The 62,302-nt window shown below is 50.3% G+C and overlaps 3 protein-coding genes and 1 long non-coding RNA gene across 5 annotated transcripts in view; 2 read left to right on the top strand and 2 right to left on the bottom strand.

Annotated features, from left to right (window-relative positions):
* Nucleotides 1-26,195: 26,195 nt before the first annotated feature.
* Nucleotides 26,196-34,597, bottom strand: LOC120611126 (uncharacterized). The gene is made up of 3 exons (XR_005655083.1): nucleotides 34,440-34,597; nucleotides 28,410-28,537; nucleotides 26,196-26,602 (listed from the first exon to the last, which is right to left on the bottom strand). It is a non-coding gene; the product is annotated as an uncharacterized LOC120611126 (long non-coding RNA).
* A 15-nt stretch (nucleotides 34,598-34,612) lies between these two features.
* Nucleotides 34,613-37,195, top strand: EIF1 (eukaryotic translation initiation factor 1). Its single transcript, XM_039873512.1, has 4 exons — nucleotides 34,613-34,785; nucleotides 35,502-35,665; nucleotides 35,798-35,899; nucleotides 36,346-37,195. Exons 1-4 carry the CDS (start codon nucleotides 34,755-34,757, stop codon nucleotides 36,388-36,390), a joined length of 342 nt encoding a protein of 113 aa, XP_039729446.1. The 5' UTR covers nucleotides 34,613-34,754; the 3' UTR covers nucleotides 36,391-37,195.
* Nucleotides 37,196-51,195: 14,000 nt separating this feature from the next.
* GAST (gastrin) lies at nucleotides 51,196-52,985 on the top strand. 2 transcript variants are annotated; one of them, XM_039873799.1, is made up of 3 exons: nucleotides 51,196-51,504; nucleotides 52,467-52,682; nucleotides 52,804-52,985. In XM_039873799.1, the coding sequence occupies exons 1-3, from the start codon at nucleotides 51,312-51,314 to the stop codon at nucleotides 52,905-52,907; spliced, it is 513 nt and encodes a 170-aa protein (XP_039729733.1). In that variant the 5' UTR covers nucleotides 51,196-51,311; the 3' UTR covers nucleotides 52,908-52,985. The 2 variants fall into 2 exon arrangements, with proteins under 2 accessions (XP_039729733.1, XP_039729734.1); XM_039873800.1 differs by lacking the exon at nucleotides 51,196-51,504 and adding an exon at nucleotides 51,707-51,759.
* Nucleotides 52,986-57,192: 4,207 nt separating this feature from the next.
* HAP1 (huntingtin associated protein 1) overlaps nucleotides 57,193-62,302 on the bottom strand; it is a 7,962-nt gene continuing 2,852 nt past the window's right edge. The window contains 5 exon segments of the mRNA XM_039873786.1: nucleotides 57,193-59,557; nucleotides 59,560-59,678; nucleotides 60,693-60,763; nucleotides 60,933-61,280; nucleotides 61,401-61,466. Coding sequence (XP_039729720.1) covers nucleotides 59,187-59,557; nucleotides 59,560-59,678; nucleotides 60,693-60,763; nucleotides 60,933-61,280; nucleotides 61,401-61,466 — 975 coding nt within the window. The 3' untranslated portion in view covers nucleotides 57,193-59,186.

Raw genomic sequence — 62,302 nt, 5'->3', positions numbered from 1 at the left:
TCTTTCTTGAGGTTAGACCTCAGGAAGGACTTCCTGGCACTCCAGGACCATCTCGGGGGAGGAAAGGGAACCAGCAGAACCTGGAGACACTTGGGTGGGCCGGAGGCAGGCCCTGAATCAGCCAGTCACCCTCACACGAAATGACAAGCAGCGAAGAAAGACCCTCTCCGTCTCCTCCCGAAGCCACACTCCCAGGAACTCCTCTCCCCCATGGGCTGACTGGGCTCCTCCCTCCCCACCCCAAGCAGGCCTCGCTCCCTCAGAGAAGGGATCGCCCACCTTCAGCACTGAATCTGGTGCAAAACCAGGGCCTGGAGAGGGGACCCAGACATGAGGCACCGCCCCCCCTTCCGTGCCTCTCCCTAGAGCCCGCAGCCAAGCCCTTGCCCCAACTCCAAAGCCTCCAGACCTTAGCCTTGAGGCCCAGTTCGAAGGGTCAGAGAGTTTGTCGGCTTTTCTTCCTCCCTCCAAAATCACCAAGGCCTCAGCCCCCATCACCACCATTGGTGCCTCCCAAGCTCCTCGCCCTGGTGGCAGGCTGCATGCTGAGGTCTGGGCCTCTGTTTCCCCAAGCCAGTGACTTCCAGGCCCTTTGCCTCTGCTCCGTAGAGCCCCACCACCCCCGCACCTCGACCCAGAAAGGCCCCACGTGCTGAAGGACAGGCCCAGCTCAGCCCCTCTCCCCAGGTCAGAGGGTACTTAGACCCCAGGAAGGCCTCTCTGGCACTCTAGAGTGCATGGCCAGCCCTGGAAGGCCTGAGAAGACCAGACATCCCTCCTACGCAGCCCAGAGGCAGCCCTCACCCGATCTTCCCAACAAGGCTCGCTGTGAGGAAACCGAGGCTCAGGGCACTTGAGTGGGGAGCCGGGCAGTCGGTGTTAGTGGCAGAGCTCGGCCTGGAACCAGGGAACGGGCAGCTCCCACTCTCCCTGCTGAGGAAGATGGCAAGGCAGGAGCTGGCCAGGAGTCTCACAGAGGTCCTCTGAGCCGTGACTCCTTCCGCCCGGAACTGTCCTCCACCTGCAGCAAGGAGAAGCCCCTGGCAGCCAGAGGGGCAGACAGAGGGGCAGCGCAGGGACCACAGTCCCTACAATTGTCAGCAGCTTGGCCCCTATGGAGGAAAAAGGGGAAAAGATCCAGCCCCAGAAGCTGCTGGGAATCCAGCACAATGGAGGAGAGGAGGGAGACCCCAGGGAACAGCTCCCAGCATCCCCCAGGGCCCTCATGCCAGCCCCAGACTTGACTAACTCCAGAGGCCCTGGGTCTCCTCTCCAGAGGGTGCTGGGAGAGGGGCCCCAGGACTACACCCACCACAGTGATGTTGATGGATGGCTCAGGCCCCCAAAACATTAACTGTCACCTCTTAGAGCAGTGCTCATCCCCCACCCCTACCCAAAACCCAGAGCAACAAATTCTCTGTATTTGCTTATTGAATTGTCGGGGTCGTGGAGCCTGGGCCATGACTGGGATGAGGGCAGGGACCCGGGAAGGGAACACTTGGCCACCAACCCTCTGCTCCAAGGAAAAGAGTCCACATCAGGCGAGGTCAGGGAAGGAAGAGGAACAGGAGTCTGGGTGGGCTTCCTGCTGGGACCGTGGTTTGGTTAAAGAGAAGAGAACCCAAACCCTTCAGGAGTTCCAAAGACCCTCACTCCATGCCCAGACCCCTGCCACTGGGGTGCACGTCAGCTCCTTTCCATTCACCCAGGATGGGATAGGCAGGGCCACCAAGGAGCTCATAGGTCCCCCACCCCTTACCTCACCCCTGAAGCGCTCCCCACAGGGCCAGACATGCCCCTTAGAAATACAGCCTCACCAGCCACACCTGCCCCAGGTGAGAGCCTCTCCATCCTCTCTTCTGTTTCCTCAGCCTTGGTCCTGAGGCCCGAGGCCTGCCCCGCCCGGGTCCACCCACTAATGATTTGTGTCTAGCTCCAAAGGGGGCCCCGCCCTCCCCTCCCAGGGGCCGTAGGAGATGCAGAACATTCCTGGGGCTCCTGGGAGCCTCTTCCCAGTTAGAAGAGTCAGAGACAGGGGGTCCCACAGTGCTCCCTCCTCAGGGACAAGTAGACTCAGCCACCTCCCTCTGACTGGTTTCCAGGAACCATCAGCCTGGGCTACATCCAAGATACAGGACACAAGACAATTGAGGACACCTCACCTTTCCAAGCAGAGCCACATCAGCAGCCAGGGCCCCTCCCCAAAAAAGACTCAGAGGCCTGAGTGCCCCAGATGGGACTCAGGGCAGGAGGAGAGGGCCCAGGAGGGAGGGAGGGCCAGAACCTGCAGGAACGAGTGGGAAGGAAGTCTGGGAAGGGCCCTGCGGGCCTGCGGAAGGCCCCTGTGGAACCTCTTGCTGCTTCCCACAAACTGGACGACTTTGGCCTGAAAGGCCTGCCTCTTCCCTCTGCCCTCCCCCTCCCCTACTTTAGTCCCTCCCCCCGCCCCCTCCCCTCCCCCTTCCCTCCTCTTTTCTTTCCCTCTTTTCACTCCCCCTTTCCCCTTCCTTGGCCTGAGGGAGATATGGGGCGGAGGAGAGGACAGCCAGGCCTAGGGCTCACACCCTGTCCCCACTTAGCCCTGCAGACTGACTGCCAGGGCCCTGAGGGCCTGGGGGAGCTCCAGGCTCTTTCCCCGTCCAGTCCCCAGCCTCCCAGGGGCCCTAGGGCCCTGCCCCACCTGCCCATTTGTTCTTTGCCCTCTGCACCCTGTGAGGCTTGTTGTTCCCTATTAATGCACCCTTATTGGTACCTGCTCTTCAATGCTCTAGAGAAACTTTCTCCAGAGTCAGGTGTGGCCCAGACTCCCCAAGAGAGAGGCTTTGTCTGTCCCCTCAGACTGGACACTTCCTCAAGATGGCAGCTATGTCTACCCCAGCAGAGGAGCTGGCTTGGACCAGGGAGTGTGTCTCCCCATGGGAGCCCAGGGGTATTCTGAGCATGGCTTCTCTCCTTCCTTCACTTAGCACAGCCGAAGAGAAGGGAAGGGGCGTCTCTTGGCTCTTTGTCTTGGTGCTGACCACGCAGCCCACCACCTTGACTCACGTGCCTGACCAATTAGGAAGGACAATCAGGACGGCGTTGGGGGTGGAGTGCTTGCTAGAGGATGACTTGTGAAGGGAGAAACAGGGAGGTAAGATCGTCGGAGGAGATCGGAACGGGAGGATCTGGGGAGGAGACCAGGGCAGGGAAGACTGTGGGATGGAGGGTCATTGGCAGACAAGAGAAAGCAGAAGGGGCCTTCAAAGCCAATGTTCCCATCTCAGCAGGTCCACACTGGGAAGGGAGGTCGTCCATCCTTTCCGAGGGCAAAACAGGACAGAGCGGGAGCACAGCTATACAGAGTCCTGGGCTCCACGATACCTCCATCCCCCCAGCCAGGGACATGGCCCCTCGTCCCTGATGCCTCTGCCTCAGAACCCGGGACCTGGAGGCTTTTTATTTCCACTTAAGGTGTGAAACATTTTCCCCAGCAAGGTTTTGTTGGGGGTGAACCACAGCTCCTAATCTTTACAACTCCCAGGGTCAGGCCTGGGATCACATATATACTCCTTACACCCATTCTAGCACCAGGGAGTGCTAGCCACTCTCACTTGTGTTAGAATTATTTGAGGTGGTTCCGCTCCCTTCCTGAATTATAATCCTATACATCCAAAAGAGCTTTCTGTTCCTCTTTGACCCACTGCAAGGTCTAACTCAGTGCTTTGTACATCGTAAGTGCTCAATTGATGCTTGCTGAATGGATGCAGGCAGTAAGAGCCCAAAGCTGGATTTAATTCAGCACCCATTCATTGCATTCATTGTGTGGCCGTCACTGGGCTGGGTGCTGAGAATTTAGCACTGAGTCAGCCAAGCCCTGCCCATAATGAGTGCAGGCCTGTAAGTGAGAGACAGACACACAAACAGTCCATCACAGCAGTGTTATTTGAGCAGCAATAAAGGTATGTGTGTACAAGCATCTGGGAGGAGCGGAAGAGAGCAACTCATTCAGATCAGGCCTCTGAGGACAGTTTCACAGGGAAGGACAACAAAGCTGGATTTCAAAGCCAGGGCAGGGCTTTGCCGGTCCCAGAAGACCAGGCGAGAAATCTTCCAGGCGAAGTGGGGGAACACCCGGTATGTTTGGAAACCCCCAGGAGACTCGGAACTGGATCAGTACTTCCAGAAGATGCAACAGGAGTGCTAAGGAAAAGGATCTCATAAAGAAATAAAGAAATGCCTTCGTTAGGCACCTACAGTGGGCCGGGCACTGTCCTAGGCTCCGGGGAGATGGCGATGAACACAAAAGACAACATCCTCGCTCTTATGGAGCAGACATTCTAGAGGGAGAGATGAGCAATAATCAAACCGGGGAAACATAAAGGGGCACCTGAGGGTTTCAGAGGGCCAAGGGAAAAAGACCTCTCCTAAGTGACCCTTAAAGGGGCAACTGAATTAAGAAAAGAGCCAGCCATGTACAGGGAAGGGCATTCCAGGCCGAGGTAATGGCTAGTGCAAAGGCCCTGAGGCTGGACCAAGGCACACATCTTCAGAGAACAGAAAGAAGGGCCAGTGCGGCTGGGATTGGGTGAGCAAGAGAGAGTGGGGCTACATGGACTCAGAAAGGAGCAGGGCCGACCCTACAGAGCCGTGTTTCTCACCCCTGATGCACCAGGTAGTGCTAATGAGAGTCAGGGCAAGATACAGCCTTGTCAAACAGTTTTGTTTGTTTTACTGCAGACTTTCCAGAGCCTTCAACTACCTAATGTGCACTGTGACCTCCAAGGAGGGGTTAAAGTGCTACCTGTTTCCAAAACTTATTCACCCACAGAACCACTTCCAGAAGGAGTGACGGGAGCTAGGGTTCCTTGGAACCCACTTTGGGAATCTCTGGGCCAATTCACAGGGCATATGAATGGGAGAAATGGCTAGAAGGAAGGTTGGAACAAGAGACCGCCATGGAAAGCAGTAGAGAGTCATCCAAGAGTTGCTAGGCTCTGTCTTGTTTTATTTTAAGTTGTCTATTTGTAGAGATTTTAGTTATCCAAAAAAGGATATTATCAATCTCATCAGTACCTCAATTTCCCAGTTAAATAATATCTCTTGGCAAGCCACTGCACCGTGTTAATCCATCATGACCAATTCTAATTCCTTTACTCCTGTCGCTACCAACTACCTCTCTGGTCTCCAGAGATTTTTGTTTTTAGAAACAAGGGTATAACATCCCTTCCCGAACACACAGCATGGTGAACTTTACAAATAGCTCCTCAGGGGTCATTTTAGCAGTGAAATGACTGGGTTAAAGGTAAATCCACTTTTTACTTTGATAGCTATTTTCAAATTTTCTTCCAGAGTAAAACGAAATGATATCTGGAGTTTGCTTGAAAATACTCTAACCCCGCCTGCCGAAGATGGAGGAGGAAGAGAGAAGAAACAGGAAAGGCAGCATTTGTCAATTACCTAAACCGAGGGACAGGCACACAGGAATCCGTTTTGCTATTCTCTCTATGTTTATGGATATTTGAGATTGTCCACAGTAAAAAAAGAAAAAAAGAAAAAAAAATTGTCTTCTTGAAAAGCTCTGCAAACGTTCACACCCACCAACCCTGAACGGGAATAACTTCCCCCAGCACATCCACCAGCACTGGGTCTCACCAAGGTTTGAAAGCTTGTCCGTTGTTTTCCAAATTTTGTCTTTTTGATCATTGAAAAAGTCCTCTCTGTTGCTTCGTTTTCCATTTCTTTAATGATGAGTGAGATCGAACATCCTTCCCTGTGTTTTTTGGTCCCTCGCTTTCCTACTTTCTTAGGGATCAGCAGTTTCTGCGCATTGCTTATTTTTTCTCTGGGGTCTTTTCCTTCCTGACTTGTTTTGGTAAACATGGGAATAACACCTTGGCACATAGATTGCAAATGCATTTTTCACAGCTGGCCATTGGTCTGCCATTGTTTATAATGTCTTTTTTCCAAACAGACGATTTCATCTAAGTCACATTTGCTAATTTTTTTTTTTTTTTATGCATCGGGGCACCGGATAGTCTGAAGAAGGGCTCACTTTAGTGGCAAGGTGAAAGCTGGATGGGAGGCAAGAGTGAAGAGATGGCCTGGGAGAGAGACAGTGAGGGTGGGAACAGGGCATCATGGCCAATCAGAAGCAGGCTGAGCTGGAGAGGCCCCAGGATGACTCTGCATTTTGGGGGTTGAGCAGGTGGGTGGGTAATGAAGCCACTGACTAAGACGGGGAAGCCAGAGGGAAAAGCAGGATTCGGAGGAAGAAAAGAATTCACTCCTCTCGAAACACTTAGCTTGTGTGGTCACGTCTATCTAGTTATCACCTCCTCTAGACATAAGAAGGGACCCTGCCTCTTTCCTGTCTCTGTCCCCAGAAATAGAGATAGCAGATCATGCTAGATAACTATAGAAATGAGTGAAAAATGAGTTCGAGGTGCCTTTGCCTGAGTGGAGATGTCAGGAGGTAGAAGGAGGCATTTACAGCTGAAGGGACTTTCTCCTCCATAATTCCATGCCTCTCCTCTAAAGAGTTAATAGAGTGAGCACACAGCCACACCTGGCTGTGTCCACCAGCCGGTGGCATGGAAGCTTTTGTGGCAGAAGACAAGGGCTGCATCTAGTCTTGAGAACTCCAGAAGCCACAGGCTTCTAGGATGTGGCAGGCGGAGGGACCCTGCTGGACGCCAGGCCAGAAAGTCCTCCACCTAGAGGTGAGTGAGGGAAGCAGGGAGGCAGTGAGGTCACAGGGAGGCTGCCGAGGCAGAGCCGCGGATCTAGAACGCTGGCGAATGTTATAAAACGGCCAGTTGGCCAAGAAAGAGACTACAGAGGCCCAGAGGAATCCCTCCAGGGCAAGGCAGGTAGCTAGTCACATTTCTGGGGATGGTTTTGAGATCACCACCTGGAGACAAGAGATGGAGGCACTGACCAGACAGTGCCTGACCGGGGAGCAGGAGACGGAGAGAAAGAGGACTCTCTGGGGCTCCCACTTCATGGATTGTCTCGTCACCCTTATGCTCACTAGTTCCCAAGGGACTAGAGGGAAGCCAGAATGCTTCCCATCTGGACTGCAGGCGCCCGCGCTTTCCAGGAATGATTCAAATTAAACCCCGGCTCTCCCGCGCTTAGGCATAAACTTCAAATCTGTGCCGGGAGCGCCATCTGCTGGTCATCCTAGGTCGTGTGCTTCTGTTTGGCCATCCCGGAAGATACCGTAGTCCGGAACAGGGGAGGGACAAGGGGACTTAAGACATACTTCGCCTGCGTTTCACACATGCCTCTTCTCCAGGGGCGTGGCTCCTCCTCGCCATGTTCAGCTCTTCTCCCTCTAGTCCCATGACCCCCCATAGCACCAGGAGCCCAGGCTGAGCCATTGTGTCTATTCCCCTGCCTCCAGGCCAACGGACACAAAATTCCTTTCTGAAGCTGGCCTGTGCATTATACATGCTTCGATCCCCATTCTCCATCTCAAAAAAGACCCCTGCCCTACCTCTGGCACACAGCCCTCCTCCCCGCTCCTCGCCTTAGGTCATTCTATTAAACTGTTCACCCCAACGTCAACCTTCTTATCCAGCCTTTCCCAGCCCTGAGTGTGAGTGTCCTTGAGGCAGAACACTGCCCACTCTGTGGGCATCACCCTCTTCTTGCTGTCAACTCCCTAGGGACAGCAGCTGCTGTTGGCTCGCTCATCTTAGAGGGCCTCACACACAGAGTATGGCATTCACTCGGCTCACAATAGATGGAACAGGTCTGCGTGCAAATCTTTGTGAGTGCCAGTGAGAGCATCTGTGTCCCGGCGTTCCCCGCGCGCGTTGCACGGTGAGAGCGTCCACCCTGGTGGGGTCTCTGCACGGTCCCCTAGGTGGGGCCCCCTCGCCCAGGCTGCGCGAGGCGCTGAGCAGAGCAGGAGGAAGCCGGCGCCCCTCTCCCCCAGAGGGCAGCACTGAGCCTGTCTGGCCCCGCCAGAGACTTGACCCCGGAAGAGTCCTTCATCTCATCCGATGCTGGCTCCCACAAGGCTCCGCGACAAGAGTTTTAGATTTATAAAGAAAGCAAGGGAATAACAACCCCAAATCCAGGCTAGTGCTAACACTGCAGGGGAAGAAGTGGGGCGGGGCCCTCTTTGGAGTTTCTAAAATTAGGTGGTGGACTCATGGGTGTTTGTATCTTAAGTCTTAAATCCTACACATATTTTGTAGATGTTATTTTGAGCCTATTCAGTATTGCTTTTTTTGTTTAATAAAGAATGGCCTTCGAGCTCTCTCTAGGACAAGAAAGACCACTCACTCCTCTGAGTAAACTCACCTGAGGCCAATGAAGCCTCCCATCTCCCTGGGTCTTCTGCCCAGGACTCCTGTGGAGGGTCCCTGGGTTTGACCATGGCCTTGGAAAGAGGAGAGCCAAGCTTCTTCTACAGCCCTAAGTTCCCGTCAGCCCCCCTCCAGAATAAGCTACATTTACACACAGCTCACACATACTCTCAGGCTCACAAATTCCATTCCCGACTCTCACATAGTCATGTGTGCACTCACAGACTCACACAATCATAATCACAGATATACACATACTCACACCTGCTCATAGATTCATACATACACATTCACAGACTCTCATATTCACATTTACAACCAGCTCACATGTACCTTCACACAGACTCACACTCATTCACACTCAAATTTAAACATCCTCACACTCACAAAACTATACACACTCACACTCACTCAGCCACACTCTCACATTTATACAGATTTGCCCAGCCTCATGCGTGAATGCAAATTCAGACTCAGACACTCACACTTTCACACACTCAGGCACACTCGTGCATACTTTCACACTTATGCACATTCACACAGCCTCTCACTACTCATACCTAACACATTCATTCACATACTCACTCAAAGTGGCCATTGCCACTCACACACTCGCCCATTAACCTTGAGTCCTCACAGAAGGGAGAAGGAGCTTGGACCTTCGTTGATCTCAAGAGAGGTTTCTGGAATCTTCCAGGAGACCCCAATACCAAGGAAGAAGGGTGTTTCTCCTCAAACTGGAGGAAGCAGAAGCAGGGCTAGGATCATGTGACAGCCCTTTGCAAGTCCTCAGGCCTCAGGAATTCCTCAAACTTCCAGTGCCCATTCATTAGTTCATTCTCTCACTCCCTGACCTACATGAGGGAGGGCCTGGGGACATGATCTTGGGGACCTCTGTTTCCAAAGGAGACACCTGAACCTCACAACCTTGACTGAGCAGGGAGGGCATCATGGAGGCCTAGCAGACAGGGCTGTGAGAGCTCCTAAGTGGGTCCCCTGACTCAGCCCGAGGCAAGACAGCTGGGGAAGGGGACTAAGCAGAGAACTGGACACATAAGAATTACGGGTAGACACTGGCCTTCCAGGTAAGTGACTGGCATGTTCTGAGGTCAAGAAGCATCAGGGCCTGGCAGATCGAGACGTCCCAGACGAGGAAAGTTGGCTGGGGAGGCAGAGATGGGAGCTGGGCCTGGAGAGGCTGACAGGGGCCCACCTGTGGAAAGCCCTGTGTGCCATGCTAAGGGGTGTGGCCTTTCTTGCGAAGGCCATAGGGTACCCGATCAACTGTGCAGAACAGCAGAGGACAAAGTTGCTATGCAGAGGCTGACAGCATATGTCCAAAAGCTCCAGGCCTGGCAGGTGCCCTCAGCCCACATCCAGGAGAGAGCTGGCCCAGAAACTCCACCCGTCGGTCCAGGTTGCAGCCGTATGCTACCCTAACTTGTCAGAGCGAGTCCCCTGTGGGTGACAAAGGGTCTGCCTGTGTAAAGGATCAGAAACAAATACATGGCACCAAGAGCGTAGGAATCTTCAGGAAAAGTTGCCAGCTTTTCCCGCACAGCCTGCCCAGCTGGGCCTCTGGATCTAGCCTAGCAAGGACCAAGGGGATTGGGGGGAACCCCGTAGGACAAAGAGAGACTGAAAGGTTGGTGGAGCAGAGCTGGTGACAGCTGAAGAGGGTGCTCCCCAGCTAGGGCCCATTCTTGGATGAGGGAGTGTGGGGCTGCTCCTGCCCACACATTCCAGCTGCTGCCACACCCTTCCAGCCTGTTCTCACCTGTTCCCACGATTTCCCAAGCTGCCCTGGGCCCGGCTCTCTGTGCCAACTCCCAGAATCCTTTGGGGTTCAGAAGCCAATTACAGGGCCCCTGGTCTGAATGTCCAGAAGCCTACCTCCACTGGACAACTGCCTTCCCCTAACACACACACACACACAGACACACACACACACACACACACTCACACTCGCACACACTCTGAACCATCCCCAGCCCCAGAACCCCAGGACACAGAATGGGGCTTTCAAGGGGCTGAGGTACTTCCTTCCACTGCAAACAGCACCATCTGGGACGAAGTGCTGCTCTCTTGCCACAAGGCCCTGGAAAGGGGAGGAGGGATGGCAGCCAAAGTTCTAGAGGGTCCCCAGGAACAGGGTCACCCCAGAATGCCACCCTTACGATTCAGCCAACAAAAGGCTGGAGAGGGGTTGCTGAGGGGTCCCTGCCCCAGCCTGCCATACCCCAGGCCAGTCCTGCCCACCACTGCACAGTGAGGGGCTCGTTGGGGTGGGGCCATGCCTGCTCTGCTCCCCTTCTTCCCTGACCCAGGTGCCCTGGCTGCCTGGAGCTCAGCCTGCTGCCCTTCACAGGTGCAGGGTCCCCATCTCGGCTCATCCCTCAGCCTCTCCTCCCACAGCCCTGGTGTCACCCTTCCTTGCAGGACAGAATTCCCACGCCCACCCTGGGCCCAGAGCCAAGGCTTAGTTGTTCCCACCAGAGCCTGGGAAGTTATTTCTCAGCCCAAGGTGCCCTGGATCCGCCCAAGAAGCAACCCGGCCCTGCCTGCTGCAGGGGCATGACAGAGGGGACCAGCCGAGGCACCTTGGGCTGAGCTCAAACTGCTGAGGCTGTAGAATGGGGTGACCGGGAGGCAAGGGGAGTGACTGAAATGCTAGCTCACAGATTCATACATGCACACCAGCAGCCCTCAGAGGAAAGGGGCAAATAGTGGGCAAGGTCCCCAAATCTCAGACTTGAGCCTGGCCTGACCCACAGAGGCTGATGGGGAAGCCACAGGGCTGGGGTGGGTTGGGCTGGGGGATCCTCCAGTGGGGAAGGAGTGGGGTCCCAGCACAGCCCATTTTTAGATACCAAAACACCTCCTCAGTCTCCAGGTCACATTCCGTCCACTAGGAGCCCAGGCGCCTTGACAGGGCTCCTGACCTCCCTTTACAGGAGGGGAAACTGAGGCCCAGAATTATAGACTGACATGGACTGACCCCCACACGAATCCCTCCCAGTCCCCAGGTCAATGAAGAGAGCCCAGGAGGGGTATGGAGGACGCAGGACCAGGGCGGCAAGCTGTTAGCACCAGCCCCCAGAGCCGATGTCGCCATGAGCACAGAGCCCCACTTAGAAGCTCTGCCCCAGGACTCCACCAGGCACCCAGAGCTTCAAGCTAATGAGAACAAAGTCCTCCTTGAGAGACTAGGGACCGCAGACAGAATGTGCTCCCTCGCTGCTTCCCGGCCTCTGAAGGGGGCTCACCACCCCGTCACGCTCCCACCAGAATTTGCAGAGCCATGAGCAAGACCAAGGCCCAAACCACAGCCTGTCTTAAGCTTCAGCCTCTAGCTCTCCAAGTTCAGAGGCAGAGGGTGGCATGAGTAGGGGGTGAGCAGGGGTGCCCCAACTGTCCAGGCCATTGGGGGAGCTAGGACTCCAGCAGGCTGTCCCACTCCCCCTACCCCGACACACACACGCCAGCCTGCACCCCACCCAACAAAGACATGCAAGGCAAGCAGTTCCCACACCCCGCTCCTGGCGGCTGCCAGACACGTTCAAGGCCAGGGTGCTGAGCTGGCTCAGGGGCAGGCGGGGGCCTGGGCGGGGCACAGTACACCTGGCTTGGCCAAGCCCAGACGCACCCGCTTGTGAGGAATGTGGACGCCGCCCAGACTGGCCCTGGGAAAGCTGCCACCCCCCCGGCTCCCGCCCGGCCCTGACTCAGCCTGGGTGGGCCGTGGGCTGGGAAGCTGCAGCCTCAGCAGGACCAGTCTCTCCTGCCCCACCCGCCCCACTGGCCCACTGGGGATTGAGGCAGGGAACAGGGCCTAAGAGAGTGGCCAAGAGCCAGGACAGCACCCACCGGGCCTCAGGGCTTGGGGGAACAGCAAGGGCACTGTCCGACTCGCCCCTCTCCTGCATTGCCTGGAGTCTGCTCACAGCAGATTCCCCCAAATGTCAAGAGGAGTGAGCACCCTAGACAGCGGTCTGCCCTGGAGGACCTAAGCCCTCTAGCGTGTGACTTGTGACTTCCCTGAGCCTCAGTTTCCTCCTCTGTAACAGGGGCCAGGGACTAATAGTTCTTTCACACAGTGCAGGCCTTAGGTGGTAGGGGATCTACTGCTTAACCCAGGAGCATTTGACAAACAGTGGCCATTTAATTGTAGCTTTGACCGGGCCTGGCAACTTGGGAGAAGGTCCACCAGCTCTGGGAAGGTGCCCACACTCAGGGAGGAGAGGCAGAAAGACCCCCTTTCCTGCAGTTACAGAAGCGTTTGTCAGGCCCCAGAGGCCTGGTTAGCTGACAGAGCTGAGTGCTCCCACCAGTCTGTCCCCCGGTATGGATGTCTCAAGTCTCCAGGACAGGGGCTTTGTCTGCTCCCTCAGACGAGGAGCTCCCGAAAGGCTGGAGCCACGTTTTTCTCTCAGACAGAGGGCTCCCCAGGGACTGAACCTGCACCCGCATTTATTTCCCATAATCCTGAGCCCTGGGCCACAGAAACCAAAGGCCAGCGAAGGCCAGAAAAATAGTCCTTCCCCTCTCCAGTACCACCCCGCTTCCCAGGCCCTGACATCCCCCCTGCTCGCCCACTCAGCCAGCCCCCAAACATGATGCTGGAGCTGCCTAGTGGTGCCCCCCACACGCTGGGGGCAGGCAAACTTCCCATACCAGCTGCCAGCAAGGAGACTGCTGCCCCCCAGCCAGGCCAGAGGGGCCCTCCACACTCACCCCCCAATCCTTCCCAGAGCCTCGCGGGCTCGGGAGGGCTCCCCTCCTCGGACCTCCACTTCTGTCCTGTGATTCAGACACCGTCCTTCCTACCCTGGCCGTTCTCCTCCTCCCCGGCCCTACCAAGGCCTGAGGGGCTGAGAGCAGCGGCTGGGGTCGGAGGTTGCCCAGTCAAAGGGTGCTGGGACGACAGCCCTCGCTGGCCTGAGCTTGGGAAGAAAGGTCCAAGGGTCCCTTCTGCCCCCTGCCTGCCTCCCCTCACCCCAGCCAGGCTTCGGTAAGCTGGCCAGGATGCAGGCCCAGGTTGGGGCATGGCCTTGGCAGCACAAACAGTCTCTAGTGTTGGGTGTTGTGCCTCGGTTACCAAGGAAGGTGGTTGGGGACTGGCTCCCTGCCTTGTTTGGGCCCCAGGCTGAATGTGTGGGTGGGGATGGAAGGCAGAGGATTTGGGGTGCGGACTCACTTCCCGCTCCCAGGCCCTCTGGGCAGGGAGGACCCGCTGGGACATGAAGCTCCCCAGGCCTATTCAGGCTTGCTCCCGCCCTACCTTTCTGCTGGCTCTGGGACACGCCAGGCCCGGTAGAGTGTGCTGGGGGCAGGGTAGGTTCCCTTTCTGCTCAGATAGGGGGTTGGGGGACTGTGGCCCCAACAAGGCCGGCACTGCAATGTCCCAGCCCCCAAGACTGACTTGGCACCATAACCTGGTTCAGGCCACATGAGAGAGGTCCCCAGGATACCTGGTCAATCCCTGCCCCTCTTTGGGCCTCCGCTTCCCCCGCTGTTAAGTGTCAAGAGATGGCCTGGGGGTCTTCCCTAGCTCTGTTCTCTCCATCATGAGCTGAGAGGTGGAGGGGTTGGGCTGTTCCAGGAAATTGTGCCCAGCTGGGAGCTCCTGGCTGTAAGGCTCCTCACACATTGCCGCAGGCCCCCTGCCGGGCCCGGGGCTGGCACCTATGACTGCCAACAGGTGGCTGAGTGCAGGAACAGAGCTGTGCCAGGAATGGTGTTGGAGGGGAGGGGGCCCCCCGCCGGCCCTAATGGTGGGGTTATCTTTTCTCCTTCTCCCAGCAAAGGCCGAGCAATAGCCCAAAGAATCTTGTCCTGACCCCTGGTGACTTCTCGCCAGCCCCCTGTCTCTCAGACAAAAGCCAGCCTTCATTCATTAGATCATTTATCGAACATCGGCTGTGTGCCTGGCTCTGTGCTGCCACAGAGGGGTGGCGAGGCAGATGCAGGCAGGGAGCATCAGCGACACAGCATGGCGCAGGAGGCCACGGGCAGCACCGAGTGAGCAGACAGGGCAGGGAAGGTTTCGGGGGCTGGACAAGCTGAGGCTTGGGGGCAAGGAGCTGGCAGGAGAAGACGGGAAGGGGATGTGACAGGCCATGCCATAGCGAACACAATGAGTGTGGGCATTTGGGAGAGAGGGGCCTGGAGGCGAGGCCGAGAGACTGGCAGACGGGCAAGGAGCTGGTCTTTAAGGGCCTTGTGGCCAGACCGAGACCCTGGGAATGAGAGTCATCACAGTGGGGGGCGGGGGGGCCTGGTCCCTGGTGGGAGGGACCTATCTCCCCACAAGCAAACACTATCTCTTGTCTCCCACCAAGGCTCTGGACATCCCCCCAGAAATCTAAGGCCTAGGCCTCTGCTTTGGATAAACACATGAGCTAATGCCAGTCCAATCCAGACCTGCCCTCCCAAGCTTTAAGCTGGCAAAACAAAAGAGAAAAAAGGCTGCCTGTGCAAGTACTCGAGCCGCGGGCCGCTGGCGGGCGGGCGTGGGGGCCGACCTGGCTGAGAGCAGAGGGCCATCAGGCCACACACGCAAATGCCTGAAGGCCGGACCCTCAGGGAGTGGATGCCGGCCCCCGCCAGGGGAATGAAGGCTCCTTCCAGAGCAGCTGCCCCAGTTTGCTGCCCGCAAATGTGGGATCCCAAAATGGCCAGATCTCATTTTGTACTCAAGAAGCTGGAACCGGATTTGATTGGGATGTCTCCCCATCTCTGAGATCAAAAACTGATTCCAAAATAACACCCCACGCAGGCCAAACAGGACATGGAAATGAGAGAGCCTCGGAGCCCAGGGGCCTAAGGGACATTCAAACTCAATGGCCCCATTGACAACAGAGTAAACTCAGGCCCCAAAGGGAAATAGGCCTGCAGGCAGGATCGAGTCAGGCCAAAACCCAGGCCCCCGACCCTTCCATGCTCCCCCAGCGCCCCCACCCACCTGCCAGGGGAACACTTAGAACAGAAGCACAGACCATCCCCAACCCCTCACCTGCCCCGACGTGCAGACCCCAGTCCAGCTGAAGGGGATGGGCTTCGTGGCCCCTCACTAACTGTCCCCCCTCCCCAGCAGGCTTTTGCCCCTGCACTGCTGGGTCCCAGGGTTTCCCATACCCTCCGACTTGTCTGACCTCACAGCAACCAACACTGTTCTCCCTCTCTACAGAAAATAAAAACCAAGACCAGAGCAGCAAGGCCATTGCCCAGAGTCCTCCTATGACAAGTTCCGGACAGTGGGGGGGGAGGGCTCCGTGCTGCCGCTTGCAAGTCCCTGTAACTCTGGCAGCAGGGCGGGTAGGGGTGAGTCAGACTCAGGGCCGGGCAGGTTCTGAGCAGCCCCAGCCACAGCCTAGCGCCAAGTCCCGAGAAGCCGGGTCTCAGCCACCTCAGTTGGAGGTGGGGACCCAGCAGCAGCCCAGGCAGCCTCAAGGTCAGGGGTGAACGCACAAGAGGAGGTCCCCCCCCAGGTGAGAGGCCAGGGTGATAAGGACCCAGACTGTGGGTGGCCCCTCACACCCACACCCACCCGAGGACCCCTGAGTCCCACTTCTGCCTCTTCTGGCACCTTCTTTGCCCACTTCTAGATGTGGGCCACAGCCAGGTGTTTCAATGTCGGCCTTCTGGGGGCCGGAGGGGGGCAGGTAATAAACAGAAGCACCCCCATCTAGGTTGTTTGGTGCCCCTGGGCCTCTTGTGCCACCCCAGAGGTGTTGAGGAGTCACCCATGTTTTCGGCTCTGTGCCCGGTCACATGCCAGGGGACACAGGATGACCAGGACGAGCACCTTCAGGTAGCTCACGACCCAGTAGGAGAAGAGACCCAGGGCTCTGGGCGGGCGGCAGGAAGGGGGAGTGTCGGGAGGGCCCCTTGGCCGTGCAACAGGCAGACGATTCTTCTCGAAATTGAAATCTGATCTTTTTTCTACTATTTGTCTACAGAAAAATGCACAATCATCCCTATACAACTCAATGAATTTTCACAGAGTGAACGAACACACATGTGTAACCAGTAACCAGATCACAAAACAATTCGAGAACCTCCCAGAGCCCCCCAGGCGCCGCCTCCTGAATACTAAACCCTTCCCCTGGGGTCTCCCTTACTTCCGGCACCCGAGATTTGTTTGGCACACCTTCGTGCTTTATCTAACTGGACTCACATCATATGGCTCCTTTTCTGTCTCGTCACTCCATGGTACGTCTGATTGATCTTCTCATTGTTTACAGAGTCCTGCTGTGGGACTAGCACATTACAGGCAGGAAACGTGGGGAGCTCAGTCCCCAGCCTTGCCCCTACAGTCAGTGTCCAGAGCCTGGAGGACCCAGCAGGCCCCCCTGCTCACCCAGAGAGGGTCAGAGCTTCACACCAGCCCTGCTCCCGGGACAGTCATGAGTGAGGACTCCAGGCTGCATCTGCAGCCAAGGCCTCCCCCAACACCCTGGTTCCCCGCCCTGCCCACTCACTCCCCACATCCAGTCTGCTCCTTCCCATATAAGAGAGAATAGGTAAAGCACCAGAGGGGTATGCTAATCACATGCAAATAAATGTCAACTTAGTCAACTTGACAGTGGCCAGAGTGAGCGGAAAGCCAGACCTCCAAATACGAAGCAGACAGACCAGGAGAGACTCCCCTGATGCATGCTGGCTTCACCCCTCCCATCAGCTCCTAAAATATACAGACCCCATTCCCAAACCCCACCCTGAAGCTCCAGCCTCCTGCTCTTCCCTTCTACTAATTCAACTTTGATTCACTGGGGGCCGCGGGGTGGAGGCCTGGTGCGGGCTCAGGCAGGGGCTCACAGTCTGGCAGGCAAGGGGACACAAGCATGCAGGACTTGGGGAGTCAGTTGTTCTGGCTGTGGCCTGAGACTCTGCATTTCTGGCCAGCTCCAGCGGGTGTCAATGCTGCTGGTCCCGGGCCACACCGAGTAGCAGTGAGCACAGGCGGGAAGGGTGGGGGGGCACAGTGCCCTGGGAGCTGCAGGGGGCTGGGGAAAGATAGGCAGGAGATAGGGAGCCAGCAGGCCAGGATCAAACCCCAGCTCCACCCCTTACTCACAATGGCACAATGGCACGTGCTTCCCACCCCAGAGCTTGGAGTTCTCAGCTGAAAGGTTCCCATTGATAACAAGTGCCCCCCAATTACTGGGTTCCCAAGGCTTCAGTGAGACAGAACTTGTCAAGCCCTTCCATGGAGCCTGGCACATTGCAAGCACTTGCTAACTGGGAGACACTTTTTCTTTTAAGCCAAGGTTGACTAGGAAAGAGCGTAAGGAAAGCTTTTGGGGTGAAGGAAATATTCTCCATCCTGATCGTAGTGGTGGTTCCTTGTCACAACTTGCGCACTCCGCGCTTAAAATAGGTGAATGCCTCAATAATGTTGACCTTTTACAGAGACCACTGAGACTGGGCTTTGGAAGATGAAAAGGCAAGGGAGGGGGAACTGCTGAGGCAGAGGCAGAGGCAGAGAGGTGTGAAAATGAGGGACAGGGAGAGTCAGGGCCCCAAACTGCAGGGAGAGTGTCCTGCCCCACGGCCAGGGTTGCCGGAGACAGCGGTTCATGGAGCCCCTGCTGTGAGCTCCTGGGGGGCTACCACCGGTTCTCACCTACTGGATGTCAGGCACTGGTGTGGGACCTTAGCCAGACCAGGGTCGCCCCTTCCAAGAGCTAAGATTGTTTTTTGCATTTTAAAATAATTTTTTAAAAAGTAAAAAAAAAAAGATTGGATGGGAGACTATCTAGGAAGACCAGGTGCTGTAGGCATAAAAAATTTTTAAAAAATAAGGGATTAAACTGACAAGGTCTTTGCAATCTGTGAGGTCAGCCAAGGGTTGCCTCACCTAAAACTTAAAAAATAAAAAATAAATAAATAAGCAAAAAAAAAAAAAACACAATATTTCATGACACGTGAAAATTGTATGAAATTCAAATTCGAACATCCATAAATGAAGATTTATTGGAGCATGGCCACGCGCATTTGTCCATGGGTCGTTTCACACTTCAAGGACAGAGTTGAGTATTTGCAACAGAGACTGTAAGGCCAGCAATACCTAAAATATTTACCGTCTGGCCTTTTAAATACCGCACAATACATGAGAAGGAATGAGGGTGCCACGTAACCTTCCCCACTGCTGCGGCGGTTCAGACCTATCCTCACCTCTGGTGGGCCTGACCTCGCCTCCCTAGTCCAGCTGGTAAACCTGACGGATCTCACCCAGGCACCTGGCAGAGCAGCAGCGCCGCTTGCCGGCGGTAGGCGGCTGGCAAGAGAGCTCTGAGCCCGGATTCTTAGCTTTTGCCGCCACCTGGTGGCCTTCTTCGAGAGCGCATCCAGGGGCATGTCCAGGGTGGGGTCTGAGAGAGGGTAGGGCCGGTGCAGCCGAGCGTGGCAATGGCGGAGAACAATCGACAGACTATCTAGGCAGGGATTGAATCCTCCAAGCCAGCGTGCATTGACGATGTTTCACCTCATCCCTGCTTTGTAACTGATGGATGAGAATACACGTGACAGTGTCCAGCCGGGTGCCTGGCATGAGTTAGATGCTCTGAATCTCCAATTCCTGAGAAGTTGAGCAAAAATCATGAGCTGAGGACAGAGGGTGATGAGAGGGCTTGCAGGTCTGCTCACCTCTGCATTCGGCTTTGCATGCTTCCTTTATTCTTTCTGTCATTCATTATTCACTCATTCTTTCAACGAACTTTTCTCAGCACCAAGCAAGGCACGGCGCTGGACATCTAGATGCGGTAGAAACACCTGAGAACAAGCAGCACGGTCCTGCCGCGTGGAGCTGACAGTCTAGTGGGAGAGACTATTACCCAATCATCGCAGTAAGGTGCGACGAGGCACCTATAGGGAAGCAGAGAAGCCTGAATGAGCAGCACACAAGGTGACCTGACCTTGCTGGGTGTCAGGAAAGGCTTTGAGCAGCCCAAAGAATGGGTGAGTTAGCCAGACCAAGAGGGAGCATGTGCAAAGGCCCAGAGGTAAGGAGCATGCCCAGCAAGTTGCCAAAAGAAGGACTGAGAGGCAGGAACACAGAGGGTGCTGGGTAGAAAGGGCGAGATCAGGCTGGAGAGAAAATGGTCTGTGCCAGGCAGAACCTCCAGTGCTGGCTTCAACAGGGAGCCACCGCAAAGTCTGGGGAGAGGCAGGCATGTCCACTCCTTAGGCTCCCCCATTCCCTGAGTGGGCAGCTCTGGTTGCTGGAAAGTTCCTCCTTTTTTCTGGCATGAAGTCAGCCTCCCTGTAACCTGCCTTACCAACAGGTTCCTGTCATGTACAAGTAGAGTCGCCTTCCTGCCCCCATGACCACCCCACACCTCATTACAGCCTCACCGGCTGTTCCCTGGCAGAGGCGGTCTCAGGGCAGGTGGGAGGGCATTCCGGAACCAGGCTCTGGGTACACATCCCAGCTCATCCTTTTAGTGGCTGTGTGATCTTGGGCCCAGTACTTAACCTCTCTGAAGCTCTGCTCTGTAAAAGAGACATAACACTGCTCACCTCAGGGTTGATACCAGTGAGAGGGATGGTGGTGGCAAGTACTCGACTCCTTGGTGCTCCCCCAACGCCCCGGGCTGACCTCTGTCACTTGGATCGTGGGTGTTGATTATCAGGACGTGTTCCTTCCAGTACATTTGTGGGTGTTTAATAGTCTTAGCTGAATTAATGAATGATTACTGTGGGAATTACAGGCAAACCCACGGTTGCCACTAGGGACACAGTCCAGCAATTGCAAATGGTGACAATAACCTCAGCTCCCCAACCTAGCCAGCAGTACTCTCGCTCCCACTGCATCCCAGGAGAACCTGCCGAGGCCTAAAGCTCTGGAAGACCAACCCAACCCGGTGGGATAAGGAGCTGGAGGGAAACCAAGACAAGGACCTGCGCGCTCGCGCGCCCTCTGCTGGACAGTCCCGGCGCCGCCCCCAGTAAGCCTCCGCCACCACGTTCCGTGAGAAGCCTCGCCTTGAGAAAGGCTCAACTTTGGGGCAGTCCAGCCCCTTCCCCACACAACCCCTCGCCCAAGGAAGCCCCAGGCCGTCCCTGGCCGTCCACGGACATCTTTGTCCTTCCTCTCTCCTCTCTCCTGCTCCCTTGGCAAATATACATCAGGCATTCCTAAATCCCCACCTTTTCTTCCCTGCTTTCTCAGTTTGTCTCAAAGTTAGAATTGTCAAATGTTGGAGTAGGAAAGGATATTACTATTAATAATTATTATCGCTACCGCTGACTAGGCACCTGTAATTTGCCAGGCCTGGTTACCTTACAACCTTCCACCATCCAGGAAATGCAGCCCCTCCCTCCACAGGTGGGCAGCGGCAGCTGGACTGTGAAGGACCTTGCTCAAGGTCACGGGGCAGAAATTTCAAAAATCCTGGTGTTTTTAGTCTGCCTGAATGGGAGTCCTCCTGCCTCAATAGGGGGACAAGTGGGCCTTGAGGTGGGGCAGGGCCTTCTGCAGCTCCAGGAACCCCACTTCGCCCCTCTTCTGGGCCACACAGAATCCCAGAAAGGGAGAGAATGTGGTGAGCGGCAGCCATCATTTTTGCCTTCATGAAAACTGCAGGGGTGCCGAGAAAGGACAGGAAGATAAATATTCACGGGCAGTTGCCCCAGCTGAACTCTGTGATGGCCCTTTCTTGGTACACCAACGACACTTGCCCAAGGCAGTAGTGCGGAACCAGGACCCAAACCTGCCAACTCCCTGCCCAGCGTTTCTTCCACCACTCCTAGGTCTCTCTTGGAAAAGAGACCTTGAGAGGAGGTGGCTCAGGAAGCACAAGCACACACAGGCAGCCAGCTGGTGCCCCTACCCTAGAGAAAGGACCCTCCTCCAAATACGTCCAAGGAATCGGGTTTCCTATTAGGACTTTGGCCGCTGAGAAGGTGGGAGGACTGTGGAGCCTCACCTCTGTCCGGAAGCCTGGTCTCTGCTGCCATCTTGTGGCCATAGAAGGAAGTGCGCCTTTCCTGCAGCTCAGCTTTTGGCAGGAAATTAGAACACTTGGGTTGAGGACACTGCGCCGGGGCTACGGGGTATATAGAAAGGAACGAGGCACAACCCATGCCTTGAAGGAGCTTACAGTCCAGCAAATGACATGGCCCAAAACTCAACACCAGATCCCCACCAGAATAGTCGGTCATGAAAAGTTTCAAAAGATGAAGGGAGCATGAGCTAGAGAACGCTGGGGAAAGGCGTCAGGCAGCAAGTGATGTTGATGCTGGACGCTGGGGCAGGCGGAGATGAAAGAAGATGCTCCAGGCGGTGGGACCACCCTGAGCAATGGGGAGTCAGCAAAGATCTTTGAGCAAAGGCACAGGCTTGACCTGGGTCTCTTCAGGAAAAGAGCATAATAGCTGTAGGGGAGGGAAGTGGACAGGGCAAATGGGAGACGTTTCGGGGCAACGGAGAAGGTGCTGGGGAAAGAGAAGGAGGAAGGCTAGGCAGTGCTAACGGAGGGACTGCTGGCAGAGCCAGGCGAGTCAGGCGAAGAAGAAGAGGAGGACTTGGGTCTGAGTTGCTATCAGGACACTCTGGTGAAGACATCCTTCAGGCAACTAGAAACAAATTAATCAAAGTGAAAGCAGTAGCAATAACTCACATGTGTACAGACTTCATAGTCAGTGAAGCATTTTAACACCTGCATGCCTTTGACTAGTATTTATGGAGCCCCTATTATGTGCCAGTCTCTTTGGGATACATAGGTAAACGGTGTTAGGTTCCAGTGGGGGAAACTGGCATTAACTAACATCCCTAATAAATAGGTGAAGTACGTGGTGTACCAGAAAGTTCTATGGGGAGAAAGGGAACAGTAATTCAGGGAAAGGAATGTGGGAAGACTGGGCCAGAGGCTGCAATTTAAAATAGTGGTCAGGGAAAGGCCTCACTCAGTACAAAGGAGACATTTAAGTAAAACCTTGAGATAGAAGGGAAGCAGGATATGCCACCCCAAAATATGGTACTTTGGCGTGGTGATTATTTGGAGCTATAGGCACTCGAAAAACAGCAAATGCAGAGAAAGCCTTTCTCTAACCTCCCCTTTTCTGCCTAAAGACTGAGATTCCAGAAGGAGCTCAGCTGATGGAATTCCCCTCCCCAAGAGGGACTTTCATCATCGGGAAGACTGACCGCCACAGGAGTGTAGACTAGAAGTAGCTTCCACAGCCAAACATAGTCACTCTCATACCTCCCAGCTATTCTTCTAATGGCCCATTCATCCTCCTTCTTAAAAATTGTTTACTCTCCCCTAAGAGGCCTACATTCTCCCTCCCTTCCCCCATTATGATGGCATTTAAACCTGAATTCTAAACCACCTGGAGAAGTTACTCATTTTTCCTGGGTCTCCCTCACGTGTACACGAGGTATGCATGTTAATAAATGCATTTTTCTCCTGTTAATCTGTCTTTTATTACAGAGGTCTCAGCCAAGAACTGAGAAGAGTAAAAGGAAAAATATTTTTTCTCCTCTACAAGACTTCAGGAAAGACAGGCATGTGAATATCTGGAAGAAGCTTCCAGACCACAAAGTGGGAGCATTTCCGACATGTTCTAGACCCAGCAAAGGAGTTGGTGTGGCTGGGGTGGGGGTGGAGGGTAGAGTAGTTGCGATGAGCTGAGAGAGGAATTTGGGGTAACAGGCCTCAGTGAACGTGAGATTGGCAAAGGTTGAGAGAGAGCTATTTCAGGCTATTGCAATAATCCAGGCCGTAGATGATGGTGGCTTGGTCCTGGGCGGGAGCCAAGGCATGGTGAGCAGTGGTTGGATTCTGGATATACTGTGCAGAAAGCCCCACGGTTTCCTAATCCGTTGCATGTGGGGTAGGAGAGAAAAGAAGGGTGCTGTCTCCGGAGAGATGGAGCTGTCATCAGCCACGACGGGAAGGCTCTGGTCCGGGTGGGTAGGGGAGATTAGGGCATGCTAGACTTGGGGTGTTTACTAAACATCACAGAGGGGCTACACATGTGTTAATTTCATTCAGCCCTCTTGGTAACCACGTACCCACCTGTGCGAACATGTGTTTTATTGTGGCAAAATAAACATAACATAAAATCTACCATTTTAAGCATTTGAAGTGTACAATTCAGTGGCATTGAGTACCTTTACATTGTTGTGCGACCATCACCACCATCCATCTTCCGAACCTTTTCATCATCTGAAACTGAAACTCTGTACCCATTAAACAATAACTCCTCTGTCTCCCCTCACCCAGCCCCTGGCAACCACCGCTCTACTTTCTGTTTCTACGACCTTGACCACATAACTGGAATCGTTCAGTATTTGTCTTTTTATGTCTGGCTTATTTCACTCAGCACCATGTGTTCAAGGTTACTCCATGTTGCTGCATGTGTCAGAATTTCATTCCTTTTTAAGGCTGAATAATATTCCATTGTATGTATAGACCACATTTTTGTTGGTTGGTTTGTTTACCCAATTATCCTTCCATGGACATTTGGGCTTTTCCCACTTTTTGGTTTTTATGAATAATGCTGCTATGAACATGGGTGTACAAATATGTATTTATGCCCCTCCTTTTAATTATTTTGGATCTATATCCAGAAGCGGAATTGTGGGTCATATGGTAATTCTATGTTTCATTTTTTGAGAAATTGCTGTACTGTTTGCCAACCCTGTTTGTTTTTCTCCCACTTTTACACAGGAGGAACTGAGAATCAGACAGGTGAAGATTCTCATAAGAGGTGGCAGAGCCTTGACCCCAAAAATGTCTCTGGTTCACTGGGCCACTGTGATTCTGTCACCCCCTCCAGAGGCAGACCTGGAAACAGACACCTGTAAGAACTGAACTGAGCCCAGGTGCAATTTAGGAGTCATCTTCATAGACCTGGTGGGGAACAAGGTTGCTGCCAAGTAAGCAAGGGGCAGAAGTTTGGGTCCTTATAGAAAGAGAAAGATGGGAAGCCCATACAGAAAGCAAAGGGAGACTACCTGTCAATATAGCCAGTAGTTATCAGGCCAGGCCCTCTGCAAGCCAATTACAGCTTACTAGGAGCTGTGTGACCTTGGACTGGTTACTTAACTCTTCTGAGCCTTAGTCTCCCTGTCTATAAAATGGTGATAATAAAAGTACCTGCCTCTTTGGGTTGATGTGACGATTAAATGTGACAAACGGGATTTGTAAAGCCCTTAGCAGAACTCTGAGAGAGTGTCACAGAAGCCCAGGGAGGGAAGAGTATGAGAAGCCGCTGAGAAAGGGCAGGTGGGGACCCTTCTCTGCCCGGCTGCTGGAGGAACTGTGAACCAATTTGTCTCTGGAGAGCAGTTTGGCAAACACCTTAAAGATATGCTTATGTATTGACCCAGAAGAATCACTCGAAGGAATTTATCCTAAGAAATATATGTTGAATTATCCACAAGGACATTCATCCAGTGTTGATGAGAACCGAGGACTGTAGGCAATTTAGATGCCCCAGAAAAGATTAGTAACATTATTCATGTGACATTCAGACAAATTGCACAGCCATTAAAACATTGCTGCAGGGTGCTGTTTATAAATATAGAAAGAGGCTGAAGATATCTATTTGTCACTCTTTTATTATGGATATTTTAGAACATATACCAAAGTAGAAAAAAATGACATAATAGACCCCTATGCACCCACCACCCAAAGTCAACAATTATCAACTCATGGATCATCTTGATATGTACCCTCTCCACATCCTTCGTCCTGCCACATATTAATTTCAAACAAATCCCAAGCATCATGCCATTCCATACATAATATTTCAGTATGTAGTTAGCAAAGAAAAGCTTTTTCTTTAACATAACCACATGCAATAATCACCCTAAAATAATTAACAATAATTTCCTAATAAAGAAAAATCATTTCTCTACTCACAACACTTCTGACACCAAATGTGTGATTTTTCACACCAAACAATTCTGACACTAACTACCCAAAGTTAGCTCAGACCCCACAGGCTCAGCCCCACAAGACTGCCCTCCACTTCAGATGTCAATTACAAGTAGTGGGTCCCCAGGTTGCCACAGGTCTGTCTGGCTTGGCTACAAATCGGGGGTTCTCACAGCCCCCTCCTCAGATTCAATCATCAGCTATAAGTCTCACAGAATTCAGGGAAACACTTTACTTACTATTACTGGTTTATTATAAAGGAGATTATGAAATAGGATCCAGATGAACAGCCATATGGACAGGTACATAGTGCAAGGTCTGGCAGGGTCCCAAGTTCACGAGCTTCTGTTCCCATAGAGTTGAGGTGTACCACCCTCCTGGCATATGGATGTGTTCATCAACCTGGAAGCTTCACAGAACCCTATTGGTTAAAGATTTGTTTGGAGGTTCCATTACATAGTTACGATTGATTAAGTCATTGGCCATTAGTAGCTAACACTATCTCCTGCTTCTCTCCCTTCCCCAGGGAGGTTGGTGCTAGGATTGAAAGTTCCAACCATCTAACCCATGGTTGGTTCCTCTAACCCCAGGCTCCATCCTGGTGTTAGAAGCTTTCGAGGGCCCGTCTCCACCAGTCATCTCATTAGCAAACAAAAAGACACTCTTATCACTCCAGAGATTCTAAGGATTTAAGAGGCTCTTGCATCAAGAACCGATGACTAAGCCTAAATATGATAATAAAAGATGCTCTTAGCACCCCCCTCACTCAGGAAATTACACAGATCTTAGGAGCCCTGTACCAGGAACTGGGGGCAGAGACCAAATATATATTTCTTATGATATCACAATATCGCACTTAATATATTCAAATTTCTGGTCCACATTTAAATTTCTAACTCTCTTACAAATGACAATTTTTTGAAAATTCAGATCTATAGAGAGTCCACACACAGCAAATAGGTGTACGTTTCTTAAGTCTTTTGAACTATAGGGAGCCCTTCCGTCTCTCTTCTTTTTCTTCCCACGATTTCTTTGTTGTAGTAAAGATCATTGGTCCCGTAAAGTTTTCAGTCTGAAGTTAGAAGATTACATTCCCGTGGTTGTAGTTTAACATGCTCCTCCGTCCTCTGCCTTGCCTGAAACTTGCTACTTTAGACCTAAAGTCAGGTTCGGGGTTTCCTCCTCCTTTCAGCAAGGGCGATTCCTAGGTGGTACTGTTTCTCTTTTGGTGACTTTAGCAGCCATTGATGATCCACACCCAGGTCCACTCATGTATTAGGGGTTGCAAAACGGCAATGTTCTAATTGTATCATTCCTTCTTCGTTAGTAATTTGGAATACTTCTAGAAAGAGAATCATGCCCTCTGCCCCCCACACTCACATCTACAGTTTGGTTCCATTAAGAAAGTTCCTACAAGAAAGGCAAGGACAATAATTTCCTTTTATTTACCAGTTTTCAAAGTAGTGAGATAATTTCCTAGCATCCTCCAAAGTTGACTAATAAGGGTTTTCTTTAATCTATATAAACTCGTGAATTCAAACAACCCGTTGACTCAAAATCGCACTCAGGCCATGGGACCTCCCTGTAGGCTCCTGTAGACAGTTCCTGTGGGCCTGGGCTGCTATGCAGGATGCTCTCAGACCCTCAGAAGCACACCCACCACCCTGGCCAGTGTCCAAGCCCAGGCTCTTAACCTACAGAAGGACTAACGACACCTGCGTTGTCAGGATTCCATGGGGCCGGAGTGGGAAACACTCCACAGAGCACTTAGCAGGTGGTGGGTGTTCCTTGACTGTTAATTTCACAAAATGAAAAAGGTTTTCGCCCAAGAGTGAACCCTCGTGTGAACTACGGACTTTGGGTGATTGTGATGTGTCAGTGTAAGTCCACCAAATGTACCACACGCACCATTCTGGTGGGGGATGTTGATGGGGGGCGGGGGGACGCTATACATGCATGTGGGCAGGGGGTATATGAGAAATCTCTGTAGCTGCCTCTCAATTTTGCTGTAAATCTAAAAGTGCTCTAAAAAATAAAGTCTGGTTTTTTGTTTGTTTCTTTGTTTAATTATTACCCTGAATTCCTCATAGGAAGAGTCCTATCTATGGGTTGAGGGGACAGCTGCTGAGCTGTTTGGGGCAAAGGAAGAGGTCAGCATCCTCATCATGCTCAGGTGGTCACTAACTGGAGGAGTGTCAGCTTGGGCCAGGCAAGTGAAAAGGGAGAACTTCACCTTCTGGGTTGTAGAATGCTCACCCCCACCCACGAAGAGACCCAGTTTGGGTAGGTGGAGGTTTGAGAAGCCACTGGGGAGGGAATGCGCATATGACCACCATCCAACTGGGAGCAGGGAACAATTCACGAGCTCATGGCAGAGTAAATTGCTCAGAACCAGAGGCTGGAGGACGGAGCAGGAGACCAGGAAATACGGCGGATGTTGGTGAGGCTTGGGGAGACGGCCATGCGTGTGACTGTGGATTTGCCACGTTGTGAAAGGGACCCGCTCTGCAGTCTGGACTCGTCTAGTGTAGAGCTGTCCAGTGGGCATAGGGTGCATGCTGCCTACGTAACTAAATTTCCTAGGAGCCACATTTTTCAAAAAGAAAACAGGTGAGATATTTTAATAATATATTTTATTTAACCCAATATATCCAAAATATTTCAATAAGTAATCAATATAAAAATTGAGATATCTTGCAATTTTTTTCATGCTATCTTTGAAGCTTCGTGTATACTTTATACTTAGAGCCCGAGGCTGCCGTGGACCTTTGGGAACGTGGGCGGGTGCAGGGGAGAGCAGAGGCCACCCAGAGAGGTGGGTACCTCCAGGTGACACAGGCTTGGAGCAGGAGCTACTCACTGAAGAGAGCTGAGCGCGGAGTGCTGGGGGATGGGTGTAGAGCTGTGGCTGAATGGGGCCACCAGTGGCGTCGGGGAATACCAGCTGTGCCCTGTGAAGTGGTGAAGAGTGGGGGTGTGTTAGCTCAGGACAAGTATACACCCTGTCACACTCACTGCAGCCTCAGTGAATGTCTGGTTTTAGAGGAGAGGAAGGGGTGAGAGCTGACCATGGCTCAAAGCCCTCCAAGGCCCCAGCCACCCCCACGCCCAGCCTCCTGCAGGAGGCCTGCCACCACCTCTGCCCTCCGCCCTCCCCTCACCTCTCTCATGCTCACTCCCCTACTCCTCACTTCCCAGAATATTTAGTTCAACCTACCTGCTCTTTCCCAGTTGATGGGAGAGTTCTTCAAGTCCATGGGAAGGACTTGAGCCTTACTACACAGACTTGCCGGTGGGTGCACACAGAGGCCTTTCTGGAGATGGTCATTATATGAATTATATTAGCTTTTTACAAAATAAAAATAGAATGAAAGGAGGTTGGAGGGGCTGTGGTCTCAGTCCCAGGCAGAATGCCCTTCGCAAACACATCTGTCAGCTTCTTCTGGGAGAGGGGCCAGGCCTAAACTGATTCCCATACAACCATCCAAGGCTCTTCCCTCCATCTGAAATGTCCACCCATCCCCCACTTAGGGGATTCCAACTCCAGTCCTCATCAGAATGCAGGGCCCTCTGTGCACCTGTGCCTGGCACTTCCAGCGTGGGAAGCTTTGCTAGGCTGTGAGTCCCTTGTGAAGGCGGGTGCCAGGCCTGGCTCTTCGCTTCCTCCACAAGCTCAGGTTGCACTTTACCACCCCCACCATCCCCCACCCCCCCCAACCACAGCAACTGTTAGGGGGAGGGGAAACAGGAACTCTGGGCTTTATCCCCCTGCCTAAGCAAGGCTGCCTCTCCCTCATCCCATCTACAGGAGCTCCCGCAGGACTCCGCAGAGGAGGAGGCAGGAGGGGAGGGGTAGGAGTGAGGAGCGGGATGGAGGAGGCAGATGCTCCGCCAGCCAAAAGGCAAAGAGGAACTGAGCAGAAGTCCCCACCTTGGGCTGACAGAAGTGAGTCCCTAGCAAGGGGAAGAAACTGTGAGAACGAGACGAAAGCCTGGCTGGGGTGGGGGGTGGGGGGCTGGAAGCCGGTAAAGTGTAACTGACATACACGCAAAAACACACTAGCATTAAGGGTCCAGCTCGACGAATTTTTACCACCTGGATCAAGATCAAGATCATTTCCAGTACCCCATAGGTTCCCTCATGTTGAAGGGGTGATGCATTGCCAGCAGAAACCCACTGAGTAGAAACCAGCTGATGACTAACATGCATATTTCATAATAACCCCATGTGATCTGGGGCAGAGCTGAGCAAACCCGGGTGTGCCTCCCTTCCCAAGTGGTAAGAACAGCACCTTCATTCTCTGAGAACTTCTTTGTGCCAGAAGGAGAGGAGAAGCATGTACTAGTCCAGTCATTTACATACATGGGTGATAGCATCCAAATAAAGAATGCAAGAAACATCACATTTATTTGACTTTCTTTAAATCACGTTAAATCCTATGCCAGGTAACATCCTGGCTGTTAACATGGCTGCCCAGAAATCCCATCGTGAATGTTAGAGGGGATCCAGCGTTCCCCAGGATTCTCTCTAGGTCACAGGGCTTTGGGAGCTTGGACCAGATCATCCATCTACCCTGGGAGATTCTGCTGCTTCCATAAGTTTGGGGCCCTGGGGAATCTTATGCAGGCCAAGTCCCCAGGTGTCTCACACAGCCATACCCTTGTCACCTCCCAAAGAGATCACATGGAGAGGCTCCCACTCTGTCCCATCTCCACTCTGAGGGACTCACCCCTGTCCCCTGCTGCTCTCAGAAGCTCCTTCTCTCCCTTCCCCTCTGGGAATTTAGCATAACTTAGTGATTTGATAATGTTACATTTTTATCCTGTCACACATATTCTCCTCTTTAAATCACCTTAAAAAGCCTATGAGAATCATTAATCCTTTATACAGATGAAAAAACGAAGGCTGGGAGAGACCGAGTCACTCAGGCAGGAAGAGGGGGAAGTGACACTCAGCTTCAGGTATGCCACAGTCTGCGCTCTATACCCTGCCCCTGGATGCCGAGGCCAGGACCCCCAAACTAGGAGAGCAGTCATGAATAAGACAATATTAACAGAGGGCACAGACGTCACTTTCAGACAAATTCATTCTGGCTCCATCATTACTCCACAAGCTCTCAAGGCTGGAACAATCTCTATGCTGGATGGTCATCTCCTACAGACCTCTTTTGAAATGCTCCCAACCTGAATATGTGCACAGACCTTCAGATTTTAGACCAGGAAAGGCCTTAGAAATTACCTAGTCCTCCTTTTTTGGAAGATGAAACAGAGCCCTGAGAGATGAACAGGCTAGAGAATGTGGCTTACCTAGCCACCCTCCCTGCCCTGTGCCAGGAAGCCAGACCCGGCAGCTCCCTTTGGAGCCCAGTCAGACCTCTGAAAAAGAATGTTTCTCCATCTTCTGCCCCAGGACTCTCTAAGAGAGTGGCAGAGGTTACAGCCTGGAGCCATTCCTAGTAACTGAGCACCTACAATGTATGTCCGCGTGTTCATTCAGCAAAGATGGAGCACCTACTGTGCGCAGGGTACCTACTGCACATATCCAGAATAGAATTCACAGCCTAGCAGGGAGACAAAGGAAGAGGCAGGGCCAGATTCATGAGTGTCAAGGTAAGAACATCCAAACCGGTAGAGAATTTTTATGAGTTTATTTGAGCCAAACTGATGACATGGCTGAGAAGCAAGATCTCAAATGCTCTGGAGATGACAGTTTTGCAGTTCTTTTTATACATTTAGAATTAAGGAAGAGAAAGAAATTGGGGGAAAATCTCTATGATTAGATTACAGAACAGTTAACAAGATTAATTAACAAGGTGCTCCCTTGAGGGTGGACACATCTCCAAGGGGTCTGAAAAAGAGGTTTACTCTGGCATTTCAAAGGTGTGTTAGCCTACACGCACAAGAACATGGACAGGACTTGCTTAAGATAAACCTTTTGCTAAAGAAGTTATAGAGGCGTGACTTCCCACCATGACCTGCAGTTAGGAATTTAGGATCAGATCACCCTGTGAGATTACTTTTGGTCCCTGACTTTATCGGATTTATTACATAGCCCCTTTTTCATTCATATGAGCATGCAACCCATACAGTCACACAGGACCCCATGCATAGAAGGTCCTGTGCTTGGTTTAGGCTCTGCTGTCACTGTCTTAAGATTCCTAACCATTTTTAAACAAAAGCATCCACATTTTCATTTTGTATTGGGTCCAGCAAATTAGATAGCCAGTCCAAGAAATGGGTAACCAAAATGAAGTGCGATAAATGCCAAAATAGTGAGGGCACAAAACAGGACTTCAGTCTTCTCAGAAGAACAGATAATCTCAGCTGAGTCCCGAAGGATCAATGGGAAATGCCACATGAAGATGTTGACAAAATTCCAAAAGAAATTAAAAGAGAGTTTTATTCATATATGATTTGCTACTCAGAGACACGGACCTTGCTATGAACCGAAGACATGTTCCAAAATGGAAGGGCTAGGGCTAGGCTTTTAAAGGCAGAAGTTGCAAGGAGCTGATTATCGAAGAGATGGGTTGCTAGGGGAAACAAGACCACAAACTTACATCATTCATTTTCTGATTGGTGGGGGCAACTGGACCTTTCAACGGTCGGCTGACCCAGTGGTCAGCAAGTGGGGCTGTGATACAAAAACAATAGGTAACATATAATGAGGTATTTGTCAATGTCCTAGTTCTGGTTCAGGCTTGTAGAACAAAAGCTTTTGGGTTACTTATCAACAGAAATCAAACAGCACAGAGAGACTGTTCAGTCTGCCGGGAGTTTCCAAGTCCAAGGAGCAGAGTCATCCTCTGCACGCCGTCTGAGTTCAGACCAAATGTTGGGCCACAAAGTAGGATATTAGAGATCTTATATGTCCTCAAAGAGGAAGGAAGAATGTACCAAGCATAAGGAGAACATGCACAAACACCCCGAGATGAGAAAACTCAAGGAGCTTCATGGAGTTGTGATGGCGTAGAATGCGGAGTGGCAACGGACCAGGAGCCCGACAGGAGGACTAGGACCAAGGAAAGCCAAGGTGAAAGGGAGGGGCTCATCCTATTGGACATCAAGACCTTGTGTAAAGCTCCTATAATTAAGAGAGGGTGGCTTATAGATAAACCAGTGGAACAGAACAGACTCCAAAAATGAACACACATACAGAAACCCAATAATTATGATAACCAAGGCACAATGAATCAGTGGGGCAAAATGCATGATTCGATAAAATGATGCTGGGACAAATGGCAACCCTCACTGGAAAACAAAATTAGAGCCCTTCTCGCACCACACACACACACAAAAAAAAATAAATTCCAGGTGGCTTAAAGACCTAGGAGCGAAAAGCGAAGCTTTAAGACTCTCAAAAGGAAATACAGAATATCTTTATAAATTTGAGACAGGGAAAGGATTTTTTAAATATGACACAGGATCTTTTCCTAACAAGTAAGACTGATAAACTGGACCACATTATTGTTCTAAATTTTCATACAGCAAAATATGTGTGCACACCTGAAAGGATAGCCCTGCCTCATTCACTCTCCCCCACACCTCTTTCAAGCAGATCCATGTCTGTGAGGATAGAGGTTCCCAGGTAGAGGGCAGGGTGGGTCCTCAGCATCTCATACCCAGATAGAATTGAGACTGGGATGCCCATGACTTCTAGCCATGGTTCCCCTTTTCCTGATATCAAGGAAGCCAAATTATTAATCAAAAGATTACTTAGTAAATACAGACTCAAAACAAACTGTTGAGTCCATCTAGCTTTTCCTGTCTCAGGGTTTTCATCCTGCAGGGTCTTACTTTGCAGTTCATGAAGTCAACATACATTTTTTTGTTTGGCTTGCACAGTGTTTGTCCAAAAATTCAATTATTGGCAATCTTTAAAAATCAAGATTTTTAATGAACATCTCAATTTCCAGGTTCTCTTGAAAAAGATCTAGCACAATGGGCTGCAGATGAATAGCCAATGCAGCCTCTAACTCTCAACCCAGCCCCCACCACAAGGAACTACATCACGCTTTATTGTCTTCATGCCTTTATCTTACCTGCCTGGACCCTGGAGGCCCTGGAGTCTAAAACCACTCTATTTACCCCCACAACTGAGAGCATTTCAATTAATAAATTGAAAGAGCAAGAAAAGTTAACTGTTTTGAAGGACATCATTCATCTTCTATCTGGGAAGGCTCTATCCCACACAATTTGTATGACACAAAGGGCACCCTTCAGGTGCCTGAATTCTTCTCCAGCGCCCAGAATCAGTTACTCTCCCTTAAACTCCTACTTAATGAGCTGGCATTCTTTCATTCGATTATCTAAATGACAAATTTAGAGATTAACCCATTTGTAGGTTAGATGCATCTAATATCATTATGATAATCTAATTTATAAAGTTAAGGTTGTATGTATATATATATATATATATATAGAGATATATATATATATATATATATATATATATATATAATAAATGGGGCCACTTTAAAATGGAGCCAGAGCTACCATGCCAGAGGAACTGCCTTACACATCTTGCACCTCAAACCTTGGAATGTTAAAAAAGGACAAAATAATCTTTGGACTGGGCCTAAGGAAACACTGTGTCCCAAAGACTGTTTGCAAAGATACCAAGAAAGCAATTATTATGACTACTAAACTGAAAAGTAACATCACTAGTTATGTTATCTGCACCAATACAAATGCCTTCCTTTTAATGATGTAACTATTCCTCTTCCTCATAAATATCCGATGCCTTTGTCTCATAATTGGAGTATCATTTGGGCTTCTGCGTGAATTAATGATTCCCAAATAGCTATTCTTATTGATCTCAAAATGAATGCTCCTTGCCTCTCACTCTGAAAGGCAATTTTATTTTTAGGTTAACAAAGTTTTGGTTATATTATTGTATGTTGATTAAAGTGCGGCCCTAAATCCGTAAAGATAGAGGGAGTTAAGTGGATAACTGGGTTGGGTATGAGATAGTGGGAATTTGTCCTGTTTTGGAGGGCTCAGCATCTTAACACCCTCTGAGGACCGCCAACCTACTCCGTAAAAATCCTTCCTGGATTTATTGCAGGTAGGGCTGCAACAGGGTCAAGTAAATGGAACATGCCAGAGAACATATTGCGCAGGCGCATCCGAAACCTTCCGCCACTTTTCCGCGCAGCTGACACCTTCCTTCCGCACTGCGCAGGCGCTTAGACGAATCAAGGTTTCCCTCCCCCTTCCACCTCCCCTGAGCCAAAGGACGCCCTACCGCAGCAATGAGTTCCTGCGCAAGCGCTGTCCCGCGTTCTGCCCCAAACCAATTGGAAGCGGCGGTGCCCGGGCGCGGGGGGCACGACGCCGTGGGCGGGGTCTGGACGTGAGGACAGCGCGCTGGCGTCACAGGGGCGGCTATATAAGTGAATACAGGCACCGCCCCTCCGCCCCAGTCACTGAGCCGCCGCCGAGGACTCAGCAGCCTCCCCCTTGAGCCCCCTCGCTTCCCGACGCTCCGTCCCCCCTGCCCGCCTTCTCCCGCCGCCGCCTTCCGCAGGCCGTTTCCACCGAGGAAAAGGAATCGTATCGTATGTCCGCTATCCAGAACCTCCACTCTTTCGGTAAGCTACGGAAAGGTCCGACGGGGGGAACGGCCGGGGTGGGGTGGCGCGGCGATCTAGGCCCGGAGACGGGGCCTAGAAAGCTGCCAAGCGGTCTGGCCCTTCGTAAATGTGGGCGGAGGGAAGGTGTCTGGCCCTGCGAGCAGTGGGGACAGGGCCTAGGCCCTGGGGTCGGCCTCTGAGCGTGACCGGAAGGCTAGGGCGAGAGGTCAGCCTTTGGGCGGGCCCGGTGTCTCGGGTGGCGCATTTACTAATGGCTCCAGGGCCACCGCGGGCCACACCCGCCCCCTCCCGCCACTCCTGCGTCACGTCCGTTACGTCACCGCCGCTGTCACGGAGCCGGGAAGGGGAGGCGGCACCAGCCCTAAGTGACAAACGCGCGCGCCAATGGGGCGGGAAGTTGGCCCCGCCTCGGAGCTCGGGTTCCGGCCGGTTGCATCAGCCGAGTAGGGCGCTGTCTGCCAGCCCTGGCTCCCTCCACACGTGATCGGCTTCCGAGGGCGGGCCCAGGGCAGGAGGCCCAGACTTTCTACGGGGCTGGGGAAGCCAGCCGTCCCAGACTGACCTGTTTGTGGAGAGCCAGCAAAGGACATATCTGATCTGACCTGGCCCAGGTCTAGGCGATTTCGTATTAGTTTCTGCACGTAAAAGATCCAGTGGGAGGGTAACAGTGGCATCTGAGCCACAACAGTTCTAAACTTGACCTTTCTTTGTAGACCCCTTTGCTGATGCAAGTAAGGGTGATGATCTGCTTCCTGCTGGCACTGAGGATTATATCCATATAAGAATTCAACAGAGAAACGGCAGGAAGACCCTTACTACTGTCCAAGGGATCGCTGATGATTACGATAAAAAGAAACTAGTGAAGGCGTTTAAGAAGGTAGGTCTTAATTGTAGGAAATTCACATTTTACATACCCACATGGTACTGGTGCATTATTTCCCAAAAAGGATTATTAGTGCGTGGGTGCCGTTGCTTGACCTAATTTGTTTTGCTTCCTTCGTGCTTGCAGAAATTTGCCTGCAATGGTACTGTAATTGAGCATCCAGAATATGGAGAAGTAATTCAGCTACAGGGTGACCAGCGCAAGAACATATGCCAGTTCCTCGTAGAGGTGAGTTCAGTCACTTGATGATGATGCATTTGAACCTCTTCCCTGGCTAATGTGTAATTCTCCCTAGTCTATTCAATTTCTTTTAGAAGTTCTCATTTTGTAAAGCTGAGCAAAAACAGTTGAGTTTTAAAGTACATAGATGAATGTATTTCCAAAAACAGAAGGGACTTTCCTGCTTTAAGTTTACTGCTCGTATGGATCTACTGTAAAGATTGCAAAAATAAAACAGGATGTCTGGTTGGCTATTCCTCCCACGTGCTAAAATTCTCTCACATCATTGGTTCTTAACTGGGTTTCCTGAGCGGATAACCACTGTGCTCGTGGTGGTTGAGATGTGCATCTTGGCTTTTGGACTTCCCTTGCCCGGTGTAGAAGCAGAAAGAATTATTGGCGTCAGAATTGGAGACTTTAACTCTCTTTAAAACTTTGCCCTTTTTTCTTTGCAGATTGGTCTGGCTAAGGACGACCAGCTGAAGGTTCATGGGTTTTAAGTGCTTTTTGGCTCACTGAAGCTTAAGTGAGGATTTCCTTGCAATGAGTAGAATTTCCCTTCTGTCCCTTGTCACAAGTTTAAAAACCTCACAGCTTGTATAATGTAACCATTTGGGGTCTGCTTTTAACTTGGACTAGTGTAACTCCTTCATGCAATAAACTGAAAAGAGCCATGCTGTCTAGTCTTGAAGTCCCTCATTTAAACAGAGGTCAAGCAGTAGGCACCCGGCAGTGTCCAGCCTGAAACAAAGCAATAACGTGATGTTTCGGCCAAGCCCAGAGCCCCAAGATCACAGATGGCTATGTCCAGCCAGAAGCTCCTCGGCTCTCCCTCTACAGAATTCCCTGCCCTAAGAGAATGTCACCACCTGAACAGCCTTCGGTGAAGCTTGAGAGAGGATGGGGTAAGGCAGCAACAGCAGCTGTGCCACTAGAGGGAGCCTCCAGTAGTCAAAGATCCCTTGGTGTCTCCAATCTGACCAGGTGGGTGGAGCTTCAGGCAGTCACCTTCCCGCTGTTGAGGTGATAAGGACACCTGGCTTGCCACCAAGGTGTTTTTGATAAGAAATGTCCTAACCGATGTCCAAACACAGAATGTGAGGCCAACCTTCTATCAGAGTTAAACTTTTGACAAGGGAACAAGTTTCAAACTGATGTGTCATGTAGCTAGCTGTAGAGCTTGCAGTTTACTAGCAAGAGCTGCCCAATGCCATGTGAAGTAACAGATTTTTGGTTTTTTCCCTTCAGTTTTAATGTTATGTAATGTATTTAAACCCTTATTTAAATAAAACTTGTTTTCAGAAACACCTGAGTTATAGATTCTATTTTATGTATAGTCAGTTGTATGTGTGAAGGAACCACAGAAATGGACAGTGGAGGATCCATCTACACTCACAGCTTCTCAACTGGGGCATGAATGAACGTCTGGGCCAAAAACCTTTAGTGAGCAATTATGTCAAGGTCTTCCTGGGTCCATTAATCCTGTGAAAATACTGTAATTCTGCCAGCATGTAGATCATAAACATCCTCATTTCAGGTAATGAAATACAGGCTTCAAACTGCTAAGAAAGGTCATGAAGAATCAACATTTTTCCTATTTGTTTTCATCCTGTTTTGTAGATGGTTGAGGTGTGGAGCAGGGCTGGTGAAAGGCTAAGCCAGTGGCAATTGCCTTGAAAATAGGACTCTACCCCTGGTAGAGGCTTAAGACACAAGGTCTTAAAAAATTTATTTAACATGGAAGAGCTTACCGCTTGACTCCAACCAGTGACATTGTTCAGAACTTTTAGGTGACACTTAAATCAGATTTGACTATAACGAAAGGACCTTTACTCATAGAGGAACTTCTAGAAGCCGTTCTGGAGACCAAACTCAGAAGACCACAACGAGAAAATAGGATGAACTGGAGGGAATCATGCTGCAGGTAGATACGCAGGTCCTGTGCTAGGCTGTTAACATCTCTTGTGCGTTTTAATCTCCAGTTCTTTGGGATGATTCTAAAGTAAGTTAGCAAGATCTGTTAAATCAGCTGTCTGGAACTAACCACAATTATCTGAACATGCAACAGGAGGTTCGTGAACACCTTAATCCAATTGCTATGATTTGGGTGTATCTCGGGCCTGAAATAACAGTTGTGTCCGTTTGATGAGAAAATGAGATGTGGAAATTCCCAAGGCTAAGAAGTGGTAAAACCTCATCTAGAACCCAGGAGTCCCTGTCTCTTCTTTCCACCAGAATACCTACCTATACCTTTACAATTTAAATAGCCCACTTTGCAAAGATTGAGTGCTTGGTACATGAAGTACCGTGTGCTGCAGATCACGGCACACGAAGGTGAGCCAAGCAAGCAGACACCCTGACAGGGCATAAGACCAGCACACAGCCTTGACATGCGGCAGAAAGGGTCCAAAGGATCTCAAGAATTGGGTGATCCCCAGCTCTACCCACACCCAGGGAGTCAGGGAAGGCTTCATAAAGGAGATGCCATCCGAACAAGGAATTCAGGCTGAGAGGAGTCAGGCCCCAGAGGTGGAAGCACCCAGTGTGTATGAGGACCCTAAAGTAGGACCATTTGGCTGGAACAAAGGTCCTGCATAGAGTGGAAAAAGTACAGTACTGTCTACTATGCCAGGCCCGTGCCAAGTGCTTAAAGTGTACATCCACCATTTAACAGTTGGGACTCTAGCCCCATGGTAAAACTGATTCAGAGGGGTAACAAGTTTGCCAGCAAGTAGGTGAGAGAACAGAGTAGAAGAAAATGACAGCTAGAGAGTTGGTGTGAGATCAGAGTGGGCTGCGGCACAAGCTAAGATGATTCTTCCCTTCTCCCTTCCCCCATATCCTCCCCTCTCAGTCTTCCTGCCCCACCCCAGGCATCAGCAGCCCTCCTGCTGCCCAGGCCGCCATCTGTAACGGACAAGCAAGGACAACCAAAGATTCTTAAAATGGTGATAAACGCTTAAAATGGTGTTTATTAAAATGTCATTTAAGACAAAATGAAAAGCAGCTAAAACTACACAGGAATTTACAAAAACTAAACCCTATTCAAATTGCTGTAAACTCTAGAAGAAACACTATATCTGTGAACTGAACATTCTACCAGGTAGCTGTAGCCTTGACCCCTTTTCCTCACAATCCGTGACAAGTGGCATCAGTGTCAAAACAGTGTACTATTCACAAGGCTTTGAAATTACAACTTAGTCATTTTTTTTTTCAGGTGTTATGCATTATTTGAAAATTAGCATAATCTGAGGTTTTGGTAATTTCTTCACTCTTAAACGCTAATTCAAATATTTATAAAATGCACTGTTCTTGGGGACTTTGTTAAAAATTCAGAGTGTCAACCCCACCCAGGACAGTTTGGCTGAACAGTGCCCAGATTCCACCTGTTTTTCAAGGGCTTACAGAAATGTCTGAGAACTGAAAAGAAATGTATCATCTCTAAAATTTGACCCCAAAACTGCAAAATAATGAATAAGTGCTTAGCATTATAAAAGGTAACATTGGCAATGACTGCAAAATAATTCTTACCTATATATGTTAACATAATCAAGTTCTAGAGAACAATAATTTTTAACAATCTGTAAAATGTATAAACACCTTTTCAAAAATGTAAAAAAAAATGCGTTTGGCCTGTAACTGCATTTTTTTTTTCATCTGGTATGAGGTGTGACCCAGCCTGAGGCTAGAATGCCTGGCCTGCCAACTCCAGGAAATGGCTGTGCCTTTAGAACCAGAGATTCTGATCCAGAAGCACTGATGTGGGCCCATGAACCAGCCTTTTTAACCAGCATCAGCCGATTTCTGCAGGAACCACACTTGGGGAAATAGTGCTGTGGGTAATGGGGAGCTATTGGGGAAACATCAAGAGAAAAGCATTATCAGAGCTAAACTCAAGGGAAAGTAGTATTGTATTTAAGATGGTTTGAAAAGGGGGTGGCCAAGGGTCAAAACCTGGTTACCAGCACCTGAGACCCCCAAACCTTGGGACTATGAGATTTCATGCATAATGTACATATGGGTATTTTCTTGAGAGACTGTCCATGGCTTTTATCAGATTCTTAAAAGAGCCCACTGCCCAAAACAGTTAAGAATCACTGGTCCATGGTTTCCTCCCAAGGCTTACAAAACCCCAGGGATTAACAAAAGTTTTCCAGGCCCATCATTACAAGCGTCAACAGTGCCTATTTCAATATCGACTTTTAAAATTAATAACTATTTTAAAATATTTATAAATATCTCACACTGAGTGTGTATCGGGCAGAAGGCACACACACAGCGGCCAGACTCCACAGTGCTCAGAGCCTGTGCGTGACTCACTCGCTCCACAGCCACTATCGCCAGCTGTCACCCAGCCGCAGCAGTCCAATAGTTGCACAGTTTAAATTGTCTTTAATCATAGTCCTTTATGGTTAATTTATACCCAGCGTGGACAACTGGTTAAAAACAGGAAGCGCAGGGAACACAGGAAACGTTAACGTGGAGCACAAATATGTCAGTCACTCTGTGTATGTCAAGTCATTGATTCTCGCTTCATTTCTGTGAAACGACAGAAAACAAGCACAGGGACAAAGTCAGGTGCAGAGAGATGGGATTTACCTGGTTCCATGGTCCACTGTGGAGACAGAACTAAGACTTGCTGCTCAGCATCTCCTGGGAACGTGACAGACGTGCAGAATTTTAAGCCCCACCTACTGAACCAATCTTCATTTTAGCACTCTCCACTTAAAGTTTAAGAAGCACCGGTTTGGACCATAAAATTAGCAGACCTCATACTGTAATCTGCAAGCTGGTTAAAAAAGACAGTATCGTTATGACTTTTTAAGAAAATTTTATAGGAGTTTATTTGAGCCAAAATGACAACGTAGGTCGGGAAGCAAGATCTCAAATACTCCATGACTTACTTTTTATAACTGCATTTTTTATTATAGTGTTAGATCTGAATTGGAATACACAAAAACAATTGAAGTACAGAAAGCAACAGTTATGAGCAGAATATGAACTGATTACCATAGTACTAGCTGAGAGACACAGAACTCTGGCTGTCATGGGAATCGGCTGGGGAGTTCCCGTTGAGACCAGCCCAGGCTCAGCCCTCAGTGCCTCAAACTAGAACTACCCAAGGGGCCCACGAGTGACGGTGATCTACCCATTCACCCCCATCAAGCCCCACCAGAGCTACAGGTCCTGTTCACTCGATTAATAGGTCTCCAGGATGTCAAAAACAATGTTGAAGGAGAAAATACAGTGATGGCTATGTTGAGGGTATAGCACCAAAAAAAGCTCCCTGCCCATGTGGAGTTTATGTTCCACTGAGGGGAAGATGAACAAAATCAAACAAATTATATACTTGTCCAGATGGTGATATGTGTTATGGAGAAAAAGGGAACAGGAAAAAGTTCTCTCCCTGTCACATGCCGAATATGACCCTTTGCCAAAACACAGTTGAAATAATATAGGTATTTGTACAGTGAGTAGCTGGTTTAGCATATGATTCCCCATCTAGAATATGAACTCCATGAGAACAAGGTATGGTTTGACTTGTTTATTGCTGATGCCCACCCCTGGCATGGTGCCTGCACCAAGTAAGTATTCCATAAATATGAATGGATGAGTGAATGAATGCACACAGCAAAGAACTGGCAGTATGTCTGGACTTGGAAGAGCCGTTGTGGCTGGAAACAGAGCTTTAAGATTATGAACGCCAAAGACATAACCAAAGTCACAACATAGGTCGAGACCACCAAGGGAGCGGGAAAGAGGAACTAGACAATCCCTATGGGACTCCTACAGTCAGAGAGTAGAAGGAATGGAAGTTTCCAAAAGGTAGAGAGGTGGAAAAGTGCCTAGCAGGAGACCTTATCAGAGAAGCCCAGAGGTCTGCTGTGCCAAATGCTGCAGGAGCAACTATAGAATACTAGGAGAGATCTAAGGCCATTGGGTTGGTGACCTTGAAGAGGGTCAGAAACCCCACCAGGAGCAAGTGGGGGGTTAAAGAAGTGGGGAACTTTGGGTGCACACTACTCTTCCGTTTTAAAAAAAAAAATGTTTTTTATTTGACTACAAAAACAATACACATTGAAAAGAAATTGGAAAACAGCAAAAAGTAGGAAAAAAGAAAAAAGAAATCAGCGTAATCCACTATGTGAGAATTTCCATGTCCTTAACTGTTCTCGAAAACACTGTTTTTAATGGCTGAATGATATTCCATCATTAAATTCTTTTGGCCTGTAATCTTTATTAAAGGTTATTCTTTGACAACTCTTTCAATTTCTTCCATAATTTTGGACTATTTCAGTTTTCTTCTTGATTTGGGAAATGTATTTTTCCAGAAAATTGTCCTTTATTGAGATTATCATGTTTATTAGCATAAAATTATGCATAGTATTTCTTATAATTTTTTAAATCTCTTTAATTAAATCCTCTTTCTCATGTCTAAGCATATGTGGTTTCTGTATTTTTAATAATTAGACTTGCTTAATGTTTCTCTGTTTTAATGATTTTTTTCCAGAAAATCTATTCTTAGTCTTATCAACTCTATCATTTTTTTTCTGTCTTTCTCAATCTTTAATTTCTACTTTTATCATTTCTCTTTCCCCCATTACATTCCTTGGTTGACTTTGTGGTTCTTTTTATAACTTTCTGAGTTTAAAGATACACACATTTGTATTCATTCATTCATTTAATGATGAATGATTTAATGCTCTAAATTAGATTTGGCTCCATCTCTTAAAATTCACTGGACTATAGTTTTCTAAGTACTTTGTGGTTTTCATTTCCTTTTTGTGTATTTTTTGAGAGAGGAGCTTTAAATTTCGAACAATCAACAAGGAGGGAAGGGTTCTTAATTTCTGGAGGTGATTTACCTGCTGCTAGCTCATTGGGCAGTTACTTATAAACCTTATTTTAGGTCCCATCTGAGACCAAATGAATCAGAATCTGCATCTTAATAAGATCCTCACGGGATTCTCATGCATATTAAAAATTGAGAAGCACTATTATAAAACACACTTTGAAAGCCTCACTCTACATACTGCATTTGAAATTACACAAATTCTCCCAAACTAAAAAAAATCAAGAATCATTTAATTTCATCTACTGATTTTGGATTAGGCCGCCAAGACAATTCAATAGGGGAAAATCGTCTTTTCAACAAACAGTGATGGGATGAGTATATATCCACATGCAAAAGAATGAAGTTGGGTCCATACTTTTCACCATATACATAAATTAACTCAAAATGGATCATAGTCCTAAACATAAGAGCTAAAAATACAGAACTCTTAAAAGAAAATGAATTAATCTTCTTGACCTTAAGTTAGGCAAAACTTTCTTAGATATGACACCAAAATTGCAAGTGACAAAAGGAAAAGAGATGAATTGAACTTCATCAAATTGTAAAACTTTTGTGCTTCAAAGGATAGTATCAAGAAAGTGAAAAGACAACACACCAAATAGAAAAAAATATTTGCAAATCATGTATTGATAAGGGACTTTGATTTAGAGTATGTAAAGAACTCTCACAACTCAATAATAAAAAGACAACATAATTGAAAAATGGGCAGAGGATTTGAATAGACATTTTTCGAAAGAAGATATACAAATGGCCAATAAGTACATGAAAAGATGCTCAACATCATCAGTCATCATGAAAACGCAAATCAAAATCATAGGGAGATACCACAAGGATGGCTATAATCAAAAAGATGGATGATAATTTTCGGTGGAAGATGTGGAGAAATGGGAACCCTCATATGTTGCCAGCAGAAATGTAAAATGGTGCAGCCGCTGAGGAAAACAGTCTGAAAGATCCTCAGAAAGTTAAACATGGAGCTACCGCATGATCCAGCAATTCCTCTCTTAGACATATATCCAAGAGAATCGAAAGCATATGTTCACACAAAAACTCGTACACGATGTTCATAGCAGCATTGCTCACAGTAGTCATAAAGCGAAACAACCCAAATGTCCATCAACTGATGAATGATAAAGTGCAGTATATCCGTACCATGGAATATTATTGAGACATAAAATGGAAGGAAGTACTGACACATGTTTCAATATAAATGAACCTTGAAAACATTATATTAAGTGAAAGAAGCCAAATCACTAAAGGCCATATATTGTATAATCCCATTTATATGAAATGTCCAGAATAGTCAAATCCATAGAGACAGAAAGTAGATTAGCAGTTGCTAGGAGAAAGGAGGCATGATGACAAATCACTGCAGATGGGGATGGGGTTTCCCTTCGGGGTAGTGAAAATGTTCTGGGGTTACCTTATAGTGATGGTTGTACAACTTTGTGACTGTATAATAAGCCACTGGACTGTATACTTTAAAAAGAGTGAATGATATGATATGTGAACTATATCATGTATGTATGCATGTTGTGTAGTGTGGTGTATTTTTCAATTGCATCATTTCAAAGCCGGCTGGTGGGCAAATTGTGAGCAGGGTTTTGTCCTCATTCACATGGCAGCACCTCTTTAGCTGACGAATGGAAATGTCTTCTATCCTCTGCTAAGGATAGTTTGGAATTAGATGGGTTTATAAATGCAGAACTTTAGTAAAACCTGAAGAAATGCACTGTACCTTCTCCCTTCCCGAAATAGCTTTTCACAACAGCCAGTGAAGTCCTAGGCAAAATCAGCCATTGCAACTTTCTCCCACCTCCATTTCTCCTTGTCCCCACTGTCTGTCACTCCAACCAACCCCACTCACTGACTTAATAGATAAGAGAGTGAAGGAAGGAGAAAGAGCACCGTAGAAGGAGCAGGAGAGAAGCAAGGAGAGACATGTTTTTATTGCTTGAGGAATCAAACTGCCCAGGTTCAAGTTTCAAGTCTGCATCTGATGAACTCTGTTTTCTGGGCAAATCACTGTGTTGTTTAGAGTTTGATTTTACCCTACTTACAAGCTAATAAGTTATCCTATTACTAATTCACCAATGCTGGCAGAAGATACAAGACTCCTAGGTCTGAGACAAATAACTATTACTCACACCCTGCTAGCAGCATAATTTGCATCGATTCCTCTTACCCCACAAGTTCCTTGGTGGTAACACAATATGGACCCACATTGATGCTACACGGGCAGTAGCCACATCTCAGCTGAGAAACACTGAGCTTAGGGAATCTACTGCTTTTATAGTCAGCAGAAGCAAGCCTGCTCTTTGTCCCATAGGGAGACTTCATCTCATGCCTCAAGATTACTCACTTCAAACACAACCCTGAGAAATGGCCCAGGTAGAAAATAGTCATGACCTTACATTCAGGAATGCTTAATGCCTGTGGTGGATTGCTTCATTGCTTCTCCCAACAATCCCCAACCTCCCTGTGCCTCAGTTTCCTTGGCTATAAAGTAGGGGCAGTAGTACTACCCTCCTTATGGGGCTGTGGTGAGGATCAGAAGACATGAAGCATGCAAAGCGCTTAGCATAGGGGCCTGGCCATAGAAGTACTCCCTAAATTGTAATCACCATTGTTAGAAGAGGGAGGTGAAAATGTGTTTTAGATGTCAGCAGGCTTACATAGAGGTCCAGAGGGAAGGAGAGGGCTTCCCTGCTCACTCTCTTTTCTCCACAACCATCCATGGCACCTTAAAGTCATATCAGACTCTTCCCTCCAAGAGAAAAAGAACAAAGACCCTCTTGATAGACATTATATCCCCAGAGTCAGTGCAGTGCCTGGCATAAAATGGGCACTTAGAAAAAAATTTTTAATAAATGAGTAAGTGAATGGAAAAGTGAATGTACAAGGTCTCTAAGCAGGCAGGAGGGTCTCAGATGAAATGCCCTGATGGAGGGACTGACCTTAAACAGGGCTATACAACCTCCAGTGACGGAGGAAAGGAGAAAAGGGCAGAAGGGCTCAGACAACCGGGGTCATAGCCGGGAGAAGGGGACCGACGTCAGATGATCTTGTGAGTGAAGGGAGAGATGATTCACAAGGTTGCCAGGCAACAACCCAGCTGCAGAGTATTAATCTGCAATCGAATTGACTGGCCACTTTCAGGAACTTTCCTGTGTGCACCCAGAGGGAGACAGGAGCTGAGGAAGGGGTGGTGGTGTCCTCTGCCAGGAACTGGGGACCAGCCTGGCAGCTTCTGAAGCAGAAGAAGGGTAACAATCTAGGTGCATCACACATAACTGAAATGACAAACCGTGGGGACAGGCTGGGGAGGGAGGAAAGTGAGACCAGGAGAGGCAGGTAGGTTGTGAGGACCCAAGCAGGAAGAGGAACTGGAGGTCACAGTGAAGGTAGATTGAGCAGGACCTGGGCTTCTGGAGAGAGGCTGGGACAGGAAGCTGTGGGTGAGAAGAGGCAGCAGTACACAAGTACACAGAATCCAAGGAGATGATGGATGGGGTTCACAGCTCAGCTCCCTCACCTCCTACCTGTGGGGCCTAAAGCAAGCACCTTCACCTGGCTGACCCTCACTTCCTCGACTCTAAAATGCACCTGAGTAAAGACTCCTCTCACATAGGAGCTTTTGGAATTATTTCCCATTTAAAACCACTCTCTGACATTGCTAAACAAAGTACTTTCCAAAATTTCATTATAAAAGTGTTCCAACACACAGAAAAGTTGAATTTTAATGTGAGCACTTGTATGCTTACCACCCAGATTCTATATTTCATTGTTCTCGATCTCATATCCAAACATCATCTTATTTTTCATACACTTAAAAATAAATGTCTGTACGCTTCACTCTAAACACTTCGTTAACTAGAGTTCGACATTTGTTACAGTTCTTTTTTTCAAATAAAATTTACATACAATGGGATGTACAAATCCTAAATTTGCATTCACTGGGTTTTGACAGTCTGCAAACAGGGTTCTGGGCTTGAGTTTGAGTATTAAGCGAGATAATATGCCTGTGAGAGCTCACTCGACAGTGGAAAATGTCATTGTTAAAACATGGGAGGGTTGGGGGAGGAGGTGGGGAGAGGCAGATGGGGGAAAAATAATTTAAATCATTTCTTCAATTAAACTAAAATAAAATAAGAAAAAAAAAACATGGGAGATGACAGTCCCCAGGATGGAAGACAGGGTGATCCAGAGCTATGAGAGACAGAAAGTTGGGGAGACCTGAAGAGCTAGTATAAGGCCTGCACAGAGGAGGGGTGTTGACTTGACGGGGAGCACACCAGGGACTACTGCAGGGAAGAGGAAAATAATCAACGAAAGAAGATTATTCCGGAGGTCAGCAAGAAGCAGCAGCGGGATGATGTGCGTGTAAGGCTGGGGTAATGAAAATGCCCATAGTAATAGCAGACAGACCCTTAACTCAGAACTTGCTGTGTGAGAGACCAAGTGAATGCTACAGGTGGCTTATTTAACCCTCACCACAATCCTCAAGGTAAGTGCCAGCATTATCCTCAAATTTGGGACTTGCCTTAGTTTGAATACTCAGGAAGTACCAAGCTGGGGTTCTAGTCCAGGATAGCAAAGCCTCCTTGCCCCGTCCTTTCACACACACAAACACTGGTCTTGCTCACAGACTCCAGCTAGACAAACACCCAGGTCTCACCCCCAGCTTCTGATTTGAGAGGATTGGAGTACAGTGGGCAAGGGTTAGGGCTCCCCAGGTGATCTTCATGAGGCATGCGCTGAGAGCCACTGCTCTGAAGGCACAGGTGGGCATCAGGTGAGAACGTAGGAGGGGAGCTCAGGAAGAGAAGGCAGAGGCTGGATTGGGGGTGTTCTTTGCTCTCCTCCTAGGCAGCTGAGACTGTCCCCTGGCCCCTGAAGTTGGTGGGTGGCCTCTTCAGCTCAACCTGAGAGCAGTGTGCTTGCTGGCTGTCCTCTTGGTCCTGCTATGTTACCACTATCAGACAGCAAGTTAATCCAGAAGACGTGAACCTACTTCCCCCTCCCCAGCCCCCTGCCCTGGGAGGGCCCACGGATGCCCCACGTTGATACTAACACCACCCAGGTGTCACTGTTTGTGTTAGAACTTTCACACCCTCCAAGGCCCTGTTGCCTGGAGCAAGGTGAATGAGACATCATCAACCCTGCCCTTTTCTGCTATCAATAACCAATTAGGACTCCAGCATGGCCTCCCTGACGCCAGCTCATCCAACATGGTGAAGTTTCCCAAGGCTGCCCTGGCAGGCAGAGCGTGGTCATGTGTACAGAGTTGCCCCCTGGGGAGTCTGGGAACCGTCTCCCCTTGACAGGGTATCATTGCTATTATGTCCATTTGTGTGTGTGTGTGTGTGTGTGTGTGTGTGCCCCCACTCTTCTAGAATCTAAACTACACCAAAGCCAGGGAAGGGCCATCATCATACTTATCTCTTATCCCCAGGGCCTCATCCAGACCCTGGCTTACAGCAGGTGCTTGATAACTGCAACGAAAATGGAAGAGATGAACAGTCCCATACCTTAACGAACATCTCCCTTAACTGTGTTTGGAAAATCACACAGAAACTCATGCAAGGCCAGTTCTTACTGACGAAAGCCATCGGAGGGCTGGAGCCCCTTGCATCCTTTTTCTATTGTTGCCATAATAAATAACCATCAACTTAGAAGCTTAAGACAACACAAATTCATTCTCTCACAGTTCTGTAGGTCAGAAGTCCAGGCACGGCATGTCTCACTGGGCCAAAATCAAGGTGTGGCCAGGGCCGCATTCCTTCCTGAAGGCTCTGGGATGAATCTGTGTCCGGGCTCATCCAGGTTGCTGGCTGAACTCAATTCTTTGTGGCTGTGGGGCCTCAGCTGGGGACCTTTCTCAGCTTCTTAAGGCCACCTGCATTACTCTGCCTGTCGGCCTCCCCCTCCCATCTTCAAACAAGCAAAAGCAGGTCAAGGCCTTCTCATTCTTCAAATCTCTGACTCACCCTTCAGCCCTATTTCTTCTGCCTCTAACCAAAGAACATTCTGTTTTTAAGAGCTCATCTGATTAAATTGTGCCCATTCAGGTAAGCTCTCTATGTTAAAGTCTATAACCTTAATTACATCTGCAAATTCCCTTTGCCATGTAACATCACACGTTCACAGGTCCCAGGAACTGGGGTGTGGACATCTTTGGAGGACTGTTATTCTGGCCTGGGAAGAGAAAGATCGCAGAAACAGGTGGACAGAGAACTGAGTATTAAGCCCAGCTCTCCTTCTTGGTCATGTGAACTCAGAACAGTGAATGCTTCACCTTTCTGGGCCTCAGTTTCTTCATCTGTAGAATGGGGACACACTGGCACTTACATACTGGGGTGATGGGGAAGAGTAAGTGTATCCATTCATGAAAAGGGCTTATCAGTGCCTGGCACACAGCATTGTCATCATTATGAACACAGGGACAGGGTCCACAGGGAGAGGAAGGGGGCTGGGCCCCAGGGTCTGGGATTTGGTCTTCAACTTGGTGGACCCAGAAACTGGATTTTCTGGTCACCCAGCTAGTCAAAGTGTTGGATCGTGGATCCCACCCTGGTCTCACAAGTTCCAAAACCCTCCTCACATCAGTAGGTGCTGGTCTCTGACTGATCCGGCCTCAGTAGGCTTCATCCCTTGTGCCTCTTTCAGTGACAGTTCAGGGCAGGTGTCTCTATGAGTCACAGCCATTGGGAGGGAAAACTTTGGGTTTACAGATAATGCTTTTTAGGGAATTACCTTCCTTAAGCCTTGGGGGAGGCAAAGCTCCCCAGTGTGTGCAAGGCGTGTGCACAGACCTAGTCGCATCTCCCCTTCACTGCAGCCCTGTGAGGTAGGAATGAATGATTCCCACTTCACAGATGCCGCTAACAGGCCCAGAGAGGATAAGGGGAGAAGGTGCAAACAAATTAGCTACCCGTGAGCTTCGGGGCACCATGCACAGTGCTTTATGTACATCACCTTCACGAGACCATCTCCCCCAACCATCACCAAGTTAATTTCCTCATTTCCTGGAGGGAAAAACAGCTCAGAGAGGGAGAGAGCGGCCCAAAGCTCAGCGGGTTCCCTTGTGAAGAGAACACACAAGTCTCCATGATGGCGAGCTCCTTGGGGTGAGGGCTGTCTCTTTCAACTGTGCACAGGAGCCCTGGCTGCATGCCTGCCAGCGCCCGCAAACAGCAGTACTCCACCACATGTCGGATGGGACTATTACACGCTTCTAAATGGTGTGGTTGCCAGCCCCTGTGCAACCAACCTGCAGAAGAACAGCCAAGGAGCATACACCCCCCTTACCCAGCAGAAATCGAGTCTTGGGCTCTGGTACAACCAGGGCTCTGCTGAAAGCTTGTAATTTCCCGTTACCACAGCAACATGAACATCTCTTTTCCCCAGGATGTGAGCAGAACTGTTCCCCACCCCACTCTTCCCTCCAAGCCCCCTGAAGTCTCTACCGTCTCTAAGCTTCTGTGATTCAATTATGATCATCCACACCTGTGCTGCTTTTTGTCATTTTCGTTTATTCTATCTACTGTGTCACTGAGACCTGTTCTGGATTACAGTGGTTATTCACCAGAACATTCAGCCACTGGTTGCCATGGACACCTCACAGCCTGCTTCCTTCATCACCTATTAATTCTCAGCAAGGTTAGCTGTAAGTGTGAGTACCACTGCCCCTTATCCAGGATCCAAAGAGTGTTAAGACTCCCCAGACTGGAAGGGCCCCTGATGACGCATGAACGAAAGCAAAATCTCCAGTTCCAGCTACAGAAAAATCAAAAACAGCCTAGAGCTAGTTACGTTGGTCCAAACCAGGTCCAGGCAGCAATTTATCAAACAGGTCAACAAGCGTACCACTTGGCATTCTGGAACATCTTGGGCAAAACCTTTAGTCTCTTTACTAACCATTTTAGGATGCTTTTTTTATTTTAAAGATACAATTTTATATTAAGAGATCAGATTACTATCTCCCCTTGAGCCTCTAGGTTCAGGAGCCTCAGGAATTGGCTCTGGGTAGGGGGTTTAAAGAGGTGAGGAATGAGGAGCAGACTTGGGGAGATGTCAGGGAGCACAGAGGACATAAGGAGAAGTGGGGACCTCAGGGAAGGGCAGGTGAAGGGGTTTCAGAGGCAGCCAGGATACAGCCACGAGGCAGAGAGCGAGGCATCAACCCATGGCCCATTGCTCCTGATAACTATGGCACGTCCTGTTTGCAGAGCCCAGCAGTGGGGACAAGGGATCAATACATCACTCTACATTCACATACTCCTTGTTCTTCAAACATCAGTGTATGATGAAATATGCTTTCTCTGATTCTAAGGTCATTTAGTCCATTCATCTCACACGTCCCCTAATTGAATGTAGTCCAGGGGAGGAGCACAAGGCCTCTGACCCCACGGACATGCTAGGGACACTGTCTCTGACACCAGGGACCCTGTCTCCTGCCTGCCTCATGCCCAGATGAAGAAGAACACCCCCACCCTGCTCCTGCCCCTCACCGTGAAGGTCAACCCCGCTTAGCTTCCCCCCCATCTGGATGGCTGATTATAAATGACAGGGTGGGGCAGGGGTGATGTACCTGGCCCACCCCCCTTCCTCTCACAGTGGGGATCCTGGCCTCCTGGAGAAAGAGGGCTTGGGAGGGGCCTTGAGGGCTTTATAAGGCAGGGTTGGAGCACCCAGCCCAGCAGAGAACAGAGCAGCACCAGACCAACCCGGCAACACTTGCCTTCCAGCTCCGCAGGTGAGAGTTCCCGGGAGGAGAAAGAAAGGCTGGGAAGAGGGTGGATGGGTACCAGGCTCACATCTTGATGTCTCCAGAGCTGGGACCCTTCCCTTAGCCCAGGGCTGGACTAGTTCTTGGCACTAGGACCCACCTGGCTTCCCAGCCCTTGCCTTCGAGCTGACCTGCTGCTTCACCCAGGTTCCTGCCCTGACCCTCCTGTTACATGTTCACCTAGGAGATAAGAAGGACAAAGACTATTCTCCCATCTCTCCGGTGAGAAAACTGAGGCCCAGAGGAAGATGCGACTTACCCAAATTATTAGTCAAGGCTGGGACTGGAACCCAGGGTTCCTGGATCCTATCTCAAGCTCTTTCCTAGACCAGCACTGTCTAAAAGAACTTTCTGTGATGATGGTAATGTTCTATAGCTGTACTGTCCAGTACGGTAGCCACCAGCCACATGCGCACTGGAAATATGGCTAGTGGGAGGGAGGAATTTTTTATCTTAAATAATTTAAATTGTGAAGAGCTACATGTGGCTAGTGGCTACCATACTGGACAACACACATGGTTAGTGTTGGAAAGAGTGACTGCTGGAGCTCTCCAAAAAGATGCTGTGTGGTCTGTAACACAGCTAAATGTGTGCCTTTGGTATTATTACTTAAAGTTCGCTTTTAAATTACGAGACTGAAACATTTAGAGAGCCACTTACCTGGCCTCACATTCTGCAGAACAGTTTAGAAACCATCCCTCTAAGCTTTCAGTTCCTCTGAGAGAAGCAGTCACTGGAATTAGGGCAAGTAAGGAGTAAAGGGGCAGGGCTCAGGGCCGAGGAAGCAGGCAGGAACTAGAGGAACAGTCCACAAGCCTCTGCAGAATTGCAGACCCGTCAGCAGGCAGGGGCCTGGAGTTCAAGCCCCTGCCTCTGGAAGCTCGGACTGCTCGCTCAACCTTTAAGCTCGGCCCTTCCCTCCTTTACAGACAAGATGCACAGATTGTATGTGAATGTGCTGATCTTGGCGCTGGCTCTGGCCACCTTTTCCGAAGCTTCTTGGAAGCCCCACTCCCAGCTGCAGGATACACCCTCAGATCCAAGTGTCAATCAGGGCCTGGAGCCTCGTTGGCTAGAGCAGTTGGGTCCAGCCTCTCACCACCGAAGACAGCTGGGACTTCAGGGTCCCCCACACCTGGTGGCAGGTAGGAGCTACTGACAGCTGTCCTTGCTTGCCTCACCCGGCCAGTTTTAGCCCTGGACTCAGTCCCAGAAGCTAAGCATCCTTCCCCTAGCCTCACCTCCTCTCCCATCTCTGACCCTCAGACCTGTCCAAGAAGCAGGGGCCATGGCTGAAAGAAGAAGAAGAATCATATGGATGGATGGACTTCGGCCGCCGCAGCGCTGAGGAAGGAGACCAACGTCCCTAGAACCGAGCTGCAGAGCCCAGTCACCTCCCAGCCCAGCCTTGTCCCATGAAAAACCAATCACAATAAACTTGCTTCCAATGGATCACATTGTGTTAAGTGTCATGGGGAGCTGGGGGCAGGGTTGAGGCAGGGAGGAGATTTGAGCACCCCTCTGGGGGCAGGGACCGTGGCTTATCATCTTGGTATCCCCGGAGCCCAACACCAAACAAATGTCTCCGTGTGTGGGTGAGAGAATGGGGCTGGGGGTCGCAACCAGAGTAAGCTTTTTAAAGAATAAATCAAATCGTGTTACGCCAATCCTCCAGCGTCTCCCATGGCACTTAGAAGAGAATCTAAATTTATCAAAGTTCTGAGAGCTATTCCTCCTGGTGGGTGCCGTCGTGGGTGCCACATTTCTCCCACCTCTCTCTTCCTTTCCCTTACACAGATGCACCATGCTTCCTTCCGCTCCGAACGTTCGTCCTTGCTGTTCCCCGTGCCTGGAATTCTTTTCCCCAGCCACACACGTAGCTGGCTCCTCTTTTTCTCCTTGGGTCTTGGTTGAAATGCCCGTTTCTGAGGATTTGCCCTTTCTGTTCCTCGCCCTTCACACGCAGCCCCCATTACGCTCTAAATCTGCAGCATAATAGTTTCTGTAGAGCACATTTCACAATCTGTAGTTGGTTTGTATTCCAGCTTGTCAGCCTCCCCAGTTATTAGAAAGGAAACTGTTCAGAGTGGGGAGCCTGTGTCCCTCTTCCCTGCTGAATCTCCAGTGCCAAGAACAAAAGGTACCCAATGTATATTTGTCAAATGGGAGAGTGGCTGGCGTAGGCACTCGCTGGTATCCCACCCACAGTCCCTCACTGTCTTGTGCCTGTTCGCGGCATCCTCCCACAGGCACATGCTACTCTCCACCTGAGGGCTTTCTGAGTGTCAGGCAGTCTGGAAAGGCTGAGGAGTTAGTGCCTCCAGAAGGTCTCTCTGTCAATGACAGATGACAGTTGGAGGAGAACTGCAGGGCAGACCCCTAGGGCAGGCAAATTTTCTCTAAAGGGGCCAGATAGAAAATATTTTAGGCTTTGCTGGCCAAGAGGCAACATCAAGGCTATTTGTATAGATACTCAAATAGCCATTTAAAATGTAACCATTTGAAATATAAAAACCATTCTTCGCTTGCAGGCCATATGAAAACAGGTGATGGGCCAGATTTGGCCCATGGGTCATAGTTTGCTGACTCCTGTTTTAGAGCAAGGTCATGCCATCTGCAAAAGAGAATTATGTATTGTTTAAAAAGCCACGCCTGGCGTGCTCCTGGGCTCTGAAAAGTAACGAGCACTTGGCCGTTGGATTTCGTTACTATGCAACCAGAGTGCCCCATCATGAGCTGGGTATTTTCAGACCCACCACGTCACAAAGTTAGGTGGGCCAAGTTTAAGAGGGACGTGGAGTATTCAAGATTGGGCCTGAGGAAGGTGAGGGGGCACAAAGTTACTCAGTCACCCACACGCCCAGGTACCTACATCTATTACACCAGTGCCTCCTCTCTGCTCACCCCCATGGCCTCATTACAGGTTCTCTATGGTCAGCTCACAGAGAAGGAAGGACCCAGGCCTGGTTCACAAATGTGCAGGCCTAACACGTCGGTAAAAACTGAAAATGGACTGCTGCCACACTATGGCCCACTCAGGAGTGACCCCAAAAGGCAGTGGTGAGGGGCAATCCTTCCGGTGGGTGGAATTTCAGGTAGGAGACCTGGTCATCAACTTGGCATGGAGGGAGAAGGAGGCTGGGGGAACTATATGCACAGATTTCTGGACAGTGACAGAGGGTTCACCTGGTTGGTCAGGCGACTTGCAGGAACAAAACGAGAAAATCAGAGACAGAGACCTCTGGGAAGAGGCAAGCAGATGGCTCTGTGGAGGAGGAACAAAGTAAGTGGCTTGAGACCCACCTGAGAGCAGCCACTTGAACAACTGAGTTGTTCATCCAGTGGCGGTCAGCCAGATGCAGTCTTCGGCCACTGCACACTTACACTACGGGCTCACAAATACAGTGACGATGGCGGCAGAGACAGACGTTATGCCTGGGCCCGACAGCCAATCTAGCTGCTACCTCTGCTGAATAGCTGATTCATCGGCAGCAGAGACTAACTCTGAGCTCTTGATGATGGACTGTGCCTCCAGGAGACCAACAAGCTACTTGTTTCTAAATTGATTACACTCTAGAAGAGGTGTTGAGCCATCCTTGTGGGGACCGATATATATCCTAAGTATGAGTTTACTTTCCTGCCCACATGCCTCTGCCAGCACTACAGGACTACAGAGCATCTAAGAACTTACAGCGTATGACTTGCCATCACAGGATCCCATAACACGTGACCTCAGACAAGGGACCTGCTTTATAGTGAAGGAGGTGCAGCAATGAGCACATGACCTTGGGATCCGCTTGTCCTACCACATACCACATCACTACAGGCTGAGAGAATGCTGGAATTAAAGGTGAGGCTAACTTGGGGATGTGCCCTGGGGTTGGAATGCAGTATGTACTTTGAACCAATGGTTATTATACGGTGCTGTGTCCCCAGTTGCAGGAACACATGGGTCCAGGAACCAAGGCATAGAGTGGAAGTGGCCCCTATCGCCATCACTGCCAGGGGCCAACCTCAGAATCTGTGTTTCCTGTCCTCTTAATTCTAAATATTTCTGGACTAAAAATCCTCGTTCTTGGGGGAGGACACCTCCACCAGAGAATACTGTAAAGATTCCCCTAAATCCTAAAGGTACGGCTGCTGCCCGGCCATTTTTGGCTCTTCGTGCCATTAGACCAGCAGTCAAAGAAAGGTCAATTACTATGAGAGGTTATTGACTCTGATTAGCTTGAGGGCTAGGCTCACCGCCTCACAATAGCGCAGGAAGGAGTACACAGGATTGGAGGATTGCTGGGGTGCCTCTTGGGACTTCCTGCCTGGTGATAACCATAAACAGGAAGTTGCAGCAACAATGGCCTGAAAAGGGCTTGGTGACCAAGGTTTTAAACCTTTTAGGAGTGAAGGTCTGGGTTACTTCACCGGGAAAGCAACACAAACCAGCTAGCCAAGGATGAGGGGAATAGAGGGTGGGTGGTAGAGAACGGAGGTGAGAAATAGCACTTAGGGTGTTAGGACCACTTGCAGCAGTGGAAACCACAGCTTATACCACACGCCCTCCAGGTGTACTTTTTTTTTTTAAGATACTGTGACCAGCCACCATCTTAAAGAAGCAATGCCAGGCAAGAGTGAACTCCACACGGAGCTTAAGTGTTTCTGAGTGGTACGAGGTGTGGACTGTAGCAGACACCGTGGTGTCCTGCTGGTGTCCCTGGCACTCACCATTCTCGTAAATGCCGATTGCGTTCCACTACAAGCAGTTACTCTCTGCCTGGGGACTTTCCCTCAGCTCCGAGCATGGGGAGACCAGGGCACCAATGAGTTAATGCCCCCGGAACAGCCCTCAGCCAACGACGAATGAAAGCTGGAGGATGCTTGCTCCAGCTTCCTCACCATTTGGGTGGGATCACTGAGATGGGTTCTATATCTGTGTGTTTCCAACTTTAATATGCATGTGCATTGCCTGGGGGCCTTGTTAACCTGTAGACTTTGACTCTATAGGTCTAGGGTGGGACCCGAGAGTCTACATTTCTGATAAACTCCCAGCAGATGTCAATGATGCTGGTCCATGGACCATACTTTGAATTGCAAAGGGCTATACTTCCTCCCAGAGTTCCACAGTAAGACTGTGCCTTAGTTGCCTAAAACTCCCTTTCATTAGCTTCTTTCTGTTCTCAAGTCTCCACTTGTTTTCAAACGCTCTTCTGGGTCTCCTTTTAGGGGACTTCTACTTAAGACAATGGGTGACTCTCACTCCGGCTTCACTCTTCGTACCAAGCACTGCATGAGAGACCCTGGAGCAGAAAGGATCAGGGAGGGAGCCCGTGCAAGCATGAGTGCCCGAGGTCTTGGGTTCAAATCCCAGCTCCATGACCTGCTGTTAGATCCGTGGGAGGGTCACTTAACCTGCCTGGACCTGTTTCATCATCTGACAACCATTTATCAGATCACCCACCACCCCACAAGGATTGTTGATATGATTAAATAATGTATTTAATCAAAGTCCTTGGCACATCATTCAATACTGGAGCCCTTCTTCCCCCCACAACTTCATCTACCAAAGCACATGCGCACGCACACGTGGGCGCGCACACACGCGCACACACACATATGCATGTACACACACTCCCTGAGAAAGACGGCTGGAGGATGGCCAAGTAGAGCACAGGTTGTTTATTTCCTGCAATGACAAGTGCACAGGATGACAAGCAACAGGACAGTGAGAAGCATGGTGGGAGCAGAGCAGTAGCAGTGGGGGTCACAGGCCCCTGGTTCCAGATGTTTATGAGTGAAGAATGAGAGATCGGGAAGAAGGAAACAAGGAGCACTAAGGAGAGGGCAGTGGGAGGGAGTGACTGGGCCTGAGGCGGGAGCCTGGACCCTCACAGGCCAAGGAAGGGGAGGGGGAGGCACACCACCCACTGCTGGGCAGAGAGACTCCTCACATAGAAACGCTTCCAGTTATAAACAGTAATTAGGGACTGAGAAGAAAGGGCCAAGAATGGGGGTCCCCAAAAATCACAAGGACTCAGGAGCCACCTTTAATTTGGAGGTCAAGGGGTAAGGGTATGGTTTTAGAAGGGTACTCAGAACAACTTCCTGCTCCAAGGGCCAATGCCCCTCCCCCAGCTCAGAGCTGGGTCTGGTAGCTGATAGGCCTCACTCTGGGCTTCTTCAGTCCCTGGGGCCACCATGGGATGCAGGCCCAGCAGCCACAGCTTTTGCACTAGCTGCAGGAGGAGGGCCAGGCTTCCTTCAGCCTGTCCCAGAAGAGGGTCAAGGCTTGGGCCCTCAAACACCAGCCCAGGTTCATCAGGACAGAGGATGGGCTGGTGACAGACAGGGGGTCCCACTTCTGAGGATGGAAAGGGGTCCTGGGTGGGGAGTGGGACTTGGCCAGGCAGCAAAAAGAGGGGCCTCAGGCTTTCTGTGGGGCCTCTGCAGGCTGCTGGGAATCAGCAAAGCCTGGAAGAGAAGTGGGTCAATGTGAACTGGGGGGCCTAAGGGCCACAGGCCTGGCCTAGGCAGCAGGCATCGGCGGGGGCCTGGTCAGCCTTATCAGGAAGAGACGGCTGCCACTGATAGCTATGAAGGTTGCCCACTGCTTGGCCATAGAGGTCACCATTCAGTTTACAATCTACATAGCCTTCCAAGGTGACCCTGATGAGGCCACCCAGTGATGCCGAAAGGGCCATCTGAGTGAGGACAGGCCAGATATAATGGTGAGGCTGCCAACAGGTTATAAACTTCATGGCTGACCTAGCAGGCCAGGCAGGGCCCAGGACATGGTCAGAAGAGAGGGATGGGCCAGGGAAGTCATTATTTATGGCATAATGGTGATGAGACCAGGCTCAGATCCACTCTAGCTGTGAGACTCTGACGGAGTTACTTTCTCTCTCTGAACCTCAGTTCCTTCACCAAATAAATGACGATAATATCTACCCACAGGGGTGAGAGGATTAAAGGAGATAACACGCATAAGTAAATCATCTTTGATACCTCTGTGAGTTCCCTGAAGGCAGGGCTCACAAGGCCTAATACATAACCTGCACTCGGCAAGTGCAGGTCACCAACTTTTGGAATTTCTAACTGAGGAGAGGAGACCCTGATCTATCCACCCCTACCCTGCAGGAGACCCTAGCCCACCTTCAGATTCACACAGGGGACTGGTCCAACTATGGCCCTTGCTGGCAGAGGCCTTTGTCCCAGCAGCCTAGTGGCCCCAGAAAGCCCTTCTTCCTTCCAGCCATGGGAGGGTAGTTGGCCCTGTCTTCCTCCTTCGAAAGTCCTGGGTCGGCACCCTGGGCAGCTGCTCCATGATCCTGCTCCCCCATGTTTGTTTCGGCCTGTTGCTGCCATTGCTGCAGGGTTGGGGAGCCTTGGGGATGGGGAGACAGGGGTGAGGGACAGGGGAAGGGGGTGGGCAGAGACAGGAAGCTGAGGTGCAGTGGGGGCTGCATTCCCCGCCCTGCCTCCCAGTCCAGAAAAGGTGGTGGAGATCTGGGATCCTATGCAAATTCCATGTAAATGAGCAGTTTCTGCTGAGCCAACCTGACTTGTTGATGCAAAGTCCATACAAATTGGCCCACACTGGGTCGGGGCCAGGCCAGGGTAAGGGAGGGAGCAGAGGGGAGCTCATGGACCCTTACTTTTCATTGGTTTGATGATCTGTAGCTTCTCCTGCTGGCCAGAGGGAGGCCCACATGGGAGCACTCACCTTTCTGGAGCATCTTCTGCCTCAGCTGCTACCTGCAATGGGTGTCCTGCCAGTTGGCCAGCTGCTGGAGGACATATTTCATGTCCAGGCGCGAGGGGCCCAAGCTGATGGCCTCCAGGGCTGAGGCCACCACATTCCTCCGCGTTGCCTCATCCAGTTCTGCCTCCGCCTCCTCCCAGGCCTCAGCCTCCTCCAACGCCAGCTCCGCCTCTTCCGTCTCCCCCTCCTCAGCTGGCACCACCTCTTCTGTGGACCCCAGCTCCTCCTCAGGCACTAACTCCTCCGCAGGCATGAAATCCTCGCTGGCATCGACTTCTCCTCAGCCTCGAACCCCTGCTCCTCCTCTGGCTCTTCACTATAGTGCAAGAGAGGCAGGGAAGTCTTTCCCTGACTCTGCAACCGGCGAGCCAGAGTCCCAACCTCCCCACTCACCCGCCCCCCCCCACCCCCTCATCTCCAGCCCCGGGGGCTGAGGAGCAATCCTATCTTCTGCCCAGTCTACACACGGACACAGAACTACAACACAGTTCTGTCCCAGCCAATGGGAGTGGGGCAAGGTGGGCAGAGCTGGGTATCAGCCTCAAGGCTTCAAACACCTGGCTCGTGCCTCTGGTAGGAAGGAGGAAGAATGGTGCCCAGCACTGCGTAGGCTCCGCCTTCCCCTAGCACCCCTCCTGCTACTCAGCATAGACCAAAAGGAACAATGTTGCCTCTGCCCCCTCCATTATTTAACCCTCCCAACCGAGCCCACAGCTGCTCGCCATAGAAACAAACCCATTTTAGTTAAGGCTCAGACAGGTCAAATGACTTGCCCAAGAACGCATAGCCAATAAAGGGAGCAAGCTAGGACTCAGTCCCAGGTGTTCTCAGCTCTCAGGCCACTGCCCATTTGCCTCTCAGCTCCTGGTCAGGTGAAGGGAAGGCTCCAGTCTCCACTTTGGAGCTGCCTTAAATCAGATGGCCGCCTATCAGCTAGATTTGAAGGAAAAAGAGGCAGCTCCTTCCCATAACAACTTCTGCCCAACAGTGAGTGTGGCCTTCTCCACAGCTGTAGGGTCACAGAACCAGCTTCAGGTGGCTGCCTGGCTGCGGAAAGGTGCGGGAAGGTGATGGCCGGCTTACCTCAGGGAAGGAATTAATTTCATAATTCCTTCAACAGAGAGAAGGGCTATCACTATGCCAAGGCAATGGAAGCTGAAACTGCAAAGTCCCTGGGAACCCATCTTGCAAAAAAAATTCCAGGGAGAAATGAGGGACCCAGACCCAGGTGGATAGAGAAAAGGGGGGTGAGTGGGAGGGGCCGCACGGTAAAGAAAGTGGGAGCGGGGAGGCAGGAGGAGGGGAACTGCCGTGAAGGAAGGTTGAAGCGAGAGGGCGAACCTCTCCCACTACAGGAAAGGCAAGAGCGTGGGTCGCAAGGGCCTGGGGGCCGGCAGCGCACCTTCCCATAAAAAACACAGCGTCTGAGAGAATCCTCCTCATAGACGTTCTGAGCTCCTCAGCCAGGGACTCCTGGAAACCGGATGAGCCTCTTAGGGCAGGAGGTGGGACATTACCACAGGATCCCCACTGAACCCTTCCCCCTTTCCAGGCACAGAAAGGGACTGAGAATGGAAATCGGCCAGCAGGGTGGAGACACAGGGGACGCGGGTAAGAAAGGCTGCGGGCAGGGGGTCCTCACCAGAGATACTATGATGTGTGTATAGTGGCAGACACAGCCTGTGGACACTGGGGCTTGCTGGTGGAGGGTCTTCGCATCCTCCTGGGCCTCGCTCAGCATGTCTCCACACTTCATGTACTTCTTCCACAGGTCCTGCAGCTCAGAACTCCCCACAGGTTCTATGGGGATCCAGGTGTACCGGGCCAAGCATGCCTTGCCCACTCTCTCCCCCAGGGGGCCAGGAAGCCGGGCTAAGAGGCAAGAGGCCCAGACTCTAGACCCACATGACATGCAGGGTGACCCCAGGTAGGTCCTTGGACTCCATTCAGACCCCAACTGAACTGCCATCTGCAGGCCCTGCGCCAGACACTGAGAGCACAGGGAGGGACAGACCCATCCCTGCTACAAGGAGCTTGTCCTCAAGGGAGAGTCAGGGACAGGGGCTCTCAAAGACAGGGGCAGGAGCCCAGGGGGAGCCTCACTTCATCCTGGAGCTGCATCTGGATTTCCTTCTCTGAAGCCAGCTGCTGCTGCGACTTCTGTCTCAGCCCCATACTGAAAGGACCCAAGATGGGTGAGCCCCAGGCAAAGCCTCCCCACTCCCACACACCCCCTGCTTCTGGCAAGTGTTCCCAGGCCCATCAGTGAGTCTCTGGCAGCTGTTTAAATAGGAAGTCACATGGAATAGGCCAAATAGGGGTGTGTGTGTGGCAGGGTCATATGACCTGGTTCCTAGAACACCTTGGTCCCTTTCTTGGGATGAAGGGACAAGATGTGGGGAGCTCTCTGAGGTCTCCTCCAACTCCGACTCTGACTTGGACAGGATCTTTGGGCTTGGCTGAGCTGAGAACTACAGGAGGCCAGGTTTGAGATGAGAACAGCTGTTGCCTTCTTGAGTCTGCATCTCACCAGCCAGACTTGAGTTCTTCAGGGACGAACACCGTCCCTCACTCATCTTCATAAACGTGCAGTACCAGGCAAAGCCACTGCCTAATGTGCAACTCTGAACTGCCCCAGCCTCAGTACCTTGGGGAGCCTAGTCTCCAGAAGCTTACAGCTCCCTCTCTTCCTCACTTTTAGGCTCCTCCCTCCCCTTGCCCCAAATAACAAAAGGAGACTGACTTAGAGGAAACCGACAGCCTCTGTATAGCTCTTTACAGTTTGTACAAGGCATTTCCTCAGCTGTAACCCCTGGAGAGGTCAGCAGGGCTGTGATTATTAATCCTCATTCTAAAGATGAAGGTTCAAAGAGGTCAGGGAACTTGTCTGAGCTCACACAGCTAGAGAGTACCAGAGCTGGGGCTTGAACTCAGACCTCCAAACTCAGTCCCGAGTTCTTTCTTCTGCTCCTTGGGACAGTTCCCCAACCCCAAGCTACAACTTCATGTACA

This window comes from Pteropus medius, unplaced genomic scaffold (genome assembly GCF_902729225.1).
Source record: "Pteropus medius unplaced genomic scaffold, Ma_sr-lr_union100, whole genome shotgun sequence".
NCBI lineage: Eukaryota > Metazoa > Chordata > Mammalia > Chiroptera > Pteropodidae > Pteropus > Pteropus medius.
This window is presented reverse-complemented; position numbering and strand designations above follow the sequence as displayed.

Coding starts and splice junctions, on each gene's coding strand:
- EIF1 (XM_039873512.1), top strand. CDS start 34,755: ATGTCCGCTATCCAGAACCTCCACTCTTTCG. Junction 35,666..35,797: donor TAGTGAAGGCGTTTAAGAAG/GTAGGTCTTAAT, acceptor TCGTGCTTGCAG/AAATTTGCCTGCAATGGTAC. Junction 35,900..36,345: donor TATGCCAGTTCCTCGTAGAG/GTGAGTTCAGTC, acceptor TTTTCTTTGCAG/ATTGGTCTGGCTAAGGACGA.
- GAST (XM_039873799.1), top strand. CDS start 51,312: ATGACAGGGTGGGGCAGGGGTGATGTACCTGGCCCACCCCCCTTCCTC. Junction 51,505..52,466: donor CTTGCCTTCCAGCTCCGCAG/GTGAGAGTTCCC, acceptor CCTCCTTTACAG/ACAAGATGCACAGATTGTAT. Junction 52,683..52,803: donor TCCCCCACACCTGGTGGCAG/GTAGGAGCTACT, acceptor TCTGACCCTCAG/ACCTGTCCAAGAAGCAGGGG.